The sequence below is a fragment of the Erigeron canadensis genome, chromosome 4, assembly GCF_010389155.1.
Source record: "Erigeron canadensis isolate Cc75 chromosome 4, C_canadensis_v1, whole genome shotgun sequence".
Classification (NCBI taxonomy): Eukaryota; Viridiplantae; Streptophyta; class Magnoliopsida; order Asterales; family Asteraceae; genus Erigeron; species Erigeron canadensis.
Genome location: NC_057764.1, coordinates 6697603 through 6769691, shown reverse-complemented (window position 1 = coordinate 6769691; position 72089 = coordinate 6697603). Strand labels below are relative to the sequence as shown.

The following is a 72089-nucleotide window of genomic DNA, read 5'->3' as shown; positions in this document are numbered from 1 at the left end:
AAGATATAGAAACAAAATATAGAGATGCTTTTTATTAACTAATTATATTTTCTCAGTGTTAAAAATGATATAACTTTTATAAAACGAATTGATTTTGTTGTACGTTTTCATATAAAACATACAATTTATAAAGATTTGTACACTAAAAAGACAAAAAATTTTTTAAATATATTAACACATTTACAAATTGTAAGTAATAAATATAAATGTAATATAATATAAATATAAAATACATAAAAATATATTTGGTTTGGTTCGTTTTTTATCGGTTTTTTAGCATAGGAAACCGAAATTCGAACCGATCAGTTCGGTTTATAGAAAACGAAAACCAAACCAATGGATTACGTTCGGTTTTCGGTTTTTTTGATTCGGTTTTGTCGGATTTTTTCGGTTTTTGGTTTTCCGGTTCGGTTTTTGCTCACCCCTATTATATATTATATCAAGTGTTATATAACACAAACAAAAATATTTACAGTCAAAGTTGAAAAAAGAAGACTCAAAAAGTCAAATTAAGTTGTTAAAATAAAATTAATTAAGTTGTATTTTTATATTTAACAAAAACAAAAAACAAAAAAAACAAAAAAAAAATATATATTTTCAGCTTTTAAACTAAAAATAATTAAGTTGTTCAAACTTCCTTCAATTCGGAAGAGTAATAAATTTATCATAACTATCAATTTATATAGTGTTTTGAAGAGTGAATTGTTTGAGAAATTATATAAATTTTGGTCAGGGGCACGGAATTTTAAATGCATTTGATTTTTCAATACCTGTTTTCGTCCACGGTCCATACCCTTTCTCGAATTAGTGTCAAGAAATTATAAGTTATTAATGCCGGGAAAAATAAGAATTTATGTAAGTATTCACATTTAACTTGTTATTTATGTATAAGTACTATTAAGTTTAATTAGGATTGAAATTATGATCATCAAACAACTGAAATATCATCACTGTCTCCATCAAAAGTTTCTTTCCCATATATAAGTTGAGTAATAGCATCAGCCAATCTATTTAAAACTTAGACAACAACAATACAGTAAAGGTACTGCAAAGTGCAAACATGTTTTATACAAATAGATCGATAATCATTCTTGTATTTACTTTTCATGTATGATAGTTAGCTTGAGAATTAATAACACAACAAATAAAATGGTTGAAATCGTAAATACACATAATTAATCACTTGTCTACCATCCCCGCAAGCACTTGACCCCAGCATTGGCATCACATGACCGTTTCTGCCAACTTAAATAAAATGTCATTAGTGCTCTCATTGAAACTTACTTTTATTATTATGCTTTTTTTTTTTCTGCATAACTTTTTAGGTCATTATCTCCAATCGTTTACTCCTCCAAAACTAGTTTTAAAGTTGTATTGTCGAAATTTACACCAAACATTATACCTCCAATCATTCATATCAAAACGTCCATTGGAGATGATCTTATTGCAACATGAAGCCGCTCATCTTGCTCCTTCATTCACCTTGTCTTTCGTGCCAACCATGCAACTAGTCACGTTGCGCTGGTGCCCGCCACAAAACGTCTTGCACCTCGGTATCACCTTCATTGTTGGAGATGGTCTTATAGTAACACTACAAATCATATTTCATTTGTTTATACTAAAGTGAGTGTGAACAAATTAAAAAATGTGTAGAAATAAATGTTAAGTGTGAACTTTCATAATTATTTTGTCACACCCCATTTGTCCACGGTAACTAAAAAGGTTACCGTGAACATGTGAGGTGTGACAAAATAATTATGAAAAAGTGTGAACTTTTATTTCTACACACTTTTTAGTGTGTAAAAATTTTCATACACTTTTAATTCAATATATTTCAACACATTAAAAAACGTGACAAAATTTTTAATTTGTTCACACTTACCTAAAAGTGTGAACAAATGCAATATTGTTTATAGTGTAATCATATATTTTTATCTCTTATAAGGTAGGTCTAGTGGTCATTTACGAAAAAATCGAGAAAAAGTAATTTGTTAGAGACATGTAGATTTTACAAAATGCATAGATGAACTAATGAATTATATATCTGTTGACTAATTAATAGTGAATCAAAAACTCATAAATATATAGGGTGTTCGCTTATTTGATTAAATTGGGTTTGGTTTTTAAAATCGGCTCAATAAACCAAACTAATACATGACTGAATTGGAATTTATCATCATTTTTATATAACCTACCACAAGTAATGAGCTCATTAGTCAATAAATTATAACATACGAATTTATATGTTGAATAATCCAGATTGGATGATACGTTATATGACAATAATTAAGAATTACTAATTTAACTGATAGAGTCATATGTGGGTTTATCCACAAGGCAAAGGTTTAAACCTTCATTGGGTATTTGTCTACGGACTACGTAGCTAACAGTCTAACACATAGCTAAGACATTCGTCTCTAGCTATCCTGTAACAGCTCTCACTTTTGTATTCTGTCCGGAGAGCATTGGTTTAAAAAAAATGATATGCTATTTTAATTTTTGGTAAATTTTAATCCTTTGATTCACCACCAACTTACTTCTACTTATAATAACAAATTTCGGTGTCTTTATAATGTTATTAGTAATCACGACTACGTTATGTACTTATGTTAGTAACATTATGCTTTATAAGCCAAAACGGCATTAAGCTAAAAAAGCGTGCAAAAACAAAATAGTAGAAATCAAACAAATAAGAAAGTTACATTGTTTATTGTAGTAAAATTAGCTAAATATTTACAATAAGTTGTATCCTGATAATGTGCAACTTCAATGTAAAATATATCAAAAAAATAAAATTCACAAACTTTAATTAGTATATGGATCAAGAGGTGACCCATCACTTGTTCCAGGTTAACCTGATTCAGCTGATCGCGCGAGTACGTACACAACCAGTCAGCACATAGCGAATGAAAAAAACGTTCATTCTTGAAATTTTTTTTTCCTCAAAAAAGTCTATCGATTGATCCTTATTGAAAAGTCAGTTAAGAACTATTGACTGTAAACGATAGCGGTTACAGTCACTCAATGGATGTGTTTGCTTTGGAATGAAGATGAATGAATAGACACTTGAGCTTCGAACCGATGAAATTAGGGGAAAAAAGGGGTTCAAGAATTAATTTTCTTTTTTACAATGGCTAAAAATAAATTCACTTCGAAATTTGTGTCGCAGTGTTTTTCCTCCTGAGTTTTAAAAAGTTCTCAACTTGTGTTTTTTTTTTCCAAACATTCAGTTGGGATACGACATTAGAGAAACATCATTATATAATGGGGAAACTTTGCACGTATTTTAGACAACAATATGTTGATTATGAGTTGTTAGAAGTATTTAAGAGTAAAACTTCAAAGCTTGTCATTCTTGAAAAATAAACTCAAAACCTTGAATAAAATCGAATCGCCTCGAATCAATCGGGCTAGCCATTGGTGACACTTGTGTTAAAATGCAAAAATAAAACTAACGTTTTATACTCTAAAAAAGCTTCTCAAAAATACAGGGTAATAAGTCAAATATTAATTACGTAATTAAAACTTATATGTCTAAAAAAAAGGGTAATTGGAGGGAAACTCACTGATCTCGTGTACCATTTAGTACTCACTAATACCTCAGCGATGATAGTATACTGGTGAATCTCTATCACCTAATAATCGTCTGATTATCTCAAATTTACATATGGTAAGAACCGAATCCATGACCTGTCCTGAAAAGTGGTGGCTAGTGGTCATTGGACTATTACCTAATGGTTTTATAGGTCTAAATATAGGTAGAAACAAAAACAACAAATATATAAAAAGATTAAAGTTAAAAAATTTAAATAACAAAAATGAAGTTCAAATATCAAATAATCGAGTTGATTAGACGTATGGTCAATAGTCTAAATATATTCAAAGTTTTCTGAATTTAACGCATATTTGACTTTTAGACTTTTGAGTAAAAAAAAGTTGATTGTTTGCATTCGTATACGACAATATACAATCCCTTCACTTGACCCTATAATTACAAACACAAACACAAACACAAACACATATATTTTCTTATTACGCCCTCCTCCCTTTTATCTTTTCATTACCAGCACCACCAACATTACCATCACCACATCATCCGGTCTTTCTACTTCTTTTGTCTCCAAACATTCTCACACACACATATATATATATACATACAAAAATATATAATATCATGCCATAGTCCTTCTTATATTTCAATGGAACCAAACAACAACAACAACAACAATAATGTATCACCGGCAAGTACCAGCAGCAGCAGTAACTGTAGTAGTGGAAGAAGAAGATGTAGCTATAGTATCAGCGCTGACGTCAGCAGCGAGTCTGAAGAGAGTTCAAGTGGTTTTTCGAAATCTTCTTGTTCTTCATTTGCTGTTTCGGGCACTGATTCTGTTTTTCAAATGCCCCTTTTTAGTTTTCCCCTAATGAGTAATAATAATAATGATAATGACAATGAGGAAATTAAGTGTTGGGATAGTAGCAACAGCAACAAACAGCCCTCTCAGCCTCTGAATAAGAATCATCTGAATGATTCTGATTTGCCATTAGGTTAGTTATTTACATTATTAAGTCTCATATATATTTTGTTACATATATTTGTGTATAATCTCGTTGTCCATTAACTTTAGCTCAATTGGGATGATGGAAATGAATAGTTAGATTTGAGACCATAGGTCTCAAGTTCAAATATGATTCAAGACGGGTTTTTCCGCTTTTGGTGGGCTTTGGCCACCCAATGCTTTATTGTGTTTTTTGCCATTGGGTGACCCAGGGTAAGCCGGACATTAATCTTTATTGGACTTTAAAAATAGGATATGAATTCGGTTTACCGGGTGCCTTTTGTCATTGAGTAACCCCAGATAGACGGGCATTAATCTTTGTGGAATTTAAAAAGAAAAAAACGGATGTAGAAGGCTCAGTGGCCACCTGCCCCCTAAAAAGCGACTTGGTGGGGATACCGCCAGACAGTGTTGCAGGGTCGCTAGCTTTAGAGAAAAAAATTCCTTTACGGGACTAAGAGGTTTCTGGGCATTTACCCTTTTTTTAGGGCATGTATATAAAGTCACACATGTATTCTGAATTAGTTAATATATTCTATTCACATGCCAAAGTAGGTTTTCATATATATATGATAGGTTTTGTAGCATATATGAAAATGTGGATTGGTAGTACATATGTGCTTTGAATACTAATGATATTTAATTAATGTGCTGAAATTTGCAGAGATTGATATGATGAAGGAGAAGTTTGCTAAGCTTCTGCTTGGGGAGGACATGTCTGGAGGAGGTAAAGGTGTATGTACTGCGTTAGCAATTTCAAATGCTATAACAAATCTTTCTGGTTAGTCATGTTTTCTTCATTTCATTATTTTTGTTAAATTCATTTTTGTAAATATTCTTGAGGTTGTATGTATTTTGTAATCTTAACTGGAATTTGTTTGTGATTGAAGCATCTGTATTTGGGGAGCTTTGGAGGTTGGAACCGTTAGCAACTCAAAAGAAGGCAATGTGGCAAAGGGAAATGGAATGGCTTTTATCAGTAAGCGACTCCATTGTGGATTTTGTACCTTCAACACAACAATCTCCGTCTGGAGGTTCTTATGAAGTAATGGCAACAAAACCACGGGCTGATTTGGCTCTAAATCTTCCAGCTCTAAAGAAGCTTGATTCAATGTTGATTAGTATGCTAGATGGGTTTTGTAAAACAGAGTTTTGGTATGTGGACCGTGGTATAGTTTTAGCAGAAACTGACAATTGTGAAGCATTTCCGGCCCGTGTTTGTGGAGGGAGGCCGTCAATTAGGCAAGAGGAGAAATGGTGGTTACCATATCCGAAAGTACCTCCAAACGGGTTATCTGAGGATGCCAGAAAGAGATTGCAGCAATGCAGGGACTGCACAAATCAGATATTGAAGGCGGCCTTGGCAATAAATAGTAATGTGCTTGCTGAGATGGAGATCCCAAACGCTTACTTGGAATCCTTACCCAAGGTATGGTTTATTGTAGTCAAAACGATCAGTTTTGAAAACATTTTCTTGTAATGAAATTGTGTATATGTATTGTTAGATAAATATATTGGCAGACGTTCTTTTTAGCAATAAGATACAACTGTTTGTATGATGTCTATATATACAACAATGCTGATGTTCTCGTTATGAAAAACGTCTGTAGTTACAACTAGTAAGTTATTTATGAACTGTGTGAAACAGTGGAATATTTTAGTCATACTAAATTATTTCTCTCAACTGTGAGTCAATATCTTTTAATAACCAACATTTTTTTCACAGAATGGAAAAGCATGTTTAGGCGACATCATCTATCGATACATAACTGCTGAAAAGTTCTCTCCAGATTATCTTCTTGATTGCTTAGACTTGTCATCAGAGCACCACACTCTGGAAGTTGCAAATCGGGTTGAGGGGGCAATTTATACGTGGAAACTGAAAGATTGCAAGAAAAATACAAATCATTCAAAAGCCAAGCATTTATCATGGAGTGGGAAAGTTAAGGGGCTAGTTGTTGATGGTGACAGGAATTCTCAATTAGTACAAAGAGCAGAAACCCTGCTTCATAGCTTGAGGTTACGATTTCCAGGCCTTCCTCAAACTTCATTGGATATGACCAAAATTCAATATAACAAGGTACCGTCTTTCATATAATCTCTCGACTATTATGATAAATCATTGTAAACTCATCACAATATGTTGAGGTGACAAAATTGGCCAGTTGGGAATGAACCAAAATGTGTTTGGGTTTACATTGGTTTTTTGACGGGTATAATTGAAAGCTGCCAAGGCCTGTTTGAACCAAAGCCATATATATCAAAAATGTAAGTTGTATATAAACAGTTGAGCCAAATATCATTATAGAAATTGTATTACATAAGAATCTGATTCTTTCTGATCATACATGAGATTTTTTCATGCATTAATCTTATACTGTGGCAAACCTACTTGACTTATCTTCTTTTCATTAGTTTGACATGTTACAAATTAAAATTAAATGGGTCAACAGTAAATACTAAATGGCATCAGATACGACGCATTCTAGCTGACTATACCTAATTCTGTTTCTTTGGCTTTAGTCCTCTATATTCGAAATTAATAGTAATTTTTATTTTTTGTGTATACTCCTGAAGTTATTTAATAATGTTAGTGTGAATGAAGTTGAAGTGACAGCTTACAATTAAACTATCCAACTATTTCTTAAAATTTCAGGATGTTGGGCAGTCGATTCTTGAAAGCTACTCAAGGGTAATGGAGAGCTTGGCATTTAACATAATGGCAAGAATTGATGACGTTATCTTTGTAGATGATGCTACAAAACGTTGTATGGCTTCAGAATCTTTATCCACATTCGACCGAGGAGGTCTTGGAGGCCGTCCAATCCTAAAACGGATGTCACCAAGTCCCTTCTCAATCCAACACACACCTTACGCCTCTCCATTTGCCACTCCAACTTTCTGTATTTCCCCTACTTTAATCCGTAGCCCCGGAAGAGCACCTACACCTATCAATGGCGATACTTGTGCCAATGATATGTTAGATATCCCAAAGCCTGCTGACCTGAACAAGCTTTGGACGTATGCCGGAAGTAATGTAACAGAGCGGGATTGAAGAGGTTAATCTACTTTGAGTTTGTTAGTTATTCCTATTGTATATGTGTTTAGAAATGTAGGTTCAGGTTGTGAGGTGTTGAGTTTATGGTTTTTAGTTAGCCATGGGATCCTTACGCCGGAGATTGTTTCACAACTAGTTAATGATAGTAGGTATGAGTTATCAAGATATATTCTTCTGTTATTTTTGTTCCAAATTGGTAATAATCCTAATTATGTTAGGTGTTTGGTTGGTAAAGTATCAAAGTCAGCTCCTTTTAGCTATTGAACTGATTTGGAACAAATCAGTTAGAAATGTAGGTTCGTTGTACCAATGCAACTATTCTCATGATGGTTTAAAAAATTTTAATGGTCAAAATGGTTTTAAAGTTTTTTATAGTTCACTGTCACATCAAAAAATTCTTTTAATCACTATTCACTAATCTTACACCATACCCCTCAATCCACACCTAATCAAACATTAGTGACTCATCTTTTTCTTTTTTATATAGTCACTAGAGTGTAAAAAAAAAAAGAAAAAAACTGAAACGGCTCGTGATCATACCTATGAACCATCACCGTTAGTTGAACCTCGAGTCCCACACAATAAAGTGGACTCGTGGTCAAGTCCAACACCATTGCGACTGCTTTTATAAACAATTTTAGAATAAAACATAACCAAAAGTCAGTCTATTCATGGATGGTTTAAGCAAAAGTTGGACATCCAACCTGAAGTATTTATACATCTTAATTAGATGGTGTGAAAGAGCACATGGAGTCTATGAAAATATGGCATGCTAACTATTTAAGTTATACAACAAATTTCCTAGCTGACATCTCCACATGAACATTTATAATATTCAACTTCCCTCTTTATGAATCACTTATATATCAATCTTAACTTTTTTTTCTTATAAACCACCTACTAAATATAATTTTATTAGATATCTATCAACAAATTATGTTCATAAGTTTATTTATAAAAATAACAAAAAACTGTGTGATATATTAATCTGCTGGTAAAACGGATTGGATATTTAAAAAAAAAAAAATATGGAGAAGAATTATTTTAAAGGAAAAGGACAAGATGGCATTATGCCAGAAGTAATTTTGCTTCTCCTTTTTTGGTATCTTTGTGATGGGTGGAAACACTCTGACAACAATGTTCAGAAATTATAATTCCACAGCCAACTTAAAATTTGTACCTAAACATGTAAATGAGTTTTAATGTTTTCTTTTACTTTTATAGTATATAGATTGATAGTCACCATTTTCTATAATATCTGAGCTTTATATTGCCAATAAATCAATGTTAAATCATAATTATGCATTAGTCACATGCATTTCTAAGAATATTAATTGAGATGAAATCCACTAAAACAAAACAAACCTTCTACCAAACTTATGAAAGAGGACTAAAAAGTTGTATTTTTTGTTAACCGCATCATCAAGCTAATTCAACTGTGTAAAATCCCAAATATTTGAGCTAGATAAGCAAAGGCTCTCTCCCTTGAATCACTAGATGAAAAACTCAACTCTAAAAAGATTCAAGAAAGTTGTTTATTATTTGCTATCGGAAATGGGTGTTGGTTGGTTTGAAGTAGAAATAAAAAATCTAATTGGCATGAGTTTTTCACCCTTTCATATTCTTTGCAAATGAGGACCCATGATGAATCTAGTTTAGGTAATTTGTTGATTTTTAGATCTATGGTGGTACTTTTTCTTTGATACTAGCATCTTCTTAGTGGAAATTATTAATGTCTACAAAACCGTAAAAGAAAAGAAAAGTTTATGATGATTGTGTGAAAAGTAGTTTGCTTACTAAATTAGAGTTGAGCTTCATTTGTTAGTTTTAATATAATAATTATAGAATTAAGTAAGTGTCATTTATGAATTTTGGGTTCCAATACCAGCTTTGACGGTATATAAAGAAGGTTGAGAGATGCTCCTTTCAGGTACCAATAAAACCAATAAAGCTTACGTAGCTTGCCGATCTATCGAAGATTTGACAAGTGAATATCACATACACTTCCACAGGCGTTCTTGCAAGTTAATATTAATAACTTGGATGCAAGTTTCACTAAAATCATTTCGTATCTCTTTAAATCGAATGTTTAGACACCATTGTATAATTAATCTAGTGTTGAATATTCCAAATAAAAATTAAAAATCAAAAATTGAATGTTAACAACATTCTATTCGTCTTTTTTTTTTTTTTTTTTGAAAATGATAAAACCATATTTGTTAACACACACAAACAGAAAAAAGAACATACCTTATCCACATACGAAAACACAAGACTATCGAAAGTATGAAAGCTAAGATTATTAAATACTTATCTTACAATAACTAATCCCTATAAATCTTTCCTCTCTCTCTATATATATATATTAATAAACATATAAATATCATCATAATATAAAAACCAGAAGCATGATGCCAGTTCCTGACTGGCTACGTTAATTTGCCTTTTGAAAAAGCTCTAAAAGTTCCATTATCATTGTTGTCGTCGAAGCTGAAATTATCATCGAATGTAATGATAAAATCAAAAACAAAACGTCCCGGTCCTACATCAAAGCTTTCAGCAGCTAGCTTCTATAAATCGAGATTCATTCACATCAAAGACAGTTGCAGCAGATGTCCCTTGGAGAATCCAGACTCCACATCCAACTGTCCAACATCAACGGGAAGAAACAAAATAGTGGAACATTAGCATCCTGACCACCACCATTGCCCAACAACATGCAACTTTACAATGGTTCAGACTTCCATCATTCCTCATCATCGGGAAAATCTTCAAGTGAATCACCATATTCGTCATTGCTAGCACTATTAAAGACCTGAATATCATTCTCGATGGGATCTTCATGAGCATCACAAGTAAAATCATCCACCTCTGTCACAACCTCCCCATCCACCTCCATCATCACGTCGCCATCCACTTCCTCATCACCAACACCAACACCATCATCATCATCATCGTCGTCGTCGTCGTCATCATCATCATCATCATCATTGTCATCATCTTCGTCATCATAATAATCATCATTGTCGTCTTCATCCTGGTAGTCTTCGTCTTCGCTATCGATAGAACTATCCTCATTATCATCATCAAAGTCGTTGGAGTAATACTCATCACCAGAGCCAACGTCAAAATTGGGAAGGAAAAGAAATCGACGAGCAAAAACCTTAACCAAAACAAATTGATAAAATAAATCAGGAGAGTCAATGATTCAGTCCTTATATAACCCTATTGTTGAAAGTCGAGAACAACAGATCTTTTCAACTTCCTAACATGATTTTTTAAAGGAAATGGATTTAATTTCATATAAAAATTTATGGTTCCAAACCAACCCCCGGATCTATTTCGACCAAAGTTAAAACTTTAACCATTTTGATTAGTGCTCCAACCCGTCTGCTCTGCCCATTATGCTACCTCTATCCTAAACTCTCCTGTAAAACCTTTCCTTATTCCAATGTGACAATCTATTGATTGGAACTACAAATTTCTGTTTCATACTGACTATGTGGTTATCAGACTACAAGTAAATTATAAAACAACAAATATAGAAGAGAAAAGAGCCCAAGTGAATTAACCAAAATGAAGCTAAACAGTACACGGACAAGTAAAATAGTAGAAAAGTAAATCCAGGCTTTGTTGGGACGCTGACACTTATAAAATGTAACAATATTTTGACATGAACTAAAAGTTTATTTTCTGTAATGACAATGGATGCTCAGACCATATGCAAGTTATGAAACAAAAAGGAAGCTAAATGGTACACAAGCAAGATAATAAAGTAGAAGAATAACTCCAGGTTTTGTTGGGAAGTTAACGGTTATAAAATCTGCTATGGACCCAGCACTCCTTCCCGCCATGCTTCGAGTTGTTCCTAAAAGCATGAGATTTTATATATTGGCTATATAAATCCTTTTCAAACAAAAAACTGTGAACATGTTCAGGTTTTAGTGTTTTACTTCAGACAAACTTCTATGTTTTCTCAAGGGGATATGTTCGCATTTAGGGTGGTTGACATTTTTGAGTTTTAAAGATATTCTCATGCCTTCTATAGAGGGTTATCTGCTCGGTTTTTTGCTTAACTAGAAATGCAGAGATGTGTACAATAACAAACTAATATTTACATGTGATTGTGTCAGACTGTCAGTCAAAAGAGAGACTTGCACTCACAACCTCTTGGCAAATGGGTTACCCTAATACTACTAGGCCAATGCTAACATTGTTTAATCCCATATTGCTGCTTAGACTTTCTTCCAGGAATAGAGAGTTTTCAGCCAATTAGTTAAAGGTCAAAGACCTTCCAACGGGCCACCAACCCCATTGGCAGAAGCATTATAAATTTAGATCATCAGTTTCTTTAATAGTCAAATTGCAAACAATTATTACCATGTAAATCACTATTGAGATTTTGTTTAATAGTGAAATTGCAAAAACTTAAGACTTCATAATATGGAGATCTTTCAGAATAAAGGCATCTTTATAATCTCAAGCGACCTTTTTTTATGGAGACCATATTCGGTAATTCTCAGGTCACAATTATGCATATTCTCACTGCATAGCTTCTCCTCTTATCAAATCAAGTTATGTTATACTGCTCTGATGGTGATGTAAGTTGATGCCTTTAGAATTTCTTTAAGGGTTTTTGGGCTTCTATTTTTTAAATAAAGAGCAAAATGCACAACAGATACTAATTTTATCTAATGATTGCTAGCATTTTATATCTGACATCATTCATCAAACCAATCAGTTTGGAGATATAAATATAATCAAGTGAAACATAACAGGTAACAGTAAAGAACCATACCTTATGAATATCTGTTGGGAGAGTTGCTTTGTCAACTTCACTCGGTGTCCAAATCTTAATATCACGCTCAAGCCCACTGCTGGCGAGCATAGCAGCATATGGATGTGATTCGATACAGTTCACCACTTGTTTATCTGCTTCTAGAACACGAATGAGCTCTGCATCACTTCTTCTCCAAATGAACATCCTACCACAATCTGACCCACTAACAATATACTCACATTTGGGTCCAAAGAAGTTAACACCCTTCACTGTCATAGAATTTATGTGCCCCTTGTAGACACGGGGCCCGCATTTGTCATCAGTTTCTGTCTCTGAGTTGGAACTACAGGAGTCGTTATCTAGAATTAGATTTACATCATTACCCAAGCCCATGTCTTTCGAGAAAAGATAGATGAACTCGTCACAGTAGGATACAAGAAGTTCACTTTGATCCGAGTATGCCAATCCTGTTATACCCAAATTCTCATCACCAGCTATATGCTTGGGACAAAAATAGTCAGCCGGTTGACCAAAATTATTTGAACTATCCCATTTATAACGACGGATATCATATAATCTAGTAAATTCATCCGAACCACCAATCACAAACAGATTAGGATTCCTAGGATCAATAGCTATGGAATTAAGGTCAACAGCATGCATACTATAATTTCTACCGGGCAAGGATTTGCAAGTAAATAGGTGTGTGCCCACCCCTGTCCTTAGATCAAACTGAAAAAAACAAATAAAAATAAGCTTAGCTTTCAAATGCATATACACATTGAATTAAGCAACCTACACAAAGTACAAACACTTATGGTATCCCGTCCCAAAAAAGTGATAATGAACACACCATAAACATTAGCAGATGGATCATGACTTACATGTTGGACCAATCCATCCTCGCCACATGTATAAAAGATGTGTGGACTGCCAGGTTCATTGGCTAGTTTATGAGCTCTACGTCGATGTTTTCCAAGCAATTTTGGTTCCACTTCTCCATGTTCTGGGATCAAAGCATGCCTCACCTAGGACAACCAACATTCTCTATGAATATTTTTCAGAAATGCTGGTACTACACATTATATCATATAGAGTTCAACACTAACACACATAAGATATAAAAGAATGTCATCAAACAAGGAAAACATGTATATACATACAATTATATAATTATATATATACATAAATTACGCATAAAAGATTTGTTTCATATAAATTCCCTATAAAAGGCTAGTAAAATTTTACTGTTTAAGATTATATAATATTTGAACACCTTTTAATAGGTCGCTACAATGTGCTTGATAGAAATAGACACAAAGTCCTCCAAAGATAATTCTTTTTGCACTATTATGTAATCTATATCAACAAGAATAAAGTTAAGGCCTATTATTCATTTTACCACTCGAAACAAAACCAAATATACCTGACCATCGGCGGCACAAGTAACAATGCTTCTATCATCAGTGCCGGGCATGATCTTTGCTTGAAAGACATTGTTAATGTGGCCTGAATGATATGAGAGTTTAACGCTTCCCATTTCCCAGTCCCAAAGTATAACTTTCCTGTCATCTGAGCCAGACACAAGAATATCTCCACTGTCATTGAATCCAACCGTGTTTACACATCCACGGTGTCGATCCAGCTTCCTCAAAAGACCAAGTCTTAAGACTATATCCTATCACAATAAACACATTTATGAAGTTATCGAAATATCTGAATTGCAATACCATTGAAAATCTCTACCGCTGTATATTGTAAACCATTTAAGAAAACGTTGAAAATGTAAAAATTTAATTTTACATAAACATTTAATTATAAATCAAGTATTATTGCTTCATATCATCATATCTACAAATCTTCAAAACTGTTCCCTTTCTATTTTTTTTCCCCAAAATCAACAAAAGTTCAAAACTTTATGTAATTGGCTAAAGTTTTATAATAATACGAGGAATTTTCTATAATTTGGTTAAATAGATCCAACTTATTTACTATCCCGAGCATCAAATATTGTAAGAAACATCAAAAACTATCTGGCGAAACTGTGAGGATACTATTCTAGCAATGCAATAAAAAAATTATAACTTTGTTTACTATCAATACAAGAAAACGAAAACCTAAAGGTGCACTATGAGTGTTCTGTATAAAAATTTTCAAGAGAAACACGAAAACAAAAAACGGGTTCATATAATATATTTCAAGAAAATTAAAAAAAAATAAAAAAAAATAAAAAAATCCTCATGCTTTCCACTAGATAACTAATTGCGAGTGTCAAAGTTTTTGGCTTTCTGGAGATAAAGAAAAAAAAAACCTTCCATTTTCTTGAGAATTGAAAATGGAAAATTTTAGAAAAAGTTTTTAAGCAACCAAAAACTGAAATAATAAATAAAACCTCAGAAGCGGCAAGTCGTATGGCGAATTTACGGTTAGAGAGATGGCCGATTTCACGGCGGCAGATATCGAACACAGCGGTATCAAGGCTTGGGCGGTCTCTTTTCTTTGACATTGACATCCTATATATATATGTATATACAAACACAATTACACAATATATATATATATAATGAAAATTAAAAAGAATGAATTGATCAATTGGAAATTGAGGGTTGGTATATGAGGAAAACAACAGAATACCTGGAGGAACTAGAAGAAGAAGAAGGAATCATGGAGATTGTTCTTCAATGTGTCTTTCTTTTTTTCCTCTGTTTAATATCATTAGCTTGCTTGCCTGCTGATGTGTATAACTAACTGTATGTAGCACTATGAAAGTTAGATATAGGCAAGGGTTATGGATCGGGTTCACGGGTTGTTCGAAGATTTTTGACACTAATTCAACTTACTAAAATTTCAATCAAATTTCAACCCTTACTCATGATTTGTTTATAAGAACTCAAACCACCTACCTGAAAAAAATCGAGTTGACGGATCGAGTTTCAGGTTTGCGGGTGGGCGTGGGTCAAATGTGTTGATCAGTTTGACAGGTTGATTTCAGGTCAAATATGGGTTGGCGGATAGATTTTAAGTCAAATGGGTCATAGGTTGGCGGGTCAAATGGGTTGGTGGATCGACCTATTAAAAAAAATTTTAATTTAAATTATTTTCAAGTTGGCGAGTCGACTCGCTAACCCAAACGGTCAACCCGAAACCCACGTGAAAAAAATCGAGTTAGTGGATTAGCTGGTTGACGGGTTGTCAGGTCGAGATTTCACAACCCTAATCATATTTTTTTTGAGTTGGGTTGAGATTGACAACCCTATAAGTTATTGAGTATATTTTTTTAGTATGTGCGGATCGAATATCACAACGAATAGTTTAAACTATGTTGTCCTAATTCGGTTCACTTTATAGAGCCCCCTCACCCAAAACCTAATAAAAGGAAAAGTTTACTAATAATCCGCCTAAAAGCACGATGACATATTAAGGGAAAACCTTACCCTCTTATACTTGAATCCAAGTCTCCTAAAATCCAACCAATGGAGTCATCATTTTTTTAAAATTCTTTTCTAAGGGTTTAAATTACATGAATAATAACAACAGTTATGCACGTTCTTTAGTTCTATGTTCTTTAAGTCGAGGTTACATTTAAAAAGTTTTTTTATAAACAAATTTCTATTTAAAACAAGAGAAAAAACTCTAAATGTTTGAATCAAACGCATCGAAAGGTAAATCTTCCCCATGGCAAATCATTGATCAAATTGAAATTGTCATTCCACCTTTAGATAGGCACTCACACTTAGTTTACATAAACATCTATTATGTGAAGTCATATGTTCAACATGTCGAGCTCGTTAATGAATCTAGTAATCTAAAGACATTGTAAGTACGCTGACATACTCACCATTAGGATTGAGTATATTACTTATTTTCTTTTATTCAATAATCTAAACATCTTTACCTATATATCTATAATATTCTTAATGAAATAACTTCCAACATAGATCCTCCAACTCTTGAATAACCTTATTAACCCCTCTTACATCAATTAATTTACATTCACTACCACACCACCACCACCGCTGCACATTGCCACCGCCACTGCCAACGTCGTCACACCGTCATCGCTAACGCCATCGCGCGGACATCTGTCTAATACAGTAAAAAAAGACATTTCTATCTTTTTAGGGGTGTTTGGTAGAAAAGAATCATAGAGAATGAAAATGTAATAGAGAATGGAAATAGTGAGAAAGAGAATGAGTATTTGGAAAGAGAATGGATTTCGTTGTTTGGTACCCACAAAGAATGGATAAATAAAAAAAATAAAATTTTAAATAATAATACATTTATTACATATAACATCTTTAAAAAAAAAAGTTCATTCTCACTCATTCTCTACAATTTGTAGAGAATGGAGAGAATGGAATCGTTCTCCTTTCTCTTTTCTTATTCTCTTTCTCCATTGCAAACAAACAAGAGAAGTCTTTCCCATTCCCTTTCTCCCCTTTCCATTCCATCATACCAAACACCCCCTAGGGAAGTGATATTAGTATTTAGTATGAAATTTTTTTGAAACGGTCGTTTTTCATGGGTGTTTTGTCAAACAAGTTTTCGAAAAAAAAAAGTTGTATAAGTGGGTAAACCGGTATTTCAAATACCGGTTTCGTTTTTTTGGCTCGAAAGTGGGTTTCGCAAAACCGGGTTTAGTAAAAGTAACTCGAACCCGGTACTCCCATTACCGGTTTCGAAGTTTGCAGGTTGATGTAACAAGGGCAGGTACGAGAGTTAACTGGCTACAGTGGCCCCTTGCACGTATTTCGAAACTGGTATTGCTAAGACCGGTTTCGAATCGAGTATATATATAATTCTGTTTTCCTTTACGCATCAAAAGAAGGTGGTATTAACAGTGGAATCGGGAAAGTCATTATGGCAAGAAGATAAACCAGAAGGTGGTACATTCCCTTCAGAAGCATCACATTGAAAACCATTTTCTTAAGCATCACATTGAAAACCATTTTCTTATTATTCTTGCTGCTATTAATATTAGTCTTCAACTTTTTCCGATGATGATGTCGACGATGATCTTCTAATTGTCTTCATCTTATTATAAGTCAACAAGATTAGTTGTCTTCTTCTTTCATCATAGTACGACTGATATTCAAGAAAAAAGAAGATGATGAAGATGTTGCTACTAGTGAAACAACCCATGAAGTCAGATATTATGTTAAATCAATACTAGTATGATGTATATTTTTGTGATATGAAGTTGATGAGATCGAAGTTGTTTATAGGGTGTGTGTGAGAGAGATTATCTATATATAGATATTGATTGTACACCAAACCGAGATTAGGTTTAGAAAGGGGGATGATAGGTATTTTTGGTTGTTTGTCGGCGATTCCCCGAAGGTAGAGTGAATCTCTTTACGCCGATTAATTATGATGTGATTGTTAGCCGATTAAGATCGAGCTATAATGCATCTGATCGGCCGAGTTGATTGTATTATGTATATATGTATTGTGTGTGCCCTTTGTAGGTCTTTCGTTCCTCCTTTTATAGGAGAGTTTATCTTGTAGAACAAGTAGGTTGCTTAGGGTTTCCTAAGTCTTAGGCTAGGGATATAATTTCCCTAGTTACAAGTTGGAAATGATAAGATCAAATCCCGTTTTAATAGGAGATATATTCTTATCTGATTTTGTTACGGGAGCCTTCGTAGCGAATGGACCTTCGTATCACGGCTCCTATGGTAGATCTTTCGTATCGGTGGAGGGGTATGTCATCAAGCCCCCCAGTCCAAGGGAATATGTTTCTCAAGATAGATATTTCCTTGGACTATTCTTTGTTATTCCGTAATCTTCGAGGGTTATTTATGGAAATTATGGAAACCGCCTTAAATATACTTAAGAGATAATCAGAAGTGGTAGGTTTGCACGGATCTCGAGGCAGATGATCAACGGGTGCAAGCTAGTTCAATTATGCCAAAATAGTCATTGCGTTGGACTTATCCTGAAACTATCGTATTTCCTAAGGGGACGCTTGTGAAAAATTCCGAAACCTAAAAGTCCTCCTGTTAGCTCACGAATCTTGAGGCATCTGATCCACGGTTAGGGTTTCCATACTGTATCCCTATAAAAATACCTCAACCGCCATCTACTTGTTTATTCATCCTTTGGAGTTTTCTAAAAAATCAAAAAACCCGACCGTGCTTGCTTTGCATATGGCTTCTAAGAGAAAGGCAATAGAGATTGGATTGTCGTCCGCTCCTGTAGAAGATGCTGCAACAAAAAAGGGGAAGGGTGATGCCATCATACCTCCGGTGGCATTTTCCGGGAATACTGCTCGGAAATTTATGGAAGATGAACTGGCATCAAATCAGGTGAGTGAGCGAAAGAACCTTTTAATCCATGGATTAATCCGAGAATACGAGTATTCTCAAGATATGTTGAAGGAATCACAGAGAGTGGCTAGTGGGTTGCTGGATAGGGTTGCTGCCCTCGAGAAGCGTGTTTCGGAACAATATGTGGAGATGAAGGCGCTCCAAACTGGTTTGGAGAGACGCCATGATGAAATCTTGAAGAAGGATCTTGAAAATATGTGTTTGCGAGAAGAAGTGGATGCATTTGTGAAGAAGGTAATTCCTCATGTGTGTGAGACACTAGCGATCGGTCCTCAAGTTGTTTCCTTAATTGATGACTTTGTGAAAGCTTCTAAGAGGAAGGGGGTTCTGTCCGTGACCCATTCTGAAGAGTCCCCGGAGTACCTGAAGGCAAAAGAGGCATTTGACCAGTCTATCTTGAAGTTGGCGAGTTACCATAGTAATTATATATATGATATTATACATCTCCATGACTCCGGGGCGTATTATTATCTTGTTGTAAAACCCCGTTTTGATTAGTCATGGGATGTATTTGTCTGTTACTTTCTTATGAATATAAGAATGGTAGGGTCGTCTGTACAGGCGTCCCTGTCAGCTTTTTTCCTTTATGAGGTTGCGATCCTCTTATTTTAAAATGACTAGTCTTTATTTTTCGTCCCTCATGGGGCTTTAATATGGTACGTGGCCATACAATTATAGGACTATGGTTGTCTCTCGTTTTTTCATGTGGAGACTGTTGGTCCGTTATTTAATTGCAGTATTTCTGCTTTCATAAAATAGAAATTATAAGGATAGAAAGAAAATCTAACAGTGAAATATCCGTAAATTCGAACTGTTCCATGTCCTGTCTACCGGTGCTCCTTCGAGTGTTTCAAATTTATATGCTCCATTCCCGAAGGCTGTTTGTACCCGGTACGGGCCTTCGCATGTGAGGCCCAACTTCCTGGTGTATTCCTTTTCACTCGCGCTATTCAGCCGTAGTACATAATCTCCTATTTTAAATGATGTAGGGTTTACCCTTTTATTGTAGTATCTTTCAATTTTCTTTTTAAATGCAGCCTCTCTGATGGCCGCGATTTCTCATCGTTCCTCTAAAAGGTCGAGGTCGACTCTTAACTCCTCCGAATTTCCCTCTGTGTTCAGCATCCTATGGGTAGAAACTTGGAATTCGGCTGGTACTACGACCTATGTTCCGAAGGCGAGGCTGAACGGGGTTTCCCCATTGCTCCATTTGGGCATTGTTCTGTTAGCCTAGAGAACTAGTGGTAATTCATCTATCCATCCTTTATGACTTCGTCCTAGCCTTTTTTCTATGCCTTTTATGATTTCTCTATTTGTCACTTCTACCTGTCCATTACCCTGGGGATGATAGACCAACGTGAATGATTGCTTTATTTGTAAATTTTTACAAAACTTCGGGAATACTCCTTTCGCAAACTGGGGGCCGTTGTCCGAGACTATAGTATGTGGTATCCCGAACCTACATCTGATGTGTTCCCATACGAATTTTTTCATTTGTCCCTCGTCCGTGGTAGCGAGTGGCTTCGCCTCCACCCATTTGGTGAAGTAATCAATGGCAACGACCAAAAATTTCTTATTATTTTGTCCCTTGGGAGGGGGTCCGACCAGGTCAATTCCCCATTGCATGAACGGCCATGCTGCAGTTACCGAGATCATGTCGTTCTTCGGTTGTCTTGGCACATTGGCATGAAGTTGGCAGGCTTCGCAGTTCTTTAGTAGGGTGGTGGAATCTTGATGCATAGTCGGCCAGAAATACCCGAGACGCATGGCCTTCGTTGCGACGGACCTCGCTCCCGAATGAGCGCCGCAAATTCCTTCGTGTATTTCCCGAATAATCATTTCTGCCTTCTTAGGCCCTACGCAACGAAGCCAAGGTGTTACAAAGCCTTTCTTATACAGTTTCTTGTCCATTATTTTGTATTGTGGGGCCTTGACCCTTGTCTTTCGGGCTTCGTGCTTGTCTGCTGGGAGTATCCCACTGATTAAGTACTCGTAGATGGGGGTCATCCACGTGGTGCCTTCTTCTTCCACGAGATCTGACACTTGTCTTTCTTCGATCGACCTTTCTTTCAGAACTTCTACCAACACTTGTTTCCCTAAGTGCCCGAACGTGAGGGAAACTAGCTTGCTCAAGGCATCTGCCTTTTTATTCTGATTTCTTCTTATATGCTCAATTTCAAAGTGACTAAAATATTCTATTAATTCCTGTACCTTCTGTAGGTATAACTTTGTAGTACCTTGCTTAGCTTCGTACGTTCTTTTGACTTGGCATGCTACCAGTTGGGAGTCGACGTACACTTGTATGTTCCGTATCTTCATATCTCTTGCGATGCGGAGGCCTGCTAGTAATGCCTCGTACTCAGCTTCGTTATTGGTTACCTCAAACTCAAATCTTAACGCATAAGTAAATTCTTTTTCTTCTAGGCTAATTAACATGAGTCCGGCCCCACAACCGTCGGAGCTAGCCGCTCCGTCGGTGAATAGTTTCCATGAATCATTTTCAACATTCCCCAATACTTCCAACGACACGGATTGCGTCATGGAATTCTTTCCTTCATGTACTTCACTAATGAAATCTGCTAGCACCTGCCCTTTGATTGCGTGTCGTGCTCTAAATTCTATGTCATGTTCTCCTAATTCAATAGCCCACTTGGCTACTCTTTCCGACTTTTCGGGCTTCAGCAGTATTTGTCTTATAGGTTTGTCAGATAACACGACAATTGGATGGGCCTGAAAGTACCTTCGTAACCTTCGTGCCGCATGGACCAATGCAAGGGCTAATTTTCCAGTTCCGGATAATTGACTTCAGCTCCCTGTAAAACTCTACTCACGAAATAGATCGGTATTTGATGTCTTTCGCGTTCGGCTATCAGCACAGCGCTTACACATTCAGCGGATGCTGCTAGGTACACAAAAAGTGTTTCCTTAGGTTCGGGAGCTGTAAGTGTCGGCAGATTGGCGATATATTCCTTCATCTGTTCTAGGGCTTTTCCGGCCTCCTCTGTCCATCTGAAATCTTCGTTCGTGACACACCCTTTTAATATTTTGAAGAAAGGTAGTTGTCTGTCGGCTCCGCGAGAGAGGAAACGGCTGAGGGCGGCAAGCTTGCCATTCAGGCTTTGAGCTTCCTTGATTGTTTTGGGCGCTGATATCTGCTTCAGCTTATTCACTTTTGATGGGTTTGCATGAATGCCTTTGTTACTTACGTAATACCCCAGGAATTTTCCTTCTTCCACCCCGAAAGAGCATTTTTTAGGGTTAAGCTTCATGTTGATTTTTCGGAGGTTCCCGAAGGTTTCATGAATGTCTTTTATGAGGTCTTCCTCATTTCTGCTTTTGATAACCATATCATCCACATAGGCTTCCAGGTTCCTCCCTATCTGGGTTGCGAAGGCCCTGTCAACCAGTCTTTGGTACGTGGCTCCTGCGTTCTTTAAACCGAACGGCATTTTCTGATAACAGTACGTCCCTTTGTTGGTATAGAACGCAGTTTTATCCTCATCTTCTTCGGCCATCTGTATCTGATGGTAACCTTTATATGCGTCTAAGAAACACTTTAGCCTATGCCCTGCCAATGACTCTACCTTCCAATCAATCTCCGGGAGCGGGTTGCAGTCTTTTGGGCATGCCTTGTTTATGTTAGTGAAGTCGACGCACATCCGCCACCCTCCGTCTCCTTTTTTCACCATCACTGGGTTCGCGATCCAAACTGGGTACATTGATTCCCTTATTATTCCCGCCTTTAATAGTTCCTCCACTTCCTTTCTAGCGGCCTCATCCCTATCAGCGGAGAGGCTCCGTCTCTTTTGATGGATTGGCTCCATGTGCTTTCGTTCATTTAGGCGATGCTCTGTCACGAAGGGCTTGCCCTCTAATGTGATGGTCCTTGGTACTCTGATCATATCCGCATATTCCCATGCGAATATGTCCATATTTGATTGCAATAATTTCCCGAGTTTCCGCTTGCATTCGTCGAAAAGCTGGGCGCCTATAGAAATTGTTTGAAATTGTTTGATCAAGGAATTTCGGATTAACTGATATTTTGGCATTGTCTTCTTCCTCCGAAGGCCCTTTTGAGGATCCAGCTTCCTCTTCCATTCTTTTCAAGTCATTGACTTGCTTTGTCTGCTCATAAGACGAGCGGATTGTACCTATCCCATCCTTACATTGGAATCTGACAAGTCTGTGGATCACTGAGGGAACCATCTCCAGCTTCTGCATTTCAGGTCTTCCCAAGAGGATGTTGTAAGGCGAGGGGGATCGTACTATTGATAAGTCCAGTGTTTCGGTCCTTTCTAGTACTCCATCCTTGATGGTTATGTCCAAATCAAGTTCTCCCAGCGGCCATGCGTGTTCCCCGGAAAAACCAACCAAGGGGCCGCGTGGGTCTATCCTTCGGGCCCTTAGGGCTTCCGGGAGCTTGAGGAAGCAGTGTTCGAAAATTACGTCGCATTCGCTTTCACTATCCAAGTAGACTCTCCGTACTTCGATGTTGAATATCATGGCCTGAATGATGAGAGGATCGTTGGAGGGTTTATCCTTTCCTAACGGTGGAAAGTAGAAACCTTCCTCCGAGTCTTTGACCGGGGTGGCGTTGTGGGTGGTCCCTTTGTTAGCTGCCAGGGCCGACCTCCGGTCGTTCAGGGGCCTGCCTTTATTTTTCTTTACCATCTCCGGCGGGTGCACAAAAAATTGTTGCGATAGGATTCAGGTATTAATCGGGTCCCACGAATGGCGCCAAATGATTGTACACCAAACCGAGATTAGGTTTAGAAAGGGGGATGATGAGTGTTTTTGGTTGTTTGTCGGCGATTCCCCGAAGGTAGAGTGAATCTCTTTACGCCGATTAATTATGATGTGATTGTTAGCCGATTAAGATCGAGTTATAATGCTTTTAGATCTGATCGGCCGAGTTGATTGTATTATGTATATATGTATTGTGTGTGCCCTTTGTAGGTCTTTCGTTCCTCCTTTTATAGAAGAGTTTATCTTGTAGAACAAGTAGGTTGCTTAGGGTTTCCTAAGTCTTAGGCTAGGGATATAATTTCCCTAGTTACAAGTTGGAAATGATAAGATCAAATCCCATTTTAATAGGAGATATATTCTTATCTGATTTTGTTACGGGAGCCTTCGTAGCGAATGGACCTTCGTATCACGGCTCCTACGGTAGATCTTTCGTATTGGTGGAGGGGTATGTCATCAGATATAGATATACTATATCTCCTATTTCCTAATTTCCTACTAAAGGAGATTAGATGATGAACTAAGCAAAGGGTATGTGTCACCAATATAGGGCTGCCACATGGGAAAAGTGGGTTGGCTGATGATGTAATTAAGTTGGATATTTATACATTTTATATATAAATACTCCGTATAAATTTGTAAAAGCTTCTTGATACACTTCCAATCAAACTTCTTTTATACTCTTTTCTTTTCTTTTCTATCCAATTAATTCAAAAAAACAGATGTTCTTCTCTTTCTCTTTCTTTTTCTCTTCTCTTTTTCATCTTCTTCTTTTTTGTCACCAAATAATTCAAAAACTGAACACACATTTACCCACATCTGATTTCTAACTAGATCTAGCGGTAAGTTTGGTGAACGGAGATGACGGTGGTGGAGGAAGACAAATGGTGGTTGTAGTGTTTAGCCGGAGGGGATGGCGTCGCGGTTAAGGCTGGTTCACCGTAGATATACACTGCCGATCTAGTCGGAAGTTGGGTGAACGGAAAAAAAAAATGTCACACAACAACTTCAAGTGGTAAGTGGCAATAACAATATGATTCAATTATTTTTAATACAATTCTTGCTTCAGATTTAAATACTTTATCTTTCACAATATTCAAACATATTCTTGGTTTGTTTGATATCCCATCAGGATTTTTGTTATGATAAATCTTTTGATTTTTTATTTTTATCTATTGCTGAGATATTTTTTGCCAACAGGTACATGAAGATAAACAAATATTTACATATTCAAAGTAAGTCTTTATCTTTAAATGTTTTGTTTCTTTTTTTATTTACCTAATGCTCTCTTTTATGAATCCATGTATGTGTGTTTGTAACAATGGGTTTTTATCTATTGCTTATGTTGGAGTTTTTTTTTTCTTTTTTATGTGAATATGTTTATTTGTGACTAGGTTATTCTAAACCTGACATGGTAAGTGATATTTGTTAGCAAATTGTTTATATATGGTGTAAATGACGATGATCACATCATGGTTAAAAGACCATATACAGATCAAATTATATGGTCCTTATATTTTTTGGTTTTTGTATATATTGATTTATATTGTCTACTGGGGTTTTGATTTATTTTTAAATTGGTATTTTGATTATAAATTTTGCTTTGAAAAGCAACTTTGACTAACTATACACTACGAATCTGGCAATACGGGCGTAAGTTTTTTTTTTTTACCAGTTATTTAACGTTGGAATAGCCAATATTTTCGGGTCCTTTTATCTCAGCATACATGCAACAGGTTAGTCATCCCGTTATCTTTTTCAACATGGAATTATTGTGGTAATTATCATATGCACTGGTCAAACTTGGATATAGGTTTGTGAATGCATGACATTGAATCTTATGTGCCTTTATGTTTAGATTTCTTACTATTACTTAAGATGCTATTGTTTATAATTGGTAGTAATCATTATATTTGGAACATACAAATGGTTTTTGGATTAGAATTGACTATTTTAATTTGGGTTTTTATTGTTTATTACGTTTTTTGCTTAAATTTGTAATCTCTCTTTACATACTAAAGGAGGGTAAGGAAGTTTTTAAAAAAAACTTTGTTGTCAAGCATTTACCTATGCCACATTGGAAATATGACATCATTAGTGATGATTTCGGTGTGTGTTATAAGGTGTAAGAAGTGTGTGTATGAGCTTCATTTTTTAAACAATTTTTTGGGCGGGAGAATGGTTGCAAGGTGACGAGTAGTGGGGATATGTATGTATAGGCTTCTGTGTATAGGCTTTATATTTAAAAATAAAAGCAAATATATATAATAGGTAAGTTGTATCCAATAAAAGGAGAGAGAAAGCTTCTTCCATACACCTCCCCTTTTTATTTATCAGATTCTTGACAACACAAATTATTTCAAATTTAAATATAGGTCTGGACTTTCTTTTTTCCCTTTCTTGATGTTCAACTCGAATTTATTCTCTACTTTTTTCTTGATCCAGGTTATGTTGGTGGATGATACTGAAGAATGAGAATGGATTATAGTAAAGATACTTTATACTTCAAAAGGTATATGACTTTTTGTTCTAGATGGGTTTTAATTTTTGTTTTTTTTACAAGGTTTGTTTATTCGGATCATCGAAGAAGAACAATAAAAGAAATATGAAGAAGATGATTAAAAAGTAAGATTCTAAAGTTTTTCTCTACTTCTTTTCTTTTGATATTTGTTTAACTACCGATTATAAAAGGAATTTATTGATAAGTTTTTGGTTATATGATTTAGGTTTTTAAAGTTTAGGTTAAAGTCATCAGATTCAAGATTCTAGGTAAAGATTTCAATCTATGGTAACTTTTTATGTTTTTTTAAATCTGATCTAGGTTTCCATGATATGTTGATATGGGGTTTTCTTGAAAGAAATTTCTGAAACTTTTTGATTTTTTGATAACTTGAATGAGTGGTGGTGGATGGGTGGGACTAGGATTTCATGTTATTCATAAATAATGATTCATTAATAAGAACCCAATTTTTTTTATATTATGTTCATGATTTAGAGTATGGAATTTGCAGGCAATAATTTGTATCATTATAAATGAGTATATGATTCAGCTGGAGCCGCTGGACCATTATACTCAAACAACTCGTGTACTATACTCAAACGACTTACAGTAGCAGCAACAGAACCTTACGATACGGTTTCGTATGTTTTTGTATCATATAGAAGTTGTGTGATAGGATTAACCGCAGGATGGAAATGTAGAAGTCGATTGTGGTATAGTATTGGTAAACCTTCGGATGCAACTCAAATTCGAGTTGCAACCTTCAGTTGTAATGATAAGTGAGCTTGATGGTCCAGTCATGACATGTGTTTTTTGGTTTGCTTTCCAAGCTACATGGACTGAATGTGAAATGGATTTAAAACTGATGTCAACTGATGTTATTTATTTGGTATTAGGTGCCACAAGGGTTATTGCATTGGTGTATGGACCCAATGGTGGAACTAAGAAGCTAGAACAAGCTTAATTTGCCCATTTGTGAGTGTGTTTTGTTCAAGATGATGGACTTGAGGCATTTGAGATAATGTGATGTTATTGAAAGAATCTGATGCACTCCCAAAAATGAGGTACTTTTGGGTTATTTTTTTTGTTTTATGAGGTTCTATGGAAATCCAGTTTCGTGATAACTATTAACAGTATTCTTTGTAGAGGGGCTTAACTCTTTTAGTGGTGGCAGTGGATTTAATCCTTTCGGTTAAAAGAGTGGGTTGGGTAACTGTTTAAAATGACTAAAAAAGTTTGGTTAAAAGGCATAAGCTAATTTTTTCGTTATTGGACAATAAGTGGTAGACTCGGACTTTAACTGGTAGGTGGACTGGTGTCTTGAGTGGACTTTACCTGAATGGACTTTACCTCAGCTATATCAGCCATGTGTATATGACCCGAGTCGAGTAGATTTTAGAATCTTGATCTTTGTTTTTCTAATTTCGGTTTGTAATAAATTAATATTTAGTATAAATGTGTCATGGTTGCTACAAGTTCAACTAAGAAGTCGTACACTATGGAGAGCTTATGTTTTTGTTATGCAGGTTGAACTCCATGTTGATACGAGCTCATACGAGCTCTACCTCTGATGAGTTCAAAGCGGATGATTAGCAATAGGCGGTTATTTGTGAAGATAACAGATTTGCCTTTTAGTCAACCAAATAGTCATTGGGTAAATAATCAGTTTTATACATCTAAATAAGGGTTTGGATGATAATGGTAAGATTCTTATCGAAATTTTGTAATTTTAGGGAAAGTATTTGATATTTTTATCTGCAAATTTTGGGTGTGTTTATAAGTGATTCTAGCTTATGGAAATGGATCAAGTCATTAAAGTTGCAAATACGGGTAGACGGGCAACTTGGGTAAAAAGTAGAATTGGCCAGCACACGCTAAGGACTACAATTTTCTGTTTGTTTTGCTTCAGTTGAAACCGAAAGTAGCTAATCATAGTATGGTTGAAGGTCTTTTAAATGGTGTATGATCTGCAAAAACAGTTGGCCAGAGCTGTCGGCTAAGTTTCTAACAGCCTAAATGACTTTTTCCGGCTTTTGAGAAGCTGTAACTTAATGTGTATAATGTTTTGGTAAAAACTGAAAATAGGCTATTGAGTAGACGCAGTAAGGGTCAATTGGCGTTATCAAGTATGTATGAGTCTCGGGATATATTCTATACGTATGTATTTATAAAATATTTATAACCTGTCAACCGTTGATGGCTCGAGTCATTTAGGCTCAAGCCTCTGTTGCCTTGGCTTGTGAAACCAATCATCTTATTTAAGCATTAACGGCTGTTGCAGGTTGTTATTGGGCGAGCCACAACTCGTGGGGGAATTAATTTGGAGCTTTCAGGATTGGTGATACTGCTGGTACAATCAATAATATTATACAAAGCAAACTGTAAAGGATCTGTTGGATTTATGTCAAAATCTGTGCACAAACATTCTTGACTTTATTCTATTAACTAGAGTGGTGGAAAGAATGGGTTGGGTAACTGTTAAAATGGGTTATTTATATACGGCTAAAATGGGTTTGAGAACTTTTTACTCAAAACATTTTAGAGTAAGACGATAACAACTCAACTCAAATGGTTGAATGGTTAAAATGTCTCCCATATTAGAGAAATAAGAACACAACTCAAATGGTCAAATGTTTTGGTATAGTTAATGTTATTTTCAATATTTTCCATATGATGAGATGAGTTGGTCGACAAGCACCAGGTTAGTAGATTAAAAAGGCTACATGGTTAGTAGATTTTTATCCAGCGGAAAACCGCGAGTAAGTTTAATAAAATCATTTTTAGTAAATTGGATAAGAATTAAGTAAGATCATCATCTTGGTTTCTATACAAAAGGGGGAAATGTGGATTATTAGATTTTGTGTTATTTTGGGACTTTTAGACATTGGTGAAATAGGTATATGGTGTGGGGTGGGGTGCATTAATATTGATGAAGAAATCTTGAATGTACTTAATAAGAGTTTGGGATGGGATGGAATGAAATAGACAGGGGGTTACACTCAAAGGTTTGCAGAATTTGATTTTTGGTCAATCGAATATGGTATCAAGGTTTTGGTTAAGAGTATAACATAATATATAATAGATATAAATATTGATGGAAATAGCCCGAATTTAGAATAGATATAAAGACTCTGGACTTGCAGAGCCTGAATTCTGTTTGATAACCCTTCTTCATGGTTTCCTAAAGTGAGCTCCTCAAATTGGTAGCATATACGATGGAACATTTTAATGGTATTTCTACTTCTGTTTTTTTGCTATCAATATTGTTTTTGTTTCTTGAAGCCAAGAATCAAGTGAAAGGCAAACTCATTTAAGTGCAAATGTGCAATTCGCTTTAATATATGCACATGATCTTCAAACTTGAGAGACAAGGCCAAATGGTGGAATGTGATAAAGGACTGTCTCTCAAAAGTGACATTAAAGCTCATAAAAAGGTATTCCTTCTCTTTGACTCATAAACTCGTCATTTTTCCAAACATCGACTTATAATATTATCCCTTGAAATGATATATAGGATAGGTGGAAAGAGTTCAAGTCATGTGGGTTGGGTAATTTTTTTTCTAGAAACAGCGTGTGTGTTGTGTTTTGTCATGGACATGGGTTTAAATATGTAATAAGCGTTAGTGCGGGTTAAAAGAGGTGAGGTTGTTGGATTGACCCACCTTTTCTCGTGTGTCCATTTTTGTAATGTGTTTTGAAATGAGGTTGAAGTGAAGAGGACGGTTCCCAGAGAGGATGCACAGGGTAGTAGAGGGGTATCAAGAACGAAAAAAATCTTTGTTGGTGGTATACCATTAACTTTAACAGAAGGTAGCAAACACATTAATGTCTGGATGTCTATGGATGTATTAAACTATGGAGTTGTGATACATATAAGGCTGTAAATTTGATGTGCAGATGAAATGAGAGAGTATTTTTTCCAACTATGGTGGTATAATTGAGCATCAGATTATGCTTGATCATGTCACATGACGCTCAAGCGGCTTTGGTTTTGTTACATTTGATAGTGGAAAAGCCGTGGAAAAGATTTTTTCAGATGGTCAAATACATGAACTTGGAGGCAAACAGGTAAATAGATTTTCTTACAATTTAGTTTATGTTTTTTCCAAATCAACCAAAGTTTATTTTCTTTTAAAGATATAGAAAAATTGATGAATTGTTAATTATGTTAGGTGGAGATAAAGTGGGCAGAGCCAAAGAGAGCTGGGGTGATTTTTCGTATGATAATAATGGTTATGGGGGAGGCTATAGAGGTGGCTCTGTAGGCCTCTATCCTGGTTATGGTTATGGTGGACCCATGTATGGTGGTGGTGGATATGCAGGTGCTGGTTTTGGTAAAGGGGTTGACCTTTTCGTCACATGAGATCAAGGATTGATCATATGCTACTAATATCATGTTGCAATTTATATCCACAGAGACATGGGCTGCTAGAGTAATTTTTGTTTTCAATTTGTATCTTTAAAATCAAAACTAATTGTATAAGAAAGAAAGTTCTTGCAAATTTGAATATAAATTTTTTAACCTAATTACTAATTATGTAATTATTAGGTCTCATTAATCGTTATTTATCTAAGATACTAAACTTTTAATTTCTCAAATTTAATTTTATATTAGTTTATTAAACATTATTTTTTAAAACTTACCCGCGAAAAACGCGGGTTAAAAATCTAGTGTATAGGCTATTTCTTTTTGTAGTATTTGCTAAGATTGTATTTTACTAAAACTTGCAATATGTAACTGATTTTGTATTTGGGTTGCAGGTGTACGATTACCATGTCTCTTAATAATACCCAAAAAACCTTTTTTATCGAAGTCATTGGGCTAAATAAAAGGATTTAGCATTTATGTCATCATTGGGGAACTACACATGGAGCTTATTCATGAAAGGTTTGACGTCCACTATATTTATTTGGTGAGTGAGGTTTGTTGTTTTTTTACTCAAACTGAAACCAAATCAAAAAGTTTGGTTTTGGGTTTATTGAAACATATTACTTTAGTATATTAAACGATATTGTTTTTGCCTTAAGTTTTTTTTCTCTGTTTTAAAAGTATTAATTTAGTTGCAATAATAATTGTTATGAGTTAGGGTATTTGAAATTAAAGTTTGAAAAAAGTCAAAAACACCTTTGTTGTTATTCTCTTTGTTGTTTTTCTTCGTCTATGATTTTCGAATTTTATAGATGAGTTTGGGGTTATTTTCTCAACAAGCATGTGTTGTGGATGCTAGAGAATGAAGATGAACACAAAAAATGAGGTGTGCATTCATTTTTTTATGTGCTTCTAAATCATTAGTTAGTATGACGTTCTTATGATCATTTTTTGGGAAAACCGTAACTTTTCGTGTATTCTGTTTTGGGGATAACTAAAACGTACAGTGGAAGTAAGTTCAGATGTCTTTAATGTGATGCAAGGTTTATTGAAACGAAGGTTTCTAAGTGGCCGAAAAGTAGGACCCAAAAACAGCCCCTCAACTGATTTTCTGATCCCAAGATTCGATCAAACATAATTGTTACTTTTTATTCGTTAGAGTTATTCTAATTTTTAGTTGATTAGTCTCAAAAATATATTGATAATTACTTGCCCATATTATTAAGTTTGTAACTGCGTTTGTGTATAAAAAAAAAGTCTAAATCTTTGGGGTGTTGCAAGTTGGTTTTTTAGTATTCATCACCCATGAATTCAGTTATCTACATTAAATAACTTATGTTATTATGTGATTATAGATAGTAATTAGCTTAGACTTTTTTCAGCAGGTACATGTCACTAATGGGATCAAGTTCGCGGGAGGTGTCGCTGGTAAAGTAGCTCAAGAAGAAAATGATAAACTATAATTGTAGAAGTGGAGTCTTTTCCCCAAACTATAAAAAGTTCTCTGGTTATATCAAGTATGAAAGTGGTAATAACACATTTTAGTCTCATCATTTTTACTTGATATTGCAAACTAGCAATTCATCATTAATGACTTTCATCTGCGAAGGTGGTAAAATGGGTGGGTCGGGTAACAAGTAACATTAGTTAACTGTACATAAGTACACATGGAGTTAAAGAGTTATTAATATGTTTTATGTTTAATAGTACATTCGTACATAAGTTCATTAAAAAGAAAGGAGGAGAGGAAATTCGGGATTATTAAACTGAACCTTTTGGTACTACAAATAGTTTAGTTTTTTGTAATATAAGTGAGATAATGTAACACCATATTGTAGTATTAGGTCAATTGTAGCTTCAAAGTCTAATTATTATCACACATAATTTTTCCTTAATGTTGGCGATTTTACTTGGTTGTTTTCTCATCATAGCTTTAGAAGATCTATGGTTTAATGATAACCAGTTAGCACCATTCGATGGCATTGCTCCTGATTCAAGACAGAAGCTCACCACTATCTACCTTGAGCACAATCCATGATTCCATGTGTAAGCACAATTCATGGGCATAAAACATTTTATTTAGAACTATAAAAGATAGACCAAGAAAAATAATATGGTGTTTTATAAACTTTCTCAACCGATGATTTTTTGCGTTTCGTGAACTTGCAGGCTCTAGCTAATCGTAGTTTATCTATCTGTTTGGGGTGGTTTTGTATAGTTACCGCTTACATATATATGAAATTTTGAGATGTGGATAAGAAAATGTTTGTAGATTGCATATTAGATATATATGAGGACATGAGGTTTTATAAAGTTGATAAAAAGTGTACCTTAAGTCAACAATTGATGGCGGAAGTTTTAAGACAGTAAAGAAATTGATTTCTTAAGGCTACAAGTCTTTTAGGAACTATGAGATATTGTTGTACACATTATTACATAGCTTCTTATGTGCGTTTTATGAAGTTTCTTTGTGATTCTATAAATTTTATCAGCTAGATTTATCATGTGGAATAGTCAGATAAACTTCATGTGTGGAACCACACAATATCTAAAACTGTTTTTTATTTAACTTTTCGATGCAGTGTTGTGTGTGTATTCGGCCTTATACACAAGGTGTCCTTGGATGGTGCGGCCTCACAACCATATCATGCAAGCCATTGCTTAGTTTGTAGTTGGGCAAAAGGTCTAAGGTAAGCTACATGGAATTTGATGCTAAATGGATATTAATACCTTTTTAAAGGTACTTGCAGCAATATGAAAAAAGGCACAAGATGGTTTCTAACCATTTTCAGTGATGTGCTCTATATTGGGGTCGTCGTTGTCTTTTGTCAATTTCTTTTCTATACAATCTATTTTACAAATGAAACTACTAGCTTTTCTTCTTTGTGGTAGTGCTTTTGATTACTATGTTTTGTAAATTTTGAACTCCAGGAAACCGATGTCAAAAAGTTTCATTTTGAAGTAGTTAAGATTCTTTTTTTTTGGTTATGAATGGTTGTTAGTGTCATATGCTATTACTTTTCGTATCAAACTACTTCAAACTAATAAATTGATTATAGTGCTTTATCATTTAACTAGATTATACCCGTACGATGGAAGAAACACCAAAAATATTACGTAATTACTAACTAATTATGTATATCATTTTATCAAATGATAAATCAAATCATATGAAAAGATCATGTAAATATAATAAAAGATAACTAAAGCTACTTTTATAATGAGGTTTAAATGAAACAGGTTGATGAAATTCACCAAACATGTTTTACATTATTGTATTGTACAACACCTTAATGTATAGTTGACAGAAAGAATAAAATAACATATACTCCGTAATATGATTGTAACCAGTACACATATGTAACTAATGAAGTTGTCGTTGTAAGCATAGTTGTTAAACTCTTACAAGTCACGAGTTGACTCTTACGAGTCGAGTCGATTTACACCAAAAACGAGTCGACTCGTTTTTGTCCAGACTCTTACGAGTCGCTATGTAAACTTGGACCGAGTCACGAGTCGCAAACTTATAATTATTTTAATTTGATACTATCGTTATATATTATACATTATACTTAATTTGCTACATTAATTTAGGTGTTAGCTATGTAGTTTTGATCATTTTATTGCAAATTTGGAGATAAATTGTAAGTTTATGCCTCAAAAACTATTGAATAAGTAATATTTTGGTAAAATTTATTAAGATAATGAACTTAATATACTTCTAAAAACGTCACTTATATATAATTAAACTATATTATGTAGTACTTAAAAATTTCCTAACTCTTACGAGTCGACTCACGTTTCGAGTCACGAGTCAAAAAATCATGCTTTTGAGTCGAGTCAAAAGATATGAGTCGACAACTATGGTTGTAAGTACTTAGATGAAATATGTAACGTCAAAAACACTTTAACTTATAGAAGGTATATCGGTTAGTCCGTGTTTTTACACGGGTTTAAAAAACTAGTATGTGTATGTATAGATTGAGGGAGAAAGGGGTAAATGATAAAGTGAGAATGCATGGCTCCATTTTTGTCCTTACACTCGAACCCGGTATTTGAAAAACCGGGTTCACATTCCTTGTCAGTGTCAAGTCACCATCAACCTGCATCGTCACTGTTTATTTGCAAAAGGTGGTACAAATTTCGAAACCAATAATGACAATACTGGTTTCAATCTCCTTTTTCTAAAACCGGTAATTGAAATATCATTTTGAGCCAAAAAACGAAACCGAAACCGGTATTTAAAATACCGGTTTACCCACTTGTATAATTTTTTTTTTCCCTTCAAAAAAAAACTGTTTCAAACAAAATTTCTATCATTTGTATGAATTGATGTACCACACTTGTGTAATACCGGTGTAAAAGATGTATATAAAAAACACTTGTATCACCTATCTTTTTATCTTCCATGGTTCCACCACTCATTCTATTTCACATATGACGCTATACAAAAGTTATTGGTTTCAGTCACAAATATTCTGCAACTCTCAACATGTACCAAAACACCACTACTATACTGAAACTGAAGTAAAGATAGGTGATATTGGTAAAACCACCACCATGGCCTGCAATCATTTTAGACTTGTAAAACCACCACCATGGCCAATGACAACAACAAGAACATGTACAACCGCATTGAGCAAACACGGCGAGAGGTTTTTCACATCACTTGCCACCACCACTACTACTAATGACCCATCTAAATTAATTAAGAAATTTATTGCTTCCTCTTCAAAATCAGTAGCTCTTGATGCAATTTCTCATCTCGTTTCTCCCAACACCCCACCGCCGTTATCTCGCCGTCTATCTCCTCTTGCATTCCCTGTGAGTTGCTTGTTGATATAATCTTTTTTCACTTTTTGTCCTTTTCTTTTGTCTTTTCATAAACATACCCTGCTTAGGTTTTTACACTATAGTTTTATAGGAATAGGGTTATTTTGCATAAAATAGCGCGATGAACTTTGTATAAATACACAAATTATATCCAAAATAGAAAGCAGCTTTTGATTTTTATGAATTACAGAAATCAACCCGCAATGTTTTTTTCATATTTAGAAATGAAGACTATTTAACTTCACACAAATTGATATTGTGTTCATTTAACTTCTAAACATACATTGTAAAAGGCAAATGTACTTTTATAGAGTACTAAAAATAGAAACATGACTTGTTTTCTTATTTTTTTCAACATCCAAAAAAGATTAATTGCCGGCTAAATATACGCTCGCGAATGACAGACTGCTGAATAGCCAAAGCCCACTGGTCCCCGGGAAACCCGTTGCCCAAAAGCATATGGCGGTAATATCGGAATTGAACTTGAGACCAATGGTCTCAAATCCATCTATTCATGTAGAAAATGACTTGTTAACTTGTGGAAAATGTAGCCAGTTATGAGCTTAAACTGTCATCATGTTGGACATTAATTCGGAAAGTTCAGAATGTTTAGTAGCTTTTATATGCGGCTTTCCCACGTTAATATGTGCTAGACGTAGAACTCTTTGATTTGTGTATATGTTATCTCTTTTGACTTGTAAACTGATGACACGGTGCTGTTAATCTGAAATATATTAAGCCACAATACATACAACAATTTGTATCTAGTTCTAGGCTTTAATCTGAAGTTTGCTAAATTACAATATGTTAAATCATGAACAAGAAAATGCAATTCAAAATCCGTACTAAAATTAATCGCGACAATATATCAGTAAGAACATTTTCTGATTACATTATATTTTGACTTTATATTCTTTTGGCAATAGAGGAATCATGGTGACATGTGAGCAAAGTTCTGTCTTTATTGAAGTGGTGCTAAGTCTACCTGATAACCACAATTATATTATTTCTTATAGTTGCTATTTGTGTATATGCCTGCAGCTATATATTGAAATCAGTAAAATGCCATGGTTCAGTTGGAATGCTAAACTGATAGCAGATGTCATTGCTTCACTCTACAAGGATAAAAAATTTGATGAAGCGCAAACCTTACTTTCAGAAGTAGAAACAATACTAGCAAGTAAGCAAAGAGATCTTTGTAACTTCTATTGCAACCTAATGGATTCACATTCAAAACATCAATCAAAACAAGGGATATTTGACGCATATGGACGTATCAATCAACTTTCTTCACATTCATCGTCAATTTACCTTAAGAAACGCTCTTACGAATCAATCATCAGTAGTTTATCTGTAATTAATATGCCCCACGAAGCTGAGAATTCTATGGTAGAAATGAAAAACCAGGGGATTAGACCTTCTGTATTTGAGTATCGGTCATTGAGTTATGCATATGGAAGATTAGGATTGTTTGAAGATATGAAGAGAGTGATAGGTTTAATGGAGGATGATGGCTTTAAATTAGATGTGGTTTCCTCAAATATGGTGCTTTCTTCATTAGGATCTCACAATGAGCTCATTGAAATGCTGGCATGGCTTAAAAGAATGAAAAACTTGAAAACCCCATTTTCTATCAGAACCTATAATTCGGTTTTGAATCATTGTCCTAATCTCATCTCAATCTTAGAACCAAAAGGGATCAAACCAACGTCTTTAGAAACATTGTTTCAAAACTTGAACCATGATGAATCTACTTTGATTCAGGAGTTGATTGAGCCATCGATTTTGGCAGAGTCAATGGAGTTGACTTCTTCAGAACTTAAGCTTGACTTGCATGGGATGCATGTGGGTACCGCATACCTGGTTTTATTACAATGGTTTCATGATATTCGAATGAGGTACCTGACAAAGAGTTTCAAGTTTCCAGACAATGTTACAGTTGTGTGTGGCTCAGGCAAACACAGTGCTGTGAGAGGTGAATCCCCGGTGAAAGGATTGGTCAAAGAGATGACGACACAAATGAAAAGCCCATTGAAGATTGATCGAAAGAATGTTGGATGCTTTGTTGCCCATGGAAAACTTTTTATGAATTGGTTATGTGAAATTTCTTATACATAATACAAGCACCAAATCTTTCTACTTTTTATTATATTCACAAGTTACCAGAATTATAAGATTATTAGATGGGGTAAAAAAATTATGATTACATTTGCAAATTGAGTATAGGGCCTGATTGATTATAAACTTTAGACGCATTAGAACTATAGCCGGCATTACCGCGTTATGTACATTGCAACATCGATTGCGCCTAAAAGGTGTTATAGTTAACATTTACATTTCCATATAAAACAAATGCTGAAGCTCTCAGCATAATCATTCATATCAACATAATGATCTCACAGCTTCTCTCTAATAATCGGTGCATATTGGGAGCAATATCTTTTCCGTGAAACACTAGAAGAATTGTCGGCTTCAAGCATTCCTATATCCTATAAAGACAATAATACAGAAAACGGTAAGATTCAGGCTTGGATGTTCCTGATAGTATGCAAATTCAACTACGTAAATAAGATCAAAGCATCACCAAGTGTCAAAGTCAGTAAAAAGTGTGAGTTAAGTAATTTATTAGTCGCTAACTATTTTCGCATTGTATCCCAAGACATGACTTCCATTTCTGGCTTATTTGCAGGAAGAAACTTAAGACGGGATAAATTTAGGCAATGGGATGTTAGATTTTAGTGCTTCCACTAACTTAAACCTTCTATGTTATTCACTATGCAAAAATGGCCCTGACTCTCATGATCGCGTATGGGATTTGGTCAAACCATTAGTTGATATGCACATGGTTTCTGGCCGATGGGATGATATTCTGACCTGCCTGCTTAATTAGGCAAATAAAAAGGCAACAAGCAGTATTTATTGGTCATTTGGTCGTATTTTGCTTCCTACTGCTGCTTACTTTATAAGGAAAGAAAGGAATGCTAGGCTCTTTACAACTAGTGCTAGATCAGTGCAACAACTTAGAGATGATATTGTCTCCATGGTTAGATTGAAGCTGGTCACGACGAATTTTAAATGATCTACAAAGGGGGTGAGTATACTTGAAGGCTGGAATTAAAGCTGCCTACAACAGAGGCTACTTTAGCATTATTTTCATGTAATGGTTTCTTTGGTTGCTATTTAGCTTGTTTAACATATACATGGCATGTCATGTATGTGAACTAGTGTGACACTGTCAAGTTACTTGTAAAACGTTATTGGTTGTGTTTTAATTGTTAGAAAGTGAAACGTGGTATCCCTTTACCCAAAAAAAGTAGCCAACTATTCTCCCAAATCTTGGTTCATGATATTACACTGCAGTTTCACTTATGAGCTGGATTAAAAAAAGTACCCTAATCAGCAAAAAACTCTGGAACAACCAATATAGCTTTTCACATAATAGAGAACTAGCCTCTCATTCCCGAAGTTCATATAGTTTTTCACTTATTGGTTAAGTGCGGAGGTCAGTAGGTGGTTTAGGGTTTAGGTAGATCCAGCTTATTTTACATACTTCAAATGAAAACATGAAATTTACAAAACAGTATCACCATGGTTTTCAGGTTTGTGTTTTGAAGTGAAGTCTGTTTATGCAGTCATTCAATTACCTTCTGCTAACATATTTGTTCTCATCATTAGAATGTTTCAGTTCCAGTAAAAAATGTAACCTTATTCGTCGGAGGCTCGCTTCGTTACAAATTATTGACAGGAAACTGAAGAGATCAACTTTTAAAATTCTTAGATTAATGAGTCAGAAGCAACTACAAATGGTGTAAACTATAACAGAAACACATAAGTCAATGTACTTGAGATCTAGTTCATTTAGCATTTCAGCTTATATCAATATATTAACTTTGTTTAACCCAGGAAGGGTAAAATAGGTCACTGTACAAAATTTCAGAAATGGAAGTGTCATTATTTTTCATGGGATGGAGAACCATGTCAATAGACTTCGATCTGATTTGGTCATGTGAGAAATTGAGTAGGGCTGTAGATGTCAATGCATACCTGAGGGCTTCATATTGGCATTAAAACCAAGGCATCCACCAGATATACATTTTCCCAAGGTTTTTATGCGAAACTGCTTCGGCAATTAAACGGCGAGCTTGCCCTTCTACAGCCAGAGGCAAAGATGGTGCTGCTCCAACACCCACAACAATACCTTGCAAGCGTGCTTCGATATTGCTTATGGCCCGCTGAAATTTCAAGTAAGAATCAGTACCTCATATATGCTACATTCTACAAGACTATCTCAATCTAATATGACTTGGCACTGATGGTTGTGAACACGTCTTTACAATTTCAACAATATAAAACTATATTTAATATTCCAAAACAATAGCTAAAAGAGTGCACCCAAACTTTTTGTATAGCTACAGGAAGAGAATGAAACCTGAGCATGAGGGTTCTGAACTTCCACTCCACTGGATTTATGAGTTTTAGTCCACTCGACAAGAGGATCATGGATGAACGTCTCGAGAACACTCATCAAAGTTTCTCTATGTTCCCTTAGTACTGAAAGTGTAATCTCACAAACCTTTAAAAACGTGCCTTCATACCCTGTTATGCCCAACCCATCAATCATATTCTGCACAATCCATACCATAAGAAGGTTTCAGAAATTATCACAAACACTATCAATCATATGCAACTGCAATTAGTAAAAATAGAGAATCCTGTAATAATAATATATATCATCAATATATACAAGTACATAACTAAATTAATCTTTTTTATAGATATAACGTGTTATGTTTCATTATTTAAAACCTATGCATATATTAATTTTTAAATTCATATTGAAAGAGAACATTATATGCAAAAATTAAACCACTGTTGAACCCAAAATATATTGGTCAAACAGGTGTTGCTTACGAAGTACATATGTACCTATGCAACATTCCATAAAATGCAGGAATCCACAGTTTCTTTCTACAATGTTATTAACTAATAAAAAATATTTTATGCATGCATTATAATTAACAGACTTTCTCACCTGTGTTAACCTGAAAGGTACAAGTTCTGGCTTTTCAAGCTGTAGGCCTCTGTCAAATAAGCAACTGAAATCAACATGAACACAATCACCAGTGGTTGAATCAAAAAGAATGTTTTCTCCATGACGGTCACCAAGACCAACAATATGCCCAACCATGGACCAAACAGCGGTAGTGTGTGCATAAGCAACACGGGCCCTAAACCAAGCTGCCGGCTCAGAAAATGTGTTCAAAAACCACTTGTGGAAAGCTGGAGGGAACATTGGAAGAATTTTATTTTTCAACATATCATCTTCAGCCATTTTACCATGGCATTGATCATATATACGCTTAATCAGAGGGTTTGTTTTCTGTCTATCAAACTTCCCAGAGCTAATATATATGTCTTGGAGAATATGTCGAAGCCCGCGAGTGTGGGGTACCCATTCTACCATACCACAATCTTCCGTTAAGGGGATCACAGAAAATGTACGTACATATAGCTTCCTTCTACGGCTTTCTGGAGACTTGGATAATAACCGATTTATCATTGTGTTAAACTCCATCATTCGTGCATCTTTCCTAAGGTCATCCTTCGGTTTGCAGAGGAATGGACGTTTGACTCCATCACTTCCCAGTAGAATAATCTGTGGAAAGAATCGACACAATACATGAATATCATGGCAAAGAGATATCGAAGTTCCAGTAATAGATGTGGTAAGATTGGTTTGTTGAGTAAAAAGTAAGAATGGGAGCAGAACCAAATGTGTTATTTTTGGTATGGAGTGGTTGAACAACAAAACCTTTATTGTCCATTAAAAAAATCTAGTAGTTAAGATCACAAAATTAATAATACTACAATGATAATCAAAATGTTTAACAAGACGAGATAAGATGCTATATCCACTAAACGACTTTAAGAGACTTTCAGCATTGTCCCATTCCCTTTTAGCTAACTATTGCCTACAACAAAACAAATCCCAGATTGACCTAAGTGTAAGTTACTGGGTCAAAACTTACACATAGAGAAAAAAATGTTTAACAAGATGATATAAGATGCTATATCCACTAAACGACTTTAAGAGACTTTCAGCATTGTTCCATTCCCTTTTAGCTAACTTTTGCCTACAACAAAACACATCCCAGATTGACCCATGTGTAAGTTATTGGGTCAAAACTCACACATCTAGAAAAAAACGTACTACTAACAGAGCTACTTAGATGTTCTTCGGCCAGTTAGGAAACTTAACCTTTTTTGGTTTCTGAAGTGATGAAAGGACCTCAGCTTCATCTGCTATTCCTGTTATAGTTGGATAATCTGTAGCTGAGAAAAAGGCTGTTGTACTTGTATCAATAGTGGGAAGGCTAACACTAATTGATCCTTGAGTAGGCATTATAATTTCAGTCGGCATCATCCTTTTGAGGGAACTAAATTCAGTAGAAATGTTGATCGTTGGTGACTTGGACTGACTTGCATGAAAGCATAGCCGAATTAAATGATCGATTAAGCTGGCAAACTGGCCAAACAGAGCATTGGGTGCTCCCTGATTTGACCTTTTTCGTGCATTGTTTATAATCTCTGCAGCTGCGTCCCGCCTTGAAGAAACTGTAGATTTTGAAACGGCTGCCATGATCCAAAGGCCTTGTTGGGTATATTGCCCGAGAACAGATGTAATGATTTGCTTAACAACTCGTACAATTTCATCATTTTGGTGGCAGATTCTAGAAACCAGTTGAGGTAAAACTGTCAGCCATTGGTAGGTAGGCAAGTCCTTATAACACCCGCGCATAATGCTCATCAACTGACAGGGAAAAAGAGAACAAGTTTCCATAATTAGTAACTGGTGTTTGGCATTGCATTTTGAAAATGCTTATGTACAATGAAATTATCACAACAAGACTAATATGAGAGAGAGAGAGAGGGGTTAAAAATGTGAAAACCACACAATCATATGTTAATTTGGATGTGAAACTTGAAGGAGGTTCAGATAAGAACGGACACAAAAAGTTCAAAATGTGTTAGAACACATGTGATTTCATCTGAGGTGTACGGTAATTGCAACTTTGCAAGTGAACGGCATAGAATTATATGTTCTTATTTTAAGTTTCACATGTTAAATAACAAGTAATTTTGTGGTAGCTACTTCTAAACTATATAGATAACTCTAAAATCTGTTACTTGAACACGTAAAAAACAGATAATCACATTCAAAACACAATATTCTACCCCAAACCCCACTTTCCCCTTTCAAATTATTATATGATTCGGAATGAGAAATAAACAACCTTATCATGAACAGTCTTCATATCTTTTTTAGATGATGAACCTTTCCTCTGATAAATACTACCAAACTCAAACCATAGTGTCAGCAACCTTGGAAGAGCTTGAAAAAGATTCTTATGGCCTCTGTGAAGTCCCTTGGCATAAAATAGCAAGACATCAGGAAGGAAGCACCACCAAGCCTTTTCAGTACTTGCACCAGAATTTTCTTCCTGTCGTTTTCTTGCATCAACAAGCACTTCATCACAATACTTTGCCGCATAAAAATACCCCTTTTCCCATTTGGGCTGCAGTAACCTAACCCTAGAGAACAGACTCATAACATCTTCCTTCTGTTTTAGCCCAGTGTAATGAATCCACCTGGAATACAGTAGCAAGGTTTTTGCAACATCTCGATTTTCATTTGATGCTTGAGTGTTGCAAGGTAAAGCGGGTTGGTTTATAGGAACCAATGAAAGACTAGTAATTGATGACATTGTAGCAGAGCCAATGACTTCAACAGGGAAGTTCATAAGTGACTGTTGTAGCTCTGCAATAGCACCATCAGAACGCCTTGTGCTCCATAAAAGTTTAGCCTTTTCCATATGAACATTAGCTGCACCTGAAGCCATGGCTTCCAATATGGCTCGATTAGCAGTCTCATAGTGACCAGACGAGCGACAGAGTTTTGCATATTGTACCCAACAGTTCCCAACTTGACCAGTAAGACCACTAGCACCAAAAACCAGTCTCCGAAAAGCCAAAAGTGGTTCACGTGTCCAAAGAGACGGTTGCGTGAATCTGAGCCGGTTGTCCCAGTTTTCTGTTACTTTTAAAAACTCTGGTTGACCAGCACATGACTTTTCCAAAAACGACTCACCATTCAGAATAGAATGAAAATCCTCGAGCTCTTGTAAGACATGAAGCTTGACAACATAAGGGTATGCTCGTGTATATGAATCCATACCAGCAGCAGCTAAAGGAGCAATTAAAGCTTGTTTCGATAATGCAATTTTCTCACTAACTGAAAACTGATCTTTCATTCTCATTGCTCTAAGAATTTTGGCAACATCCATGTCAAATGAAGCATTACTCTCCGAGCTACTACAAAGTAAACCTTCTTCATCAGCTCCATCGAGGTACTCATCTGTTAAGTCCCATCTACCAAGCCTCCAAGCGGCTTGAATTCCTTGCATACACCACGTCTTTTTGTATTGAGGAATTCTAGATATTAGTCCATCAACATGAGTAACCACTGCTTGCAAATGACACATATTGATTAAACAATTAAGAACATCTGAATGCCTCTGGACAGATGTTGGTTCCATCTGTAAAGCCTGTTCACAAGAAGTCAAAACTTCAGCCCAGTTTCCAGCTTTTTTATTTATTAATAGTTGATCTTGTAAGCTTTTTGATTTACGTAAAGATGCCAAACCCGACAACCCATCAGTCTCATCCAACCCACTGTAGATTTCCATTAAAAATGAGACATCTTCATCCTCAAAAATTCCACTCTTTTCAGCTGATGGGTTAAATGATCCAGATTTCTCTCGCACGTGACACTCAAAGTACAACAAAGAACGAGCATAAGCCTGGCACCTAAACGATGCCTTCGCAAGGGTCACTTTTGGAATTGCGGACAAAAGCTCAGAAACATGTTCGCACTGCATAGATAGCTGGTCTGAGTCCAATATGTAATTTAGACTGTTATGCTTCAACTTCTGCTTTGAATTGGACTGAGATAGAGTAAGCTCTTGTTTAACATCATCAACCCATTGACCAAGATTATCAAGAAGAGTAAAAACTGCTTGAATGCAAACTTCACTTTGGCCAGAACTAATTCCTGGAACGCTTTCTGAAGCCGCTGCATCAAGAACTGAAAGAATTTCCTGTGTTATTCCACGGCGGGCGTCCTCGGTACCATGTAAGACAACATGTAATACCAAATATGGTAGCAGATAAGTTGCTGTTTGCATGTCACGGCGTACAATACCTCGACATGCATTAAAGATGCTAGCCCGCGAACCTGTTGCGTGGGCGGTAAGTTTTTTGACCCAGTTGAATATCCATCTGCGAAATGACAATGAAGGCTGATAGATAGGACCAGAAGATGCAGAATCAGCCATGTTTGGAAGGTGAAACCTTGAGGTTAAACAGGGAGCTATTATCTCTTTAATATAATTAGAAAACCGGTCCCACAACCTCTGACCCCTCCCATCCATCTTATTTGAAACATTGAGTTTTGAAATGTGAGAAGCTGAAACATCCTCCTCAAGCGATGCATTGCAACCAGCAATCTTCAGTAACTCCTGTATCGCCAAAGCAGCCATGTCTTGAACTGAGGTGTCAGGTGCTGCCCTAAAAGCCCGTGCTAAATGTTTGTGGATTAACTCGAAGATTAAATCATCATCTGAACATGCAATTTTGAACCGTTGATTTGAAAAGCCTTTAACTTTGGCGGGATCAATGGCTCCAAGCGATCCAAGACAATCAGCACAAACCAGCTTTAACCGTTGTCCAACTATAGTTCTAGATTCTTCTGCGCAGCCTCTAAGTAAAGATGTAATTAAAGAGCTTAAAACATCCATATCTGAATCCTCTTCACCATCAACCATGACTGCCACATCATCTCTTTTCAGTTTTAGCAATTTACTTAACTCACAAGCTACCATATATCTAACATTTAAGTTCTCATGGTTCAAACCAACAACAATATCTCGCAACTGATCCTTCAAGGTCATGGTCCCACGTGCGTCATCTATTACTTTGTTGACTTCTGCAAGGGCAGGAATGTTGGGTAGAGGAGGAAACTCATATATATGTTGTTTCAGTACTGATTTATTCTCAAATACAAGTTCTTCCAAAATTTTCACAATTTGCATCATATGCAAGATAGAATGTCCCTTTTGTTTCTCAAGTAAGGGAATAATTGCAGCAAAAACTTGAGAGATCACATGTTTAGTACTAGAAGGGGATACCTTTGCCAATTGTCTAATGAAAAAATGTAAGGCTGCAAGCCCATCCCTCTGCAATGGTTCTTTATCGATTGCATGCATGAGAAGAACCATGAGTTTTGGTACATAAGTTCCAAGGTGGGAACCCATCATGTTAATCAATATTTCTATACATTTGGTGGCCTGAACTTGAAGTAACGTATCATCTGCGTAAAGCATTTTTCGGTTAATTCTGTCAAGAAGACCAACAAAATGGTGTCTTAGAAAACCTGGAAGATCATCATTTTCTGTCAAGATTTTTGCAACTTCCTTTATCATCTGGGGCACCCTCGATAGCCTGTAAAACAGTAAATGAAAGCTTAAACGACTAAAATTTGTTATAAACAATAGCTATAGAGAACTAACTAGGTAGAGTCTTCAAGATATATAATCTCATACACCCAAATAACTGGGTTTATTTTTTGAACCATAATAAAATGAGACATGCGATCAACTTCATGTATAGATAAGTGGAAGCTCAATAATATATATTCTCCACAAAGTGCTAAATTCATTTTTAGCAGAAGACGTCTAATAGAATGTATTTGAGCAAGATTTATCAGAAAGATGCATAATCACTGGAATTTATAATGAACTTCATTTTCTATTGTACTGGTCTGATAAGTAAATTTAGCAATACTGAGAAAAAAACTTCCAAAAGAAAAAGGTGGAGAGAAGCACAGAGTTGTTGTGCAATCACTGTCAGGTACATAATGAAGAACAAACAATAAAAACGTAGTGTCCATGTTTTTTATGTGTTATAGACGAAAGACTTGTGCAACTAAGAACAGATAATAGCCTTTTCTGATCCACGTGTCTAATCTGTTAGATATAAACACAATTAAACTCGACCAATAAGTAGATGGGGTATTCTACCTTATGCTGGTATCAACTGAATCGTCCACATCCTCAGAACAGACTAATTCATACAAAAGTTCAGGTACAGCAGCCTCCACCACTTCTTTTCTTGTCATGCCAGATGGGCCACAATAAAACTGCAACGCACAGTCTAACTTTTGCCCATCTGCTTGATAAAGAGCCAAAGCAAGAACTTTTGGTAAACATTCGGTTGCAAGTTGCACCATATCTTTGTTCAAACATTTAGCCAGCACAAATAAGGTAACCTTTGCTTGGTCATTATCTTGCTGAGTAATCACAAGCTTTGGAACAACCACTGGGACCATTCTTTCAACAAGTTCTTCAGATTTAACATCAAGAAAACCTGCTGCAAATTCTGCAACCATTTTTGGGCTTTTACCAAGCCGCAATGATAAAAAATCATACACTTCATTGCGTATATGATGAAACTTAGCAAGAATTTTCTCCAGACCTCCTTTATGATGAAAGAAGCAAGATCTATGTATCAATTTAGATGCAGACATTCTCACAGTCACATAAGGATTGTCGAGCTGGTCAAGCAACATAATAAGAGATGCTAAAAACAATCGACCATTTATATCTGCTGCAACCATGATACCTGCAGTTGCTTCTAAAAGAGTCTCATAAACTTCTGGATCATTTGCTACTGCATACCCATTTCTAACTCTATCCAAAAACAACTGCTCATCTAAAAAGAAACTAGTCAATATATGATTCTGAACAAAGCACCTAATCTGTCTGCTGAATGCTTCTCTAACAGACTTTCTTCTGTGAAGCAGTAAGTAATCAATAGATTTTATCCACTCGGTTTTCGTTTCATGTAGAGTGTTTAAATCCATATGAACAAGGACCCGTCCAACTGCTGAAACGCATGAAAGCTGAACCTCTTCAGATTCATCATATAGGAGAGTGAAAAAAAGGCTGACAAGACTTGTATAATCACAGTCTAACATGTTATGGAGATTCGGTGTAATTGATAATGATTCATGGCTGTGACGGATACTCTTGTCACATAAAGAGCACCAAAATCCTTGCAACAGCTGATCTCCTGTCCAACTGTGTATGTGCTTCTCCTCTTGTAAGAACAGCATGCATTTGTTTTTAAACAAATTTGCAGTGCCATCAGAAGAACCATAGAGACATGCCAAATAACCAAGAAAAATAGTGATGGATTTCTTGACTTTCTCGGTTTTCTCTTTCCACAGGAACCTGACAAAAACATATAACTTATAACTTCAGGCAAAGAAAGTGAGAAAAAGAAGTGGACTTATCTTTGTATAGTCCATTGAAAATTTTTACAGTATAGAATGAGGCTATTGGTGTTATATCACAACCCTAAATTGGAGAGTATGTTTAAATTCAAAAGAAGTTAGTACTAGATCTGTTTCATTGTTGCGTGAGACATTTTGACACTGCCCTAAATTATAGCAGACCAAAATGGATCAAACCAAGTCATTTTTGTTTGTTATCTGCATGAAACCAAATCACTTTACCCAATAGACTTACCCTAAAAAATTCTTCTAATTTTTTTATTTAATACAGATTTCTCTGCAAGCAAAAATATATAGGCGCAATCACTTGAATTCCAAGTCAGTGATTGCTTTCATATTAAAAACTATTCTATTTATGTTCAAAGGAAAGGCAAGGTCATAGAGCTTCAGTTCAGTGAACATATATAGATTTTTCTACTTCTATTTGTTTCTTATTAATGATGGCAAGGGCAGGACGGGAGGTTTTGGGTACCTGCTCTAATAGAATAACGTTTGGTAAAGGTTGAAGCAAGTAAGATGTACCCAATATCCCTTTTGTCCCAAATTTATAAAAATATAAATAATTAGTGTGTTGCCTATGATTGCAACAAAGATATTATATCGATTAACAAACAAATTGACCCGTTCTGCCATTCATAAGTATACTGATCATATTCACCACCTCATGTACTCATAATTGGGAAAATGCATATGCAAATTGACAATGAGTGCATAAGAGTTAAGAAGTTTACTTACTCCAATCTCTTAAAAATCTGTGCTAATGTACCAAATTCACATAGGACAATTAATGGCATAGCTATTGTGGCTTCATTTCTAACTTCATCTGCTTCATCCTGAAGACCCAAATCCAGAATACCTAAATCACCCCCACTTTGAGACAAAGTACCCATGATGGGAAGAATCTGAAGGCAGAAACATTTTGTCTTCCATGACAGACAGGGTTCAGTTGTCATAAGAGCATGGTTCCATGGAGTCTTCAACACCAACTGCATAAGGTATGCAGCATTATCATTTTCTCTGAAAAGATTATCCTTCTGAGAAAGAAATCCTAAAACAGCGAGAGGCACAATTTTAGATATCATATATATGGGAAAGTATCAACGTCATTAAGAAAGTTACAACTATGTGCAAGTGTAGAATTAATAATTCCAGCAAACTAATAGAGTTTGTGAATCAGGTAGATTACTGAAACTGGTTTTAGCTTCTATGTATCTGATAACTGAAAGCAGGGTTTGATAGAGGATTTGTAAACTTCTATATATACCCCTTGCATTTCTATTGGAATATACACAATCAACATATGAGTTTTCTAAGGTTCGAAGAAGGATAATGAGCAAAGATCTGCCCCATCCGGTCTCCATTTCTGCTTTTGTAATATTTTTAAAGGAGCAAAATGGACAGTTATATAAATTCAAACATTAACATTAGTTTACATTTCAAGAATCTAAATGGTCCTGCATTCAATACAGGGTTTCACATTTTCAGACCTTAAGCAATCTAAAATCAGCCTCTTACTCTGTCTAAGCAGTAACCTGTGAAGTGCTTCAAGGTAGATAGGTAAATCCACTCCACCTAAACTTTCTTGGTTCACCTGCAAAATATATAGCCCTCATTTAGACCATAGACCATGGTAAAGCCACTCTCATACTTTATAAGGACTCATACCTGTTCAGAAATCCAAGGAATCCATTCAAGCATCTGACGAGAAACTTGACGTATAAATTTATCCCGAGGACACTTGCACAAAGCAATGCAGAGGATGCTAAGAGCTGTCAGCGAAATTTCTGGTTCCAACAAGTTAGCATTGCCACCAGGAGCTTTCAAGGATTCAATGAGAGACATAAGTGTGGAGCCAGCATGCTCAGTATATTCATTTCTTCCTTCACTTTGTAAATTGGACATGGAACCATTGGATAAGTCTAGCTTTTGCCGCTTAACGTTCAAAACATTGGAGAGTTGAATTGACCTCTTCTCTCCAACTCTTACTGATTCATAATCACTGGTTCTTATCAATGATGCATCCAAGGATTCTTCACCATTAGTTGCCTCTCCAACAAAATCAAGATCAAGCATAGATAGAACCACTTGAAAGCACTCAACAAGCCCATGATAAGGTTTTGGAGAACGAAGGGTATTAAATAATGATTCAGGCTTCCAGATATGAGGGGGACATACTTTGGCTATTCGAACATATGCGCCACACAATGCCGTCTGGGAAAGATAGGGACGATAAAAGAAAAAAAGTGAACCACCATACATGTAGGCCTATATCTTGTAGTATAAACATAAACAATAATACCTTGAGCTCAGGACTTTTAGTCTTCTGCATTGACTTAGGAAAGACATTGACTATATCCGTGGCTGTCAACTTGATAACATCATCAGTGCAACTAGAGTATAGAGCTTGAAGGCATCCACCCAAGAAAGAATCATATGTTGAGTCTCTGAACATAATGGTTATTACTGGTATTCTTATTCTAAGAAAAAATTATCTCTATTGATGCTTATAATTTGTTTTTTCATTATGTTAAATCAGTTAACAAAATAGTCAATGATTTAAAGTGAGCAAGAACATATGTCATGGACAAGTGGTTCTGTGGATTACTTTGCAAGTTGAAATCTTGCAGATGAAATCACGATATTATTTAACATGACTTTGACCTCTAGACTCCCATATTAAAACGATCTCTTTATATGCTGTGAAATAGACATAACATATGATACCAAAGGATGCTTAACTAAATGGTAGTATACAAACTAGATAGATTCAAATGAATCACTAACAAACAGCAATATCAATACCTGAACACGGGGCGTCCTTCCTCCTCTTCACTCAGTATGGCCGATATTGACAAGATCATGTTTTCACTAGGGATGATGCTAGGGATGATATCATCACTTACTACTTCTCCTAATATGCGCACCAAGTCAAAGCAAGCCTTCATGATGTTTGTTTATTAGAAACCAATACAATGCATAAGTAAATAGAAAGAAAAACACTTATTATTAAGGTTAGGTTAACCAAAATTAATGTAGGATATAATCAAACAAAAGCGAAACTAACCATTTGCAAAGCAGCATCTCCATAGCAAAGTAACTTGCATGCAGCCAAAACAAATGGCACATTTATCAAACCTTCCACATATAGAGCTCCTTCAGTTAAGCATTTACAAGAAACTTTAATCATCCAGGTAGCGAATGGCTGCCACCTGGCAACTCCTGTGAGGTTGATAATGATACCAAAACCATCAATAGGTTTAATGCATGCTGGAAGTTCACTGAGAGCAGTAGAGTCAGTGGATATCACAGACAGGGATTCATGGAAACACCTCAGAGACACTTCCAACTCAGATTTGCATGTGTTGTTGGCTATTGTAGCTATAGTCAAGAGATCTATTTAAAAGTAGAAACATAAGATACTAATTAATTAAACCAAAAATAAATATTATACACTTAACACAGGACACAATTCCTTAATTTTAGAGATACGTATAAATGAAACAATAACACAGAGTAGTTTAGTATGTGTTGTGTACCTTCAAACACCCCCATGACATCTTTAAAAAACAGACGATACGCATCTCGATCTCCTGAACGGAGCAAGGATAAAAGGGACCCCAAGGTTTCAAAAATAATTCCTTGGCGAGACCTGAAAGTAAAATGTTAGTTGCCCAACTTATAGATGAAAGCATGGGATCTCACAAGGATATAGAGAATCTAAATAATCACAAAGCAGAAGATAAATCATGTAAATTTTACCAACCCCAAATGACACCGAAACAAGCTAGAGATCTCTAAAGAAAGATTTAAGTATAGAAAGCACAAAAGTTTTTCTTTTCAACACTCAAAGATGGGCCGACTACCAAAAAACAATGAACACAAAGCTGCTCTTCACATATCTGTAAGCACAATATCATCCCAGGTCTAAGATTCAACAAGAAAACATACTGCAACTTCAACTTCTCATTTGATTATTTAGATACGCCCAAACAGTGGTACTTAAATAAAATAACAATATAATTCCAAAACATAAAATTAAAAATCTTATATTTACTTTATAGATGTTGAGTTGAGGTATCAGTCACTTACGAGAAAGAGGGTTCAGCAAAAAACGGCAATATACGACAAATTGTTGGTAAAATAGCACTGGCCTTCCCATTATAGAAAATTCCAGGATAAATCTTGACTGTGTGATTCAACAATTTGAGTGTAGCAATCACTTCCTTCTCGTTTGCTGCAGTTCAAAAAACAATAATCATGCAACATTTTGAGTGTAGCAATCACTCCCTTTTACATTCCAAAATGAAAACAAAACAAGTATGATTTACGGTCAGGATACCGGTCTTCAAACTCAAACTAGTCTTTAAACTCAACAATTACATTCCATTTTCTAGTTTCTATGTAATAAAGCCTCAAGCTTTATAACAGAACAACAAACGATATGAAATGTGATTATTTGGTGTAATAGCTTTGACTAATCAAAACGTATCTCTTACATTAGCACTAACCGTAAGCGAAAAAATAAAAGCATACAACAAGCATCTAAAACTCACTTGTATAGTTTTTTATTCAAGAAATAGAAGTTCTTCGATTTTTCGAGATAAAAAACCATCACAAAAGTTTTATATAACTAAAAGCACAAGAAGTAAACCCTAAAAATGTGGTAACTAACTGTGAAACAAAAATAGATAACAATATACAGATAAATCGATGATAGATTATCTATTAGAAGTGAAAATGTAGAAGAGAAGAAAGAGTACCGGAAGAATTGGGGATGACGTAAGTTTGAAGAAGAATGGGAATAACTTGTCGAAAACGGAGAATTAAAGCGGGATCATCTGATGACGATTTGTTGTTTGGAGGGGTTAAAGAAGATGATGACGACGACGATGACGACGCCGCAATTCTTTCACGGAGTTCATGAAATAAGCTAAACAAGTTTGCCATTGGAATCCCCCTTTTCTCCTTTTCCCTCCTATTTAGATTTTGTATCTCCAAATGGATCCGACTCGAATTTTTTCGTTTTTGAGGGAGTTGATTCGGACCCCACCCGGGTCTAATTTGTTAACTTTTATCTTAGTTTACACTAAAAAAATTATCTGCGCGATGAGGCTTTAAAAGAGTTACGATGGTGGTCATGGTAACTGGTGGTAGTGACGTGCGGTTGTAACGGCGGCGGTGATGATGGTTGCGAGTCGTTGGCGGTGGTGCCGGCAGCAGTGGCAGTGACGGATGGTGGGGAAAATGTAAAAAGTATTGATGTTAAAAGTAGTTAGTGTAGCTATTTTAAGTATTGAGGATATTTTGTAATTATTAATTGGTCATTATAGATCTATGAGGTGCAGATGTTTAAATTAATGAATAAAAAAAGGAGTATTTTGGGTATATCAATTAGATTTTGGGGGCGGGGGTTCCCAAAGGTATTATAAATATAGATATAAATATAGATTATAGATTGATAAAGGTATTTTGAAAATATTTAAGAAAATAGTTAATTTGCTTAAAATAAGAGGTTAATTTGCTTAAAATGAGAGGCTAAAATGCTATATCTACAAATAAATGGTTACGAGCACATGTATCATGTCACGTGGAACAATCACCAAAGAGAGAAAAAGAAGAAAGAGAAAACATAACTTGATTTAATTGTTTGAATATTTGTTTGTAATTGTTTGTCAACCTAACATTTGTGAGAGGCTAATTATAGATTATAGATATAAAGTGCTACTAGATGAATTCAGTGCGTTATAATAAAAATCTTTCAACAAATCCGATTACAATCAACAATACACTAGACTTATGTCGGCGCAATGCAGCAGCGGTTGGGGTAGTAATGACGGAGTTGGTGGTGGTGACGGTGGTGGGGGCGACAGTGGGGACAGTGATGGGGGCGACAATGGTGATGAATGTAAAAGTAATTAATATAAAGGTTGTATCGTAGTTATTTTAAGTGTTGGTGGTGAATGTAAAAGTAATTAATGTTTAAATTCTTGAATAAAGTGTTGGTTTTATAATTTATGGTGTTTCATTGTAAAATTATATTAGTGGAAGGAGTGTTAATGTTAATGTTAGGTCCAGTTTAAGCTAAACTGGAGCTCTCCAGCGACATCTGGAGAGCATGCAGAATTGTCCGAAATATTAGAAGTCCAGTTGCATTGTACAGGTTTAGCAACTGATGACTTCCTCCAGTTGAGATCTGAAGACTAGAATCTGAAGACCTTCCAGTTGAAGTCAAAGACAACAAATGGAAGACAGAGATTGGCAATGGAAGCGAAGCCCAGTTGACAATCTACCAGATCAATCAACTGGAGAATCCTCCAGTGTAAATGCTCTTACAAAGTTTTACACTGATTACGAGGAGGTCCTTTTTACTCTACATCCTTTTAACCGGACAATGGTATTGTTCCTGGATAAAGGTGCAAAGATGTAGAGTGGTTGAATAAAGTAGCCTTTTGTCTTACTTTATTTAGCACACACAAAGGATTATTTAAACAATACTTTTGTGTGCTGTTAACCATATTTGTACGTCGAAGTTGAGATCCCCATGCTCAATCTTCGACTATAAATAGAGGTCGTTGCACAAGCTTTTTCAACAACTTTGCAAATACATATATTCTGCAATATTGGTGAACTTGTGCAACATTCTCTCAATCGCAAAAAGGAACATTTCACAACTTTAAGTGTTTCGATTGTTTAGGAGAATTTCCAAGTTTAGATCAATTGTAATTCATGGGTTGTTAGGATATTTACATTCATGTATTATCTTGGTTCCGCAACAACCTTATATTTTATTTAAACAATCAATAAATAAAATACACTTGAAAATTACATATTGTCTCACCAATTTATATACTTGACATTTATATTATTGCATTGTATTAATTTACGTATTCTGTCACCTTAATACATTTACTCCAGTTAACCTAGTACACAATCAATCTAAACTGGTCATATCCAGATTAATTGATTGTGTTGCAAAGTTCACTCACCATCGACATAGAGGTGCCTTCAGCACCCATCTAGTAATAGTTGGGACTTACAAGTGGTATCAGAGCAGGCAGGTTGAATTGTTTCAATTCTATAACCTAGGTCTGCTTCGATGGCTGCTGAAGGTGAGAATGGTTCTGGTCCAAATGAATCTAATCCTAATATTGCTACTCCTTTAAATACTAACCCTCCTCCTCCTACTCCTGGAGCTAACCACGTTCATGTACATTACTCCAACTCTCCTGTTCCCAAATTCAATGGGAATGGTGAGACATTTGGTACATGGAAGGCTAGAATGCTCTTGCATTTTGGTGGGATAGAGAGGTATATGTTGAAAATCCTTAAGGATGGACCATATATACCCATGTCCAGTGGTGTTAGCCCTCTTCTCGACCCTACTGGGAGAAGAGGCACCAGGGAGAAATCTGAGGAACATTGGTCAGATGAGGATCGTAGATTGGTTGATCTTGATACCAAACTGAAAAACATGATCCTTTCTGCTAAACCTGAGGAACTAATTCCTACCCTTGTGCTATTTCCTAGTGCAAAATCTATGTGGGATGAATTAGTTCTCCAGTTTGAAGGAGGAAATGACACCATTGTCACCAGAAAGGTTGCTCTTAACAAGAAGTATGAATCCTTCTTTGCTCTTCCAAATGAAAGTTTAACTGGTACTTATACCAGATTTACTGGCCTAATTAATCAACTTAGAGGCTTGGGAGTGGAGAAGGATAAGGATATTCTTCTTGAAAAATTCTGTGATGTTTTGCCATCCAAATGGGCACACATGGTTCTTGTCTTAAGACAAGGAAAGACCTTGCATAGTCATACTCTTGCTTCCCTTTATGGAGCCTTCAGATTCACTGAAGATAACGATGCTGCAAGATTATTGGCTGAGCAAGATGCTTTAAACCATGCTCAGAGTTCCAAGGCTGCCAACTTTTCAGGGCAACCTTGTGCTGCTTTAATGTCTACTGAAAATGTCCAGGCACATTCTATGAAGGAAATGTTAAACAACTTACTGAACTCTGGCCTGACCACAAATCTTAGTGATGGTTGTGAGGAAACTGACGATGATGATCTGGTAGCCATGATTGCTAAAAGCTTTAATAGGTTTAAGCATAAATCTAATCGATTTAATGGGTCCAAGATTGCTTCCAATTCAATTTCTATGGATAAGGCTAATCTTACCTGCTACAAATGTGGTAAGAAAGGTCATTTCATGAAGGAATGCAGATCTAGTCAGATGAACAACCAAACTGGTACCATTGTCCCAAACTTTGTTAAAACTGATGATTATAAGGCCAAATACAAGAAACTTAAGACCCAGATTGCTCTCATGTCACTTGAACAAGAAAAGGAGAAAGAAAATAACAAGTGCATGATGGCTCAAACTGAAGGGAAATGGGAACTCTCTGATGATTCATCTGATGATGAAGAAGAGATTAGAGATGTGTGTTTCATGGCATTGGAGAATCAACAACCAGTGGTGAAAGATGATGTTGTGTCAGGAAGATAGGTTGACATCATTTTAAAAAAGGTAAGGGATTATGATGTCGAGATAGATTCAGAATTGAAACTGGATATTGCTGAATCATTGAATGATGACTTGTTATTTGTTGAAACTATGAGAATTGACTGTGAAAGATACTTAGAAACAGTTTTGGTTGAATTTAACAACATGAAAGGTCAAATAAATGATTTGCAAAGTGTCCAGTTTAAAGAGTCAGATTTGAAAAATGAGGCATTGGAAAGAGATAACCAAAAACTAAAATTTGATCTTGAAAAGGAACACATGGTTATCAATTCTTGGGTACAAGCATCTGGTAAAAATTATGACGCTTTTTCTAAAACCATTGATGCTCAAAAAACTGCCTGGAAATCTGGTGATCTTCAGATGGCAGCTGTTTTACCCACAATTCACCAATTGCCAGAATCTGTTAGAGTTGAAACTCCTTATGATTCCTCTGACATTGTCAAATCTGAATCCACTAAGACCAACCTTGTTGAGGTCAAAACTGGAGCCAAGAAGGCTAAAGCTCCAGTTAAAAAGGAATCTGGTGACAATCCTTTACCTCACAAGTCAAATGAGTCCTCAACTCATAAGACTAAAACCCCCGCTGAGCCCAAGTCCGTAGGCCAGCAGTCTGATGAAAAAAACATTTTGTTGAAAATGGAGAGTCAACTCCAATATTTGTCAAGGCAGGTACAAAGTTGTACTGCCAGAATTAAAAATTTGGAAGGAGCTGCATCTTCTTCAGTTGAAAAACAAAATGTCAAAACTCCTCCTCAAAAACAAAAGATAAAACAATCTGCTCAGAAAGGAGCAAACATTGAAAAGAAAAAGGAGGTTAATGTTCCACTAAAACCAATTGTTTTTACTCCAGAAGCTGGAGAGAACCCTCCAGTTTCTTCATCCAGTTCTACACCAAGTCAAGCTCCTGGGACTTCTCAGAAGAAGTCCAGTGGACCCATCAAGAAAAGATGGGTTCACAAAAATAACTAATCACTTACTTGGGTGTGCAGGGCGATCGAAAGAAAAATATTTGGTATCTAGACAGCGCAGCTGGCCGGACTATGACCGGATGTAAGCCCCTGCTGGAAGAGTTCACTGTCTGCGATGGACCAGCAGTGACATTTGGTAATGATGGAAGTGGGAAAACTGAAGGATATGGTGTTGTTGACAATGGGCAGATCTAGTTCACAAAAGTTGCGTTTGTCAATGGTGTGAAATATAACCTGATAAGTGTCAGTCAACTTTGTGATGATGGATATAAGGTACTGTTCGACATTGCTCAAGGCACTGTTTTTAACAAGGATTGGAAGGTAGTCATGATTGCACCAAGAAAAGGGAATGTTTACATCATGGACATGGAGCCTGCTCCAAAAGAGCATTGTTTCTATGTCAAGGCTGATGAGGACACCAACTGGCTGTGGCATAAACGGTTATCCCACCTTAATTTCAAAAATATCAACAAGTTGTCAAGGAAGCAACTAGTTGATGGGATACCTTTGTTTTCCTTTAAAAAGGAGAAGCCATGTCCAGGGTGTGAAATGGGCAAAAAGAAAAGAGCCAGTTTCAAGACCAGGCAAAATTTCAGTATCACTGAACCTCTTCACATGCTTCATATGGATCTCTTTGGTCCAGTGAATGTTCAAACTAAAGCTGGTAAGAGATACACTTTAGTTGTGGTTGATGAATACACCAGATTTTGTTGGGTGATATTTATCAGATCAAAGAGTGATGCACCTGGTGAAATTATCTCTCTCATCAAGAGAATTGAACTCAAGTATACCAAGAAAGTGTGTCAGTTGCGAGGTGATAATGGTACAGAATTCATTAATAAAGAATTGGAGACATTTTGCACTGACACTGGCGTTTCTCAAAACTTTTCGTCAGTTCGTTCTCCAGAACAAAATGGTGTGGTCGAAAGGAAGAATCGCACATTGATTGAAGCTGCCAGAAGTATGTTATCTGAATCTGGTCTTCCTACCTGTTTTTGGGCTGAAGCTGTGGCAACTGCTTGTCACACCCAAAACCGGTTAGTTTATGTCAAGAGACACAGGAAGACTGCCTATGAAGTCCTCAGGAATTGTAAACCAAATATTGGATACTTTCATGTATTTGGTTGTCCAGTTTACATCTTAAACGATTCTAGTCAGTTGGAAAAAATTTGATGCAAAAGCTGACGAAGGTGTCTTTGTGGGGTATTCAGATATTAGAAAAGCCTATAGAGTTTATAATTATAGACTCCAAAAGGTACATGAGACCATTCATGTCACATTCGATGAATCAAATGAAGCAATCAACAAAAGATCAACCCTTGATTTATCTTCAGTTGTCCCGATTGATTTTGGTGTATCTGATCAGGCTCATCAATCAGTTACTGCACCAAAAAATGTTTCCAGACATCAAGTCTTGGAACCAGTTAAGGAAAAGAAGAACTTCAGTGACACCTTATTTTATCCTTCTATCAGTTTTAACCTACCTGAAAAACTGGTAATTGGATCTGATGTACGTGCCACAACAACATCAGAACCAGTTCAAGCTTCTCCAGTTCTTCAAGATATACCTTTGTTTGAAGAAAATCATGTTAACTCTTCAGTTGACACTGATGATGAAGTTGAAGTAGCTTGGACTGATCCTCCTCCAGTTGCTACATCTGTTGGAGATCGTCAGGTGTCTTGCACTGATGTTGTAGTATATCAACCTAGTCAATACACTAAATGGACTGCTGCTCATCCCATCGAGCAAATGATTGGCAATCCAGATAGTGGGGTTCAGACTAGAAGAGCCACAAGTGATCAATGCTTGAACGTCACCTTCTTATCACTGATTGAACCGAAGAAGATTGACGAGGCTATGGCAGATCCAAGCTGGGTTGAAGCTATGCAAGAAGAACTCAACCAGTTCGAGAGGAACAATGTTTGGGAGCTTGTTCCTTGTCCTCCAGGGTTAAAGAGAGAACCCATTGGAACAAGGTGGGTCTACCGGAATAAGATGGATGAAGATGGCAACGTTATAAGGAACAAAGCAAGATTGGTTGCCAAGGGTTACTGTTAAGCAGAAGGTGTTGATTTCGATGAAACTTTTGCTCCAGTTGCAAGACTTGAAGCCATCAGAATTTTCTTGGCTTATGCTGCTCACTTGCAATTCAAGGTCTTCCAGATGGATGTAAAAAGTGCGTTTCTGAATGGCACGTTGGAAGAAGAAGTGTATGTTACGCAGACTCCAGGCTTCATAAATGAAAAGCATCCTCATTGGGTATATAGACTGAACAAAGCTTTGTATGGTCTTCGACAAGCCCCAAGAGCCTGGTATGACACTCTAACTAAAAATCTTCTCAAAAATGGTTTTCAAAGAGGTGCAATAGATAATACCTTGTTTATGTTGAAAGAAAAAGGTAATATCTTGCTGGCACAAATTTATGTTGATGATATTATATTCGGGTCAACTAATGATGAAATGTGTAAAAGGTTTTCGAAAATTATGTCTCAAGAATATGAGATGAGTTTAATGGGTGAATTAACATTTTTCTTAGGTTTACAAATCAAACAAACCATGGATGATATTTTTATTAACCAAGAAAAATATGTCAGAGATTTGTTAAGAAAATACAAATATGATTCTATCCAATCTAAAACCACACCTATTTCAGCTCCATTAAATTTGGACTCTGACCCAAATGGCAAACCAGTGGACCAAAAAGAATATCGTGGAATGGTTGGTTCACTGATGTATTTAACTGCCAGTCGACCAGATATAATGTTTGCAACATGCTTATGTGCCAGATTTCAGGCAAATCCAAAAGAATCACACTTGCATGCTGTTAAACGCATTTTCAGGTACCTGAAAGGGTGCCCTAGCCTTGGTCTTTGGTATCCCAAAGGCTCAGGGTTGGATCTAATGGGTTATTCAGATTCAGATCATGCAGGTTGTAAGATTGATAGAAAATCCACAACTGGTGGATGTCACTTCCTAGGGGGAAAACTGGTGAGTTGGACCAGTAAGAAGCAGACTTCGGTCTCAATGTCTACTGCTGAGGCAGAATACATTTCTGCGGCCAGTTGCTGTGCCCAGATTCTCTGGATCAAAAACCAGTTACTTGATTATGGTATGAAAGTCACAAGAACCCCAATCTTTTGTGACAACACCAGTGCAATTGCTATATCTCACAACCCAGTGATGCACTCAAAGACAAAGCATATTGATATCAGGTATCACTTCATTCGTGATCATGTTATGAAAGGAGACATTGAAATACATTTCATCCCCACTAATAAACAGTTAGCTGATGTTTTTACAAAACCTCTTGATGAGAAAAGTTTTAAACATCTCATCAGTGAACAGGGTATGTTAAATCCTCATTAAACTGGAGAGGCCCTTCAGTTGAGGATGGTCCAGGTGATCATTGATTGGTTGGAGATTGAACGCCTTGATGTACTCAAAGACTAGTCATTGATCAAATGGATCACATTTTTAGGGGGAAAAGACTCAAAATATCTTTCAAAATAAAATTTGTTTTTATTGAAAAATGCAACTGAAAGTCATCAGTTGAAACTGGCATCTGAAAAAAATTTCTCCAGCTCGCTAGTTTGGTCTTGTCTCAAAATGGTGGTCAGCCAGATTTCATAACGTTATGTTTTACTTGGTGGATACTTGTGACACGTGATGTTACTCGAGTGCTCACCTCGCACTCACAAACGTCACCTGACATGTCTTACGTGTCAAGACTTTTTTGCTGAAATGTACTGCACTTTTTTATGGGTATTGATGAAGTTAGTGGGTGAGTGGGAATACCAGCTGTCGTAGCATTAAATGCTTGATGGGAGTTATTAAATATTTTTGAATTCTCAAAATTTCTGAAAATCAATTTTTTTTTACAAATTATTTCAAAATTTGGGGACTAAAAATATCTTTTCGTATATATCTTGGCAATATTTTACTGCCTATATATACCCCCACCAAATATCCGTCTCATTTACTTCACTCAAAATTCCTTTCATTTACTCTTCCAATCATTCACAATTCGAGATCCCTTTCTCTCTTTCTTCTTTAAGTCCAAAACCCTAAATCCAATATCACAAATGGCTCCTAAATCATCTTCTTCTTCATCTCGTTCTCGTGATGTGAATTTACTCACCACTGAGTATACTCCATCACAAAAATGTTACTCGTGCCACTGGTGCTCCCATTAGTTCTAAACTTATCAAATTAAATCCAAATAATCCAATGGCATCTCTTCAAGGGCACCAGGCCGCTGACTCTCTCATAGGGAAAATCCAATCCTTTCTTCGGATTTCTCCCCTCAGCGATGCTTTCTCTTTGAACCCAAACAAGCTGTTTCACGACTACTTGTGCGAGTTCTGGTACACTGCTTCTCTTTCAGAGGACTGCTCATCCATCTCCTTTTCTTTAAAGGATGGGTCAGTCCCGTGTACCATCATCGCTAAAACAATGAGGGAAGCCCTTAACCTCAACTACTGGAGACATAATGAAAGTCCAGTGGTGATTCCCTCCAATATAAATTTTCGTCAAGTCTTCCTTGACATGGGGAATAAGGAGATGATGGAGGGGGATGTTTTGAAGACCAAGGGGTCCACTACTATGAGAGGGCTTTCACCATCCTGAAAGTTCTTTATGGTCCACTTGGTGGAAAGTTTGGGAGGGAGTTCTGGTGGATTGGACCAGATAAACTCCTTCCAGGCAGAGATGGCTTATTGCCTTTGGAATGGACTGAGGGTGGATTTTGCTGGTATCCTGTTCAGAAGCCTGGTGTTTAAGTTGAAAGGCAACAGGGGTCCTTGTGTCCCCTTCTCAAGATTTTTGTCCCTCTGTTTCATTCATATTCTGGGCAGAGAAGAATATAACAATACACAATCCTTGTTCTCTGTGCCAGAACTTTTAAGGAATCTGGACAATCTGGTGTCCACTTCTGATGAAGTCCAGATTTCCCCGAGAATGATTTTTGCATTCTCTCGAACTGATGCACCACCATCTGGTGAGTCAGAAAGGCAACTGGGCGGGCCTCAAAATATGAGGAACCCACCAGTTCGTTTGCCGGTGTTGTGACTGTGGCAGAAGCTGGAGTCCAGGCGGTTCCTAAAGCAAGGAGATCTTCCAAAAGCAGAAGGAGATCCAGATCAGGACTTGCTACATCTGACCAGTCACAACCTGTGACTGTGGTCTCTGAAGCTGCAGCCAGTGATATTGCAACTGAGGATAGAGCAGTTGTAGTTGAGGCACCAGTTACCTCTGTCCAGGGAGAAGATGCCTTGGCAACGGATCCCTTAACTGATGAAACCATTGAGGCTACTCAAACTGGTCATCAGGAGTCTGAACAACTTGTTCAGCCACCCCCAACATTTATGGATCTTGGCATAAATGAGGGTGAGTTTCAGCTTGAGTCTTCGGACTCATCTGAGACTGAATCTGACCAGGAGATGGCTGATGCAACTGTACTTGATCAGCTCCCTTCTCTCCTTGGTCAACCCCAAGAACCACATGTTTCAGTTTCTTCAACAAATTTACAAAGCTTAGATATACCTCCTATATTCGCCTCTCGCCAACTACTTTCTTCTATGGGTGTGCCTAGAAATAGACACATCCTAACACCACCGTTGCCGTCATTCACACCTGAGCATTCTCAGCATGAACGACAAATTGAATCTTTTCCCTTCATTTCTACAACCCCTCCTCTTCTATCAACTGACGCTACTGCAACTGGAGAACCAGATATTGTCATACCTCGTCCAGTTGCACCTGTAGCTTTCAGGGCTGGGTGGAAGAGATTCAAAAGACACTTGATAAAAACACCAAGTCCCTCTCCAGGTACCAAAAGGATCATTTGCAAAATATTAAAGTGGTTGACCTGGGGATCAACAAGTTCTCTGCCAATGAGGACTTGGTGTTTGGCAAGCTGAACGAGTTAGTGGAATCCTCCAACCAACTGGCAACATCTTTAAGGGAGACATTCGCACTGACTCAATCTGGAGTCACATCTTCAATATCCAACCTGCTGAACAGTATTGTTAGATCATCAGAGGTTGATATTAAAAATCTGGAAAGGCAGGTGCAAGAGCTGTGTAACAAACCTGGCCTAGATGTGACGGAGCTTGGAAGTCAGTTGGCCTCTTCAGTGGGTCTTAATATCGAAAAAACTTTGGCTGCCAGTGAGAATAACTTGATCGAAAAGGTGATGTCTGAGATCACCAAGATTGCAGCGCCCCAGGTCGATCTCACTCCAATTACATCTGAGATTGATCGGTTGAGGTGCAGTCTGGATACGCTGGCCAGCAAAGTGTCTGAACACTCAATTGCTATATCTGATCTAACCACTGAAGTTGGCAAAGGAAGGGAGGTTGTTCCTGAAGGAGTTAAGGAAGTCCCTGCAACTGGGCTTTCTCCAGATGATCTCTCCATACTCAAACAAATCTTAAGGAGTCAAGAGCAAACAAGTGGAAACGTTATGACTCAGTCTCAGGAGATCAATCATCTGTGGAGGACAGTTCGCATGATCTGTGGAGTATTCAAAGAGTGCAAGACAATGCAATCATGGCAGCCTCTAGATCGCTTGCCCTCCAGTCATGCCGATTTTGATGCTATCAGGCAAGGACTAGATGCTGCCAAGGGGGAAAGGTCTGTTCATGCCCCTCGCACTCTTGTGGAGACTTCAGGTAAAGGGAAGGAGATGGTGGTTGCTACCAGTACTGAGACTGGTGAGCAGGTGTTTGAAGTGTTTGATGATGTGGTGAAGGGGAGTGTTGATAAGGGAAAGGCCATTGCTGATGAATCTATGGAACCGGCCACCGATGCACCCATGTTGGAAACTGGCAATGTTGATTTGTTGCCTCCAGTTACTGAAAGCGACAGTCAGAAGTTAGTAAGAGTGGGATACCTGGTCAAGGAAAGGAAGAAATAGATGAAAGTAAACCAATTTGAATCAAGAAAAAATCTTCCAACCCCTCTTGTTGATATTACTGATGCTCAACTCCTTGGCTTGACACTTGTTGAATACAAAAAAATCAAAAAAGATCCAAGGATAGTCAATGCACTGAAGGAGATGCTTGAAGTTGAACTGGACAAACACTATCAGGATGATGAGGCTGAACTGGATGCCAAGTGTTTGAATGTGTCGGTGGAAAAGGCCAGAGAGATTAGGTCTGAAGGGATTCTCAAGAGAACTGAGCAGGTAAAGAAGGCGATCACCAAAGTGTTGAATCCACCCAAGTCCAAAGGAAGAAAACAAAAGGCTTTGCCAAGGGATGCAAATCTAAGGACTTGGGTAGAACCATCTGAACCCACAACTGATGATATTCGAGCTGCTACTCAAAAGCTGAGCACGAGCAAGATTAAACTGACAAATGAATCTGAGGCTCGCACATATTTGTCTGATGTACAGCGTCGAAGGCACAATAGAGGTAAGATTACTGATATTAAAGTTTCGATCAAGCCTGGTGCTAAGCATTTTGTTGTTGAGGTATAATACTTTAGTGGACCTAAGAGAACGACTGAGAACCCGGATGTCCATCAGTATGGTCATTCTGAGCATGTAGAGATGTTGAGGCTGCTGGAAGGGAGGCAGAGGAAGAACAAGGTTGAAAAGGGCTGGGAATACGTATTGCAAAATCTTATCAAGTTCAAGGAAAACATTGAGGAAAGATTAGGCCTTGATCTTGAGGACACACAGCCAATTTCATCAGTTACAAAAAGAAGGAAAACTGGTGAAGGGCCATCTATTTAAGTTTTCCTTCTATCTATCTGCTTGTAATTTTGTTTACTTTCTTGTAACTTCTTTGTAAATGTTGTGTATATACAAGTTGCCAGAATGTAACTCACAAGTAAGATATCTGATAAGATCTACAATCAATTAAAACAAAATCCAAGACATTTGATGATCTATAAAAATGTCTTGGAAACTTAATATGTTTTATCAAACTCAAGTATTTCAAACTTAAACTTGTATAGAAACAAGTTTGAAATACTTGGCAATATTTCAGGACAATTAGGGGGAATTTGTTAGGTCCAGTTTAAGCTAAACTGGAGCTCTCCAGCGACATCTGGAGAGCATGCAGAATTGTCCGAAATATTAGAAGTCCAGTTGCATTGTACAGGTTTAGCAACTGATGACTTCCTCCAGTTGAGATCTGAAGACTAGAATCTGAAGACCTTCCAGTTGAAGTCAAAGACAACAAATGGAAGACAGAGATTGGCAATGGAAGCGAAGCCCAGTTGACAATCTACCAGATCAATCAACTGGAGAATCCTCCAGTGTAAATGCTCTTACAAAGTTTTACACTGATTACGAGGAGGACCTTTTTACTCTACATTCTTTTAACCGGACAATGGTATTGTTCCTGGATAAAGGTGCAAAGATGTAGAGTGGTTGAATAAAGTAGCCTTTTGTCTTACTTTATTTAGCACACACAAAGGATTATTTAAACAATACTTTTGTGTGCTGTCAACCATATTTGTACGTCGAAGTTGAGATCCCCATGCTCAATCTTCGACTATAAATAGAGGTCGCTGCACAAGCTTTTTCAACAACTTTGCAAATACATATATTCTGCAATATTGGTGAACTTGTGCAACATTCTCTCAATCGCAAAAAGGAACATTTCACAACTTTAAGTGTTTCGATTGTTTAGGAGAATTTCCAAGTTTAGATCAATTGTAATTCATGGGTTGTTAGGATATTTACATTCATGTATTATCTTGGTTCCGCAACAACCTTATATTTTATTTAAACAATCAATAAATAAAATACACTTGAAAATTACATATTGTCTCACCAATTTATATACTTGACATTTATATTATTGCATTGTATTAATTTACGTATTCTGTCACCTTAATACATTTACTCCAGTTAACCTGGTACACAATCAATCTAAACTGGTCATATCTAGATTAATTGATTGTGTTGCAAAGTTCACTCACCATCGACATAGAGGTGTCTTCAGCACCCATCTAGTAATAGTTGGGACTTACAGTTAATTAGTGAAATGTATAAATATCTCCTTCCACCCTCATTTGTAATTAACTCTTTCATATATATAAAATCTTATTCTACATTAATACCTACTTTCTCTCTCATTTACCTAATTTCCCTACCAATACCTATTTTCCCCACCAATACCTACTTTCCTCATCAATACCTATAATCTCACTCAAATATAATAGATAACAATTGGTATCAGAGCCTATGGGAGTAGATCAACCTAATCCGTGATTTGATTTTACCAAATTTGAGCTTATTTATCAAATTTTATTATTAGATCTGCTTTTCTGTTATTGATGGATTATAAGCTGATTCGTGTTTCTGAGTATCGATTGTGTGTGGATTTGTGGTAATATTAATTAATCCGTGATTAATTTCGATTTTCAGTTCAAAATTTCCATGATTTCTAGATTTCAATTCATATTAATCAAAAAAAAAAGTCAATAGTTGTGTGTTTCGTTTTTGCAACAATAGTTTCACGTGATGATTTCAAGAGCAGATTCCACTAATAACAATTTCAATAATTAATATAAAAAAAAACAAAAACAAAAGAGTTTCTCTATTTTTTTAGATCTGGTTTTTCATTGTTCATCGTGTATTCACCTCGGAAATATCGCCCACAAATTTTCTCTTCGATTTCTTCGGTGTTCTTCAACGATTCATTCATACAGTTATCAGGTTTTGTTCGCGATATTATTCTGAACACGGTGATAGTTTCAGTTTTTCGATTTGGTGATTTTTGATGATGGTTGAGTTTTCCGGCGAGTAGGTGAGTTTTCCGGCGAACTTAGATCGGACCGGGTTTTAGTTCTCCATGGAATGCAACTTCGATTCATCAAATCAATGAGACTTACATTTGGTCTTTTAAAAATTCAAAAACCATTGGACCCAATCTCAAGTGGGTTCCAAAAGTGATTTCTAAGTGATTTGATGAATAATGGCTTATGCACACATCAGTGTATAAACCGTGCTAAAACCGTTTTTGTAATTTCTTAATTTTAAAAAAAAAATTCAAAACGATTTTCACTTTCTTATTTTTAGAAAAATACAAAAAGTTTTTTATTTTCTTATTTCAGAAAAATCCAAACATATTTTCTCTTTTCATCATTTGTTTTATATATCTTGTCTTTTAGTTTTTCATAAGTATTAGGATGAGATGCAAGGTATCGAACGCCTTTGTGTACTACCTTTGTAGTCTCATTTTTAATATTTGTGCGAAACTTCAAAACCTTTTACTCACCCCTTATATGCAAACACTTTGTTCAAATCATGCATATATTTAGGGGGAGTTTGTTTATTAAACCAAAACTTCCGAGTGATCAAACTCGTTGGCGATTTTTTGAACACTTTGGATTATTTTCAAACCATTTCGATCATCTTTATTGAAGTTCGGTGTTAGATTTGCACATGAGAGTTTAGGCTACTCATAAATACTCCATGATCTTGTCATCGCCGATGAGATCTAACCCCGGAGTTAAATTCTCAATTTTAGATTCTAAGGGTTTTTTGAGTGATGATGTCGTTTGTGCAAATAGGACATAAGGGAGTAGTCGAAAAGTGAGAGGTTACGGTGAAATAATGATGTGAGAAAGGGCTAAAACAAATAAAAGCCCTCATCGAAATTTTCAAAAGTCGGGTCAACACGTTCCTATCGGATTTCATTTGTTGATTTCTCGATATTGAATAAGACTTCATGGACCCAGTGAAGCAATGCACATCTTTAACTAGCCACTCAAGTATTTCTTAACAAATACTTGTTTCATTTGCACGGAGATTTTCACATTTCTATCGACTCTTCATTTGGAAAATGTTGATATTGAAAAAGGGAGACACTCTGCTCCGGTCCCCGACTTTATTTGATCACTTATTGAGTCTAGAATTTGTTGATATATCATGCTTTGATACATTCTTTTCCTAGGACACATCGAATATTTATATGTTTTTGTGACATTGCATATCTTTGTGATATTGCCGGAACATTCGTAGTGATATCATATTTTTGATATTCCACGATGATCGAATGGAAATCCTACCAATGCTAACATCTTTTTCAACGTTGAATGTAGGTCTCACATTTTCATTTTATGAATTTGTCGAGTTAACGAGAAGTCTATGTGACCTCGGATTTATTTATTTCCCAAAGTCTTTGAGGAAAGTTAAACATGGTTATCGATACGCCTTTGTGACACTGACCATGTTCTACATTCTTTAAAGCAATCTATTGGTTGAGAAGCCATAGACTGAACCATTTAGAGATAAGCTTTGTGCATTTCTCGACGATAATGGGAAGTCCTAAAAATAGTCATTATATTTTTAGGCCACACCATTAATCTTTTTGATTTTTGGTTGTGTTAACGGATCATTCTCATCCGGTTTTCATTTCTCTTTACACAAACACAAAGAACACAAACACCATATACCGTTTATGCTATCAATCATTATTGTATGATGAACACGTTTCACATATTCATCATAAGGGGGAGAAATGGGTAAATGATTGATAGATAGAATTCAAGGTTATAGGTAGAGTTTGATTTATTGATACTTGATTGATGATAATTGTTTTTGTTTGGTTATTCAAAGGATCATTAGTTTAGGTGAAGGGAGTGAATAATTATCTTTACAAGTTGAAAGATTGTTTCGAGAAAGTTGAAAGATTGATTTTAAAAAGATAAAATTCAAGATGTTTTTAGTTTTGGGAAAGTACATGATAGATAATATAAAGTGTTGTTAGAAAAATGAGCATTGTTCAATGATGAGAAGAGTTTGAGATTGAAAAGAGATTGTTCATTTAAGGGGGAGCAAGAGTGAACTCATCAATTGCTTAGTTAATAAAAATGTTCTGAAATGATTGTTTGTTTGATGGGGAGCTAGAAGTTGAAGATAAATCATTGAAATGATAAGTTGCTCTGAGATAGTTGTTTGTTTGAGGGGGAGCAAGAATTAATTGATCAAGGGATAAAATGCTCCATGATGATTGTTGATTCGATGAAAAGTTAGATCAAGAAATGTAAGTTTTAAAGTCAAACCAAATTTCCACCTTCCAAAAGCAAGCTTCCGCATTGCCAAGAGAATTTAATGATAACCCAGCTTCCGCACAACATAAGAACTCAAAGAATTCAAAGTCAAAACCAAGCTTCTGCACTCTACTCAAAGATTCAAGTTACTTCTCCAAGCAACATCAAGTTGAAATCAACATTCAAAAGTTCAAGTAGTCAAAGCTCAAAAGTTACCAAGATTTCAAAGATGCTTCCAAAAGTATTCAAAGTTGCAAGAGAAGATCAAGATTTAGAGAGTCATAGTCAAATGTATATGATTGTTGAGAAGATTCAAAATCAAGGCTGATACAAGACATTGAAGACAATGAGAAAGCTTCAAAGTCCACTCAACATTGAATATTTTCAACAAATGGGCTCATCATGTTTATTTTTAAAGACCGAAGACGATGCATCAGTTACAATTCAACACCAAGGGGGAGATTGTTAGCTTTATAATTTATGGTGTTTAATTGTAAAATTATATTAGTGAAAGGAGTGTTAATGTTAATTAGTGAAATGTATAAATATCTCCTTCCACCCTCATTTGTAATTAACTCTTTCATATATATAAAATCTAATTCTATATTAATACCTACTTTCTCTCTCATTTACCTACTTTCTCTACCAATACCTACTTTCCCCACTAATACCTACTTTTTCCACCAATACCTACTTTTCCTACCAATACCTACTTTCCCCATCAATACCTACTTTCCCTACCAATACCTACTTTCCCTATCAATACCTACTTTCTCACTCAAATATAATAGATAACATAAAGAAGAAGAGTATTTTTGGTTTTTAAAAGACAAAAAATTTAAGGGAAAAAAAAGAGCAATACTTTCCCTATCAATACCTACTTTCTCACTCAAATATAGTAGATAACATAAAGAAGAAGAGTATTTTTGGTTTTTAAAAGACAAAAAATGTAAGGGAAAAAAAAGAGCAAGTTTGTTTTATTAGATAGTACAGATATAGATATAATATTTTAAACGAGAGTAAGTACCCGCGTGTTGCGGCGGTAAGATGGTAGGGTGATAGGTCATAGGTTGTGATAGGTCATAGGTTTGATATGTAATAGAGTGTGATAACCAAATGCCTAAGCCGTACGGGTTCCACCCTCGGATTTAAAAATTCGTCGAAAGTATATCGAATGACATCTCTAATGAAAGAGCATATAATTTTAAGAACATCCATATAACTTTTATAATTTATCGATTTACGGTTTTTGAGATAAAAGATTTTGAATGAATTAGAGAAATTTATGGATGAGAGAAAAAAATGAGTGGTTGAGATTTGAGAAGAGAAAAAAAAATGAGTGGTTGATATTTATTTTAAGGTATTATGAATAAGTGATAGGGATATATTAGAGTTTTCACTTGTTGAAAGTTGAAATTTTGGAGGCAGAAAATGCTTTATAATGTAGTAGAGATAAGTTACATATTTACACAAAAAATGTTGTTTCTTTTTTTGAACTATTAACATCAAAAGTGATATTTATTAAATGATTTTAATATTATTACCTTGTAAAGATAAACAAAATCATGTATAACACAAAAAAATGTTTAATATATAAAGTAAGATAACAACAAAATCATAAAAACATTAAGAAAAACACACAAACTAAACAAATCTAATATAATATATCATAAGCCTCATTTTCAAATAAAAAGACAGGTACAGTTAATAGATTCTTATAACTTTCAATTTGAAATTAATTATAACTATAATAAAAAAAATGAATCGGGGTTTGTGCCGGGTCACTCTTTTAGTATATACTAGTTATAGTACCCGTGCATTGCCGCGGGATATGCTTTCTAAAAAGTAAAAATCGTAACCATGTAAAAGTTATTTAATGAAAACATGGGAACCCAATAATTCAGTGGCAAGAAAATAAAAACGAAAACTTTGATGTGAGGCAAATTTAAAAAACGCTATGTAAAATAGTCAAAACCAAATATTTAAAAGTAAAATCGTAACCAGGTGAAAGTTATTTGATGAAAACATGAGAACCCAAAAATTTAGTGTCAAGAAAATAAAATCGAAAACTTTAATGTGGGGCAAAAGTTAAAAGATTGAAAACTTGTACATTACACGCAAAACGTACTTGTACACTCATATAGCTTTTTAGTATATTATAAATGAGAATCCAAACATTTAGTTTCAAGAAAATAAAAATGAAAACTTTGATGTAAGGCAAATTTAAAAACGTTATATATATATATAAAAAAAATGGATAAAAATAGTCAAACCAAATGTTTAAAAAGTAAAATCGTAACCATGTGAAAGTTATTTGATGAAAACATGAGAACCCAAAAAATCAATGTCAAAAAAATAAAAACGAAAACTTTGATGTGGAACAAATTTAAAAATGTTATGTATATAAAAAGACGAATAAAAAAGGTCAAAACTAAATGGTGAAAGTTAGTTGATGAAAACATGAGAACCCAAAAATTTAGTATCAAGAAAATAAAAACGAAAACTTTAATATGGGGGCAAAAGTTAAAAGATAGAAAGTTTAAGAGGTTAAAATGAAAATTCGTAAAATTTATTGTCCTATAAGAACTTGTATATTCTATGCATAACGTTAAAGCTTGTACATTACACGCATAAAGCACCTAACTGAAAATAATCAAAGACCAAATATTTAAAAGTAAACTCGTAACTGTGTGAAAGTTATTTGAGGAAAACATGAGAACCTAAAAGTTTAGTGTCACGAAAATAAAAGCGAAAACTTTGATGTAGGATAAAAGTTAAAAAATAGAAATTTTAGGGGTTAAAAAAATTTTTGGTTAAAATTTAGGGGTTAAAACGAAATTTAGTTAAAATTAGTATCTGCTTTAAATGCTTGTATATTTCACGCATAAAGTCTTTGTATATTTACATAAATTTTTAGTATATATATAATATAATATGTATAATAATAACTAAACGCATTGGCCCATTTGAAAGTAAACTTAAAATGGGTGAGCGGCCTATATAA

At 35.8% G+C, this 72089-nt stretch overlaps 4 protein-coding genes and 1 long non-coding RNA gene across 5 annotated transcripts; 3 read left to right on the top strand and 2 right to left on the bottom strand.

Moving 5' to 3' along the window:
- Positions 1 to 4026: 4026 nt before the first annotated feature.
- Positions 4027 to 7851, top strand: LOC122595503 (rop guanine nucleotide exchange factor 1-like). Its single transcript, XM_043767871.1, has 5 exons — positions 4027 to 4548; positions 5224 to 5340; positions 5450 to 5988; positions 6286 to 6639; positions 7216 to 7851. Exons 1-5 carry the CDS (start codon positions 4200 to 4202, stop codon positions 7612 to 7614), a joined length of 1758 nt encoding a protein of 585 aa, XP_043623806.1. The 5' UTR covers positions 4027 to 4199; the 3' UTR covers positions 7615 to 7851.
- Positions 7852 to 9893: 2042 nt separating this feature from the next.
- Positions 9894 to 15213, bottom strand: LOC122595800 (DDB1- and CUL4-associated factor 8-like). The gene is made up of 6 exons (XM_043768246.1): positions 15032 to 15213; positions 14790 to 14910; positions 13824 to 14075; positions 13282 to 13425; positions 12416 to 13129; positions 9894 to 10780 (listed from the first exon to the last, which is right to left on the bottom strand). Exons 1-6 carry the CDS (start codon positions 15061 to 15063, stop codon positions 10364 to 10366), a joined length of 1680 nt encoding a protein of 559 aa, XP_043624181.1. The 5' UTR covers positions 15064 to 15213; the 3' UTR covers positions 9894 to 10363.
- Positions 15214 to 30867: 15654 nt separating this feature from the next.
- On the top strand, positions 30868 to 32282 carry LOC122595039. The gene is made up of 4 exons (XR_006323182.1): positions 30868 to 30882; positions 31179 to 31224; positions 31724 to 31866; positions 32270 to 32282. It is a non-coding gene; the product is annotated as an uncharacterized LOC122595039 (long non-coding RNA).
- Positions 32283 to 34767: 2485 nt separating this feature from the next.
- On the top strand, positions 34768 to 37310 carry LOC122596045 (pentatricopeptide repeat-containing protein At2g17033). Its single transcript, XM_043768548.1, has 2 exons — positions 34768 to 35162; positions 36213 to 37310. Exons 1-2 carry the CDS (start codon positions 34776 to 34778, stop codon positions 37287 to 37289), a joined length of 1464 nt encoding a protein of 487 aa, XP_043624483.1. The 5' UTR covers positions 34768 to 34775; the 3' UTR covers positions 37290 to 37310.
- Positions 37311 to 37338: 28 nt separating this feature from the next.
- LOC122596046 (serine/threonine-protein kinase ATR) lies at positions 37339 to 52549 on the bottom strand. Its single transcript, XM_043768550.1, has 16 exons — positions 52344 to 52549; positions 51673 to 51817; positions 51120 to 51232; positions 50648 to 50976; positions 50386 to 50522; positions 49883 to 50027; positions 49249 to 49794; positions 49099 to 49174; positions 48319 to 48631; positions 46310 to 47521; positions 42467 to 45731; positions 41431 to 41982; positions 40204 to 40827; positions 39601 to 39795; positions 39216 to 39403; positions 37339 to 37660 (listed from the first exon to the last, which is right to left on the bottom strand). The coding sequence occupies exons 1-15, from the start codon at positions 52528 to 52530 to the stop codon at positions 39236 to 39238; spliced, it is 8007 nt and encodes a 2668-aa protein (XP_043624485.1). The 5' UTR covers positions 52531 to 52549; the 3' UTR covers positions 37339 to 37660; positions 39216 to 39235.
- Positions 52550 to 72089: the final 19540 nt, after the last annotated feature.

What these genes read in the sequence shown, in the direction of transcription:
- LOC122595503 (XM_043767871.1), top strand. Translation starts at nt 4,200, where the DNA reads ATGGAACCAAACAACAACAACAACAACAATAATGTATCACCGGCAAGT. An exon ending in ACTTGGAATCCTTACCCAAG is followed by an intron (nt 5,989 to 6,285) that starts GTATGGTTTATT and finishes TTTTTTTCACAG; the next exon opens with AATGGAAAAGCATGTTTAGG. An exon ending in CCAAAATTCAATATAACAAG is followed by an intron (nt 6,640 to 7,215) that starts GTACCGTCTTTC and finishes TTAAAATTTCAG; the next exon opens with GATGTTGGGCAGTCGATTCT.
- LOC122595800 (XM_043768246.1), bottom strand. Translation starts at nt 15,063, where the DNA reads ATGATTCCTTCTTCTTCTTCTAGTTCCTCCAG. An exon ending in CTTGTGCCGCCGATGGTCAG is followed by an intron (nt 13,426 to 13,823) that starts GTATATTTGGTT and finishes TGGTTGTCCTAG; the next exon opens with GTGAGGCATGCTTTGATCCC. An exon ending in AGGATGGATTGGTCCAACAT is followed by an intron (nt 13,130 to 13,281) that starts GTAAGTCATGAT and finishes TGTTTTTTTCAG; the next exon opens with TTTGATCTAAGGACAGGGGT.
- LOC122596045 (XM_043768548.1), top strand. Translation starts at nt 34,776, where the DNA reads ATGACGCTATACAAAAGTTATTGGTTTCAGTCACAAATATTCTGCAAC. An exon ending in TATCTCCTCTTGCATTCCCT is followed by an intron (nt 35,163 to 36,212) that starts GTGAGTTGCTTG and finishes ATATGCCTGCAG; the next exon opens with CTATATATTGAAATCAGTAA.
- LOC122596046 (XM_043768550.1), bottom strand. Translation starts at nt 52,530, where the DNA reads ATGGCAAACTTGTTTAGCTTATTTCATGAACTCCGTGAAAGAATTGCG. An exon ending in GAGATGCTGCTTTGCAAATG is followed by an intron (nt 50,523 to 50,647) that starts GTTAGTTTCGCT and finishes AACATCATGAAG; the next exon opens with GCTTGCTTTGACTTGGTGCG. An exon ending in TTCCTTGGATTTCTGAACAG is followed by an intron (nt 49,175 to 49,248) that starts GTATGAGTCCTT and finishes TATATTTTGCAG; the next exon opens with GTGAACCAAGAAAGTTTAGG.